At 42.4% G+C, this 71,894-nt stretch overlaps 1 protein-coding gene and 2 long non-coding RNA genes across 5 annotated transcripts; 1 reads left to right on the top strand and 2 right to left on the bottom strand.

Moving 5' to 3' along the window:
• Positions 1 to 22,910: 22,910 nt before the first annotated feature.
• On the bottom strand, positions 22,911 to 57,389 carry TBX20 (T-box transcription factor 20). 3 transcript variants are annotated; one of them, XM_065831214.2, is made up of 8 exons: positions 57,101 to 57,385; positions 54,887 to 55,121; positions 53,441 to 53,605; positions 48,092 to 48,200; positions 42,247 to 42,405; positions 38,746 to 38,822; positions 27,290 to 27,399; positions 22,911 to 23,406 (listed from the first exon to the last, which is right to left on the bottom strand). In XM_065831214.2, the coding sequence occupies exons 1-8, from the start codon at positions 57,225 to 57,227 to the stop codon at positions 23,066 to 23,068; spliced, it is 1,323 nt and encodes a 440-aa protein (XP_065687286.1). In that variant the 5' UTR covers positions 57,228 to 57,385; the 3' UTR covers positions 22,911 to 23,065. The 3 variants fall into 3 exon arrangements, with proteins under 3 accessions (XP_065687286.1, XP_071660930.1, XP_071660929.1); XM_071804829.1 differs by lacking the exon at positions 27,290 to 27,399 and having other exon boundaries at positions 23,252 to 23,406; positions 57,101 to 57,387; XM_071804828.1 differs by lacking the exons at positions 22,911 to 23,406; positions 27,290 to 27,399 and adding an exon at positions 27,408 to 29,744 and having other exon boundaries at positions 57,101 to 57,389.
• Positions 57,390 to 58,668: 1,279 nt separating this feature from the next.
• Positions 58,669 to 61,068, bottom strand: LOC139827254 (uncharacterized). The gene is made up of 3 exons (XR_011737693.1): positions 60,465 to 61,068; positions 59,212 to 60,045; positions 58,669 to 59,108 (listed from the first exon to the last, which is right to left on the bottom strand). It is a non-coding gene; the product is annotated as an uncharacterized lncRNA (long non-coding RNA).
• Positions 59,403 to 62,972, top strand: LOC139827253 (uncharacterized). The gene is made up of 3 exons (XR_011737692.1): positions 59,403 to 59,591; positions 60,826 to 60,920; positions 62,305 to 62,972. It is a non-coding gene; the product is annotated as an uncharacterized lncRNA (long non-coding RNA).
• The last annotated feature ends 8,922 nt before the right edge of the window (positions 62,973 to 71,894 follow it).

Raw genomic sequence — 71,894 nt, 5'->3', positions numbered from 1 at the left:
CACATGAAGGATGTGAAAAATATCCTGGAGAAGAGTAATCAGAGGTAATGTTATATCAATTTTCAAATAGGCAAAAGGTAGCCACTAGAAGAGACAGAAGCACTGAATAAGGAGTGAAGGGCGCAACTTACAGTCTGGGTCAGGTTAGACATCAGCAACAATTTCTGAGGAAGGAGTAGTTAAGCACAGAACTCTTTAAAGGACCTGTGGAATCTCTATTGTTGGAGGCTCTTAAAAGCAAAGAAGATAAACATCTTTCAGAGGTGGTTTAATTATAAATTGATCTTGGCTTGAGCCAAGAAGATGATCTCTGGAGATCGCTTCCTGCCCTACTTCTTATTATTATATACCAGCTAATCCCTCAATGAGTCTTCATGAAAAAAAATGCATTCCAAGCATCCCCTGACCCAGCTGTGAGCTGGAGACCACCTGGCTCCTAATATTCTGAGAAAAATGCTACTTGTACCCTGAGCTGTCATTCCATGACAATGAAATCTGTTGGCAATGCCTTCAAATTTTGCCAATGCCTGGAAAACAAAACAAAACAAACAAACAAACAAAAAAAAAACCCAACAAACAAACAAACAAAAAACCCAAACAGAACTCAGAAAGTAGAGGAGAAGGGTGCAACCTGTAACATTTTGACATTTTCTTGGGCTTTTGTTTTGAGGTGGAGGAGCAGGAGAAAAAAAAGGAAACACTGTGTATGCAGTTGAAAACTAGCTTGGGTCTTAAAGAGACATCCAAGTTTCACTAGTGGGTCTGCCACGGATCTACTTTGTAAGTACAGTGGATGATCTAAAATGAGTTGATAGCAAGGAAGAAAGGGAATTGTGAGACTAATTATTAATAACATTGAGAATAGGGGCTGTGTGTGTGGAACAAGGCTGGAGAGGAGCATGCAATAAATGAAGAAGAAAATGAAAAGTCAGAGGACAGAGAAGGAAAGAGGAAGGAAAAGTCAAATTGGAAAATAACCTTAAAGGTGCAAGTGCAACTGAGGCCTACCTCCACCAAGGATTCTGCTATTTTCTGTGTTTTTTCTGTTTTTAAAGGTGTGCTGTGGGCAGAAAGGAAATATCTAAATGCTGGGGAAAATCTTGGTCCTAGAACCTGGATCCCTTGACCTGCTGCTGGTCAGAGGCCCTGAGATCTCACATTTCTGAAACAGTGCATAAAAGCTCAATCAGTAATAAACATTTTTTTTCATGTAATTCAAGAGTTTGAGAAGGCATCATTGGATGTATTTTCTCTATCCCAGGATACTATAAATGTTGCTTTCTCATGAAATGATATCAACTCTATTGCCCACATTCAATAAGGGGTCGGTCTGTCTCTCGTGATGGATTTTTGCTGCCTTCCTCTCTTGAACTGACTCTGGAGGTCTCTTCCTCCTCAAAGCTTCCACAAATAAATTCCAAGTGTCTCATGGAGACCATGTTGCTGGTCTTTCTTCCTCATTGTCACTGCCATCTGAAAAAGAACAACTATATCCCTTGTGCTCGAAGGAAAGCTGAAGACATCAAAGGAGTTCACACCAATGCATACCTTACAACAAGAAGAACTGCAACTGCATCTTCAAGTTTTTCTTACATTTCTCCTGCTGTAAGCTTCACCTGAACAAATACTGTCAGATTTCTGTCCTGTCTCTACTGTACTCTGCAAAGATAACTTATCCTTGTCTTACGGTCCCTGTAATTTTAGCCCCAATGGAATTGGAATCTTCTTTCCTGTGGTTTAGCCCCCCTGTTTTTTAAAATCTCCCCAAATGTAGTCTGGAAGAACAACGAGGAATTCAAACTCCATGACCAGTCAAAAGTGTCTGCTTCTCAGAGATGGCAGGGCTATGACAGACACATGCTCCGGACTTCAGTATTTCCAGTGGGAAGAGATTTATCCCCATTTCACTAGGGAGTCCAGGTGAGACATTTGGATCCTTCAGCACAGACTGTATTTGTCCCTTTCAGGGGATGAATCCATTTCTCTCGTTTGATCTATTTGAATAGAGAATTCAAAATCATGACAGTTAAATACAAAAATAAGTCCTTAAGCTCATGTTTTTTACTCAGTTACCTACAGAAATAAGTCTCTATATATGCATATATGAGTTTGTTTAACTATACCAAGTGATTCTTTACTATTTAGCCAATTTCAACTTAATTCAACAATTACACTTTGCAAAAGTAAGATATATTTTTGTATTCAGATGGCTTCTGTATTAATAACCATTTAGATCTATGCAAACAGTGAAAGGAAAAGAGGACAAAATGTTTGAGACCACTGCAAGACAATAAATCACAAGGTCTCTTTATAGCTCCCTGTCAGCATGCTTTCTGAGACTCAAAGTGAAGGTCTGCAAATGTATGAAAATTATTACCACCAAAAAAAAATCAAAACAAAACAAAAAACCACAAACACAACATGCATCTTTATGCAAACATGAGATCTACATAGTTTTGCCCTGAGCAAGGTGTTAGGTGCGGCACACTTACCCGGTTCAGCAGCAGCAAGTCCTGAACAGCTCTTCGGTTACAGAGCTCTGGTGTGGAAAGAAAGCTTTAAGTGGGTGCAGACATCTGCTTTAAGCCTTGCAAGGCTTCCTGAGCATTATAAATTGGCTTTTGTGTAAATGAAAATCAGACTGTGTGTGTTTTCTGCCTGATATGGTGTTGAGTACATGTTTCAAAAGCATTTAAAGATAACTTATTTGTTAAGACATGCACTGGTACACTTGTTTTGTCTACCAGGAAGAAATTAGAAGTAACGCATGTGGATATGAGCTATTTATTTTCTCTTGTTCAGATAGCATTTATTACAGACAACACTAATACTTGCTGAAAATAAGAGGGTAAGATATACATATATTTATATCTCTTACCATCCATGATCCAAAAAGACATTACAGTTTACAGCTGATTGAGTGCCATCCAACCAGTAAGTAGAAAACAAATGAACAAAATTACCAGAATAAAAACAAACCAAAGAAAAGCATCATGAACTTAAGAAACATAAACAGATAGCTGATGCAGGCCAGCATCCTTTCACTCACCATGTGTATTTTGGACCTGAGGACCCTAGAGGATATGCTCAAGGCAGACTGTACGTTACATATCGTGTAGGGAAAAGAAAAATGGATATTGCTGCCTGAAAAACAGTTGAAGCAGTACAATGACATTTTGCAGCAGTGACAAAATAAGTTCCTGAGAAAAGAACTGAAACGATACTGCTGCTGCAGAGAGGATTGAGGGCAGAGGGTGCGGGCCAGCGGGAACAAGGGAATTTGGAAAATACCAGCAACGGCATCTGGTGCACACGGAAAATTTTGGATAGGACAGATCTTTTTGGCCTCCTCCTGATTTTTTTCCCCTTTCCCTTTTACTTTCCCACCCGCCGAGAGCACTGGCGGGGGCAGTGACTGCCGTCTGGGACGGCCCGGCAGGGGGCGCCCGAGGCCCGTGAAACGCCCCCTGCAGGGCCGGAGCTTGCGCTCTGCCGGGCGGCGTTTTCCTGGCGGTTGTGTCCAGCGCAGGAGGGGAAGGACCAGACTTGGTGCACCGAAGGCAGTTAGTTTTTAATTAGAAACAAAGGCGGGAGGTGTCCCTGCGCCTACGTGGCTTCAGGTTAGGCTGAGCATTAGGGAAATAATTAGGAAACAAACAAACAAAACCAGCTCACTGGTGCCTGACAAGAAATTATCATAGAATTATAGAACCTTCTGTGTTGGGAGGGACGCTCAAGGATCATCGCATCCAACTCCTGTCCCTGCATATGACAACCCCACAGTTCACACCATGTGTCTGAGGGCATTGTCCAGTCTCTTCTTGAACACTATCAGGCTTGGGGCCATGACACCTCACTGGGGACCCTGTTCAGTGCTCCACCACTCTCTGGGTGAAGAACATCTTCCTAATGTCCAGCCTAAATCTCCCCTGTCACATCTTCCTGCCATTCCCTTGGGTTCTGTCGTTGGTCACCAAAGAGAAGAGATCAGTGCCTGCCCCTCCTCCTCCCCTTGCGAGGAAGCTGTAGACCGCAATGGGGTCTCCCCTCAGTCTCCTGTCCTCCATTCATGACAGCACACTCCATCCTCCCCTGCAGTGGCCTTCTCAGCAAGTTACTCCCTGTGAAAAAGTTCCCTGATGGTTCCCTGAGCTATGACATTTGACAGCAAGATCGTGCTGGGAGGAGACAACAGTGCCAGGAGTTGTGTGCTTGCGCACATGGACATCAGTGTGGATGTCAGGTGAGCTCGGTACAATGCAAAGCTTCCAACCACTGCAGCACAGCAGAGAAAAAGGCTTGTGGCACAAAGCAGTGGCAGTTGTTGATCCCAAACAGAACAAGAGGGAACCGTGACTGTCTACCTGTAGAATGAAGCTGGTGGACAAAGGCAGGGCTACCGCAGCCCAGCCATGTAGGGCACCTACATCCTCCAGTAGTAAGAACTCAACAGTGCGAGATCGTGCGATATACGGGGGAGTGAGGAAGGAACAGTGGTCCTCAAAGCACTGATCTTGCATGCGCAAACATGGGTCTAAAAATCTATCACAGCACCCTAAGCTACAGAAGAGGGTGTGAAATTATATATTGTCTCAGCCTTCACAGTAATCAGGACTGTAGTTTTATGTTAGGGTGCTTTGTTTCTGTATTTGTTTTTTAACTCACAATAAAAAAGAATGATGGAGAAGCAGTGTATAATAATGGAAAGACTGGACAGTCAAATGAAAGAGTATGACTTAAGACCCCACATGGCTGAGAAGTTAAGTGATGAGTGAATTTGTCAAAAGAAAGAAGCGGTTCCTTGAAACTGAAATGAGTTTCTAATTCAGGCCAAATGATTTTCAGAGGCCAATAAAAAGAGGGAAGTATATCACAAGTAAAAAAATAAATGTTGTTTTGATAGGTGATAAAGTGTTTTAATGTTTCGTTTTGAAACTGATGTAAATAAATAAGTTAAGGGAGAGTGGTAACTAACCTGAGAACACAGTCAAATATTTTCAGTGAATGTAACATTGTGCATTTACCCAAATGCAGGATTCTTCTTGTTCTTTTAAATTAGCCCTTTATACTTCTCCAAATATGATTTTTGCATTTTCAATTCATTCTGAACTAATTTTCCCCTGTTTTTCCAGTTCATCAGTCAACGAAAAAACATCCACAAGCCCATTATTTTAGATTCCCGAGTAGAGCTGCATAAAGAGTAAAAGTAAAAAGTCACTTTGCTGCTGTTGTTTATTTCAGTACTGTAACTGGAATAAATGCTTAGAAATAAATGTATTTGCTGCCATAACAGCAAAAGTTATTCTGCTATTTCCAGTCTCAAATACTAAAAAATCAACAACAACAACAACAAAAAATAGTGATTTAACAAGAATCACAAAGTGGCTTAGATATTATTATCCCGAATGTTGGAGTAGATTTATTTTGCCTATTTCCCTCTGGGAAGTTTTTAATGGAAGCTAGGGTTCTAATGAAATTTTGTTTCTTATGGGCGTGCTTTTAATCAAAACAGTGAAACACTACAAAATTCACAACAAAATTATAAAAGAACAATCGGGGTCTCTTTGGGGCAAGAAGGTGCCCAAATGCTGAAATGTTTTAGTCTTAAAATTAGATTATAAGGATTGCAGCCATCCCATATTCAAACTTAAATTGAGTCTTGTACCTTATACCTCTACACCTGGATATCTGATACATGTGAGGCTGGTTCTAGCAAAGCAAAACAACTGATTTATAATATCTTGTAGATATAAATAAGGAAATCCAGTAAGAATAGCTGAAACCACATTTGCGTTTCATTAACAAGCTCCCTGATACAGTCCTTTCCATCACAGAGATACATAGCACTTATAGAATCAGGTTTATGCCTGAACTTTATCATGTTTAAGAATCATTGCTTTCTTTACTGGCAGAAGTGCAGACCATCACGTAACATTTTTGCAAAAGCTTGGTTTGGTTTTGTTTTTAAACTTGCAATTTCCTCACTAGCTTAAAATTCTTCTTGCAAGTGCTACTTTTCAAAGCAACTTCACATGGAGAAATCCATTTTAAGGCATTTGTTAATTCAACATCAGTGAAGTATGGAGCAAACAAAAAATGAAGTCATTGTTCATTTTAAGATAATTTATGTTGTATTCAATGGTGGAGGAAATTTTGAAGAGCTCTGTTTCTTTTCTCAATTTTATTCCAACAGCTTGGTGCACTTATTAATTCTTATGGTTTTCATTATTTAAATGAAGATGATATGCACTTCTCTGTTTCCTTTTCTGGGATCTTTTTCATCATCTTTGAATAATTTCTCCATCTGGATGCACACTCAGCCTTTGTCATGAATCACAGATAAAGCAGAAATCCATTATTGTCATACCATTTGTTGTCTTTGTGTGTTTGAATAACTAGTTTAGCCCCAGCCTTTCAAGTTATTTTCTATGGACATATTCCAGAACCTAAGCAGTAAATAGGGAATTAGCAGTGCTAACACAAATATTAGAATAAGCGTTCATTTTTCCTGTGCTTAGGCATGCTCACAGGGGTGATTTTTAACATTTTCTTCCATCAGGATCAGGTATAGCTGAAAGTTGGAAATACGATCTGGGTTTCCTTCAGGTTACATGATGATGAAAATCTTGTTCTGAAGCTAGAGTCGTCTTCTTTAACCATACTGCACGGGGTTTTTTATGATCATATTACACGTGTGAATTTTCGTAAAGTATTCTTTTTTTGTGGTTTGCAATTTCTCATGTGATTTTAGGTTTTAAAATGTCTCCCCTAGTCTCCAGTTATCGTACAGTACATAGTGCAAAGTTTTGTGCATGGCTCATAGAGCAGTTCATCTCAAAATTACATGTTATTTGCTTAATTTGGTATTTCTATTTACACTAACTCTAAATACCTACTTGGATCTTATGATCAGCTTCCAATTTATTTCTACTGTAGCATCCGGACAGTTGCTATTTATGTCTTTCTTGTTTTTCCAGTTTGTTCATTCCGGTGAAAGTGTCCATCTCCTCACAGCTGCATTGTGGATTCACATTTCCAGAACAATCCAAGTGTTAAAAATATTTCAAGTCATAAGATGTTGTATGTGTAAAAGAGACTTGAATGTTACAGATCTTAGTTTCCAGGCTGCTAGATCACAAGGGGAATCCACAGCCTCGAGTTGCTCTAGGCACAAGCTGACAAAGCATTTCCTCAGCATCAAATAATCTGTGTGTTGCTATGTTGGCAGACGGAGGGGACAGACCAGTTCCAACCCTGCTGCCTGCATTGCCTTGCTGCCTATTCCAAAGCCCTGAGGAGCAAAAAGTATTGGTTTTTTGCTGTGGGAGGAAATGGAACGCGCAAGGGCAGCAGCAGCAGTTCAGGAGCAAGGCTGGAGGCACTGCTTGCTGGTTGTGGTACAACCATGCTGATCCTACACTCCTTCGCGTAATTTTACATTCTGACTTCACCCAGCTTCTTTTTCTGGCAAGACAGCTCTAGCCCATCCCTCGTGTTTCAGACAGCAAAATTCAGTTCTGCCTGTATTGTCAGGATGGCAGCTCTGTCTTTGAGACAAGTATATAGACTATTCTTACATAAAGCATAAAAGAGCTAAGCTCCTAGGAAGAGGACCCACAAAAGCAAACATGTCCCAAACCCCACAAAAAAAAAAAAAGATAAATTAATTAATCTCTGCAACTTAGATGAGTGCTCTTATTATTGAGGTAGCAAATAAAAAGGAAGTATCCATGTGTTCTCTAGCAGTTTGGCCAAGGTTGAAAGAACAGGAAAACAAAGGCATGATACTATAGCATGGAGCAAAAGCAGCTTTAAAATACTGTTTCAGGAAGGGATGCTAAAACATTTAGGCTGGTCTCTGAAAAAAAGATAAACCTTTCAAAACAGCAAACACTATAGTGAAGACTTTCAAAACAGGACTTGGAATCATGATCCTTGCTAAAATTAGTGGGAGCTATGCAGCTACATCCATAATGGCTTTGAAATCTCAGCCTATAGTGTTCCTGGGTAGTTTTTTTCCTCATCAAGCATGTAGGAAGGAAAACATTTTCTGCGACTGAAAATACAAGTAGTTGTCCATCCAGAACTACTGGAAATCATGCCGAATTGTCGTAAGTGCTAGGCAGGCTATACGGTACATACTAATTCATTTAAGAACAACTGAAAAATGTTTAAAGCCTTATAAAGGAAATTAGGGGGCACAAGTGTTAGACTTTAATATGTTTATACAAAAATACATGAGGTTCCTAGTGCGCTGTAAAATGAAGGAGCAAAGAAGGCCAAAGTCTTTAACCATCTGACACAATCTAATCATCCTCTGGAAAAGCACAGTTTGGGGTGACTATGTTAACTGAAAATGGAGTGATTAAATAAAGTTAGGCCAATAAATCCTTTGAATACTACTAACTTATTTGTAATACCATTGAAGATAAGTAGGATGACTGCTGTTTCAAGTCTAAAAGCTGTGATATTCAGAGGAAGGTAATTGAAGCCTGCCATTCCAAAGCCCGGGGTACATGTTCAGATATTATCAATGCAAATTTTACAGCTGATGATTTGCATCAAGATAAAAATTAATTATTCTTTTGGCTGCCTGGGGATCAATCCATGAGACAGCAAGGAAGAAATAATTATAGATTTGTAAGTGGCTATGTATCAAACATGAACTTAAGACAGAGTAAGATAAACAGAAAAAACCTGCTCTCTCCCACACTCAGCTTTCATACCAGAGAGCAGTGAAGACCAATAGACGTTTTGTCTTATAAAAGTATGCAAAAGTGCAGGTACAAACAGAACAGGAGGAGTGATTTTCGATAGAAAGACCCCTGATTGAAGGCAGTTCCATTTCAGCAGCCCCTGTTAATCACAGACTACCAGTATAAGAATCACAACTTATTCCAGCTCTGTGAGAACTCGAAGAGAGTGGATTCTGATGGCACTAAATACCTGAATGATTTAGTATTTTATAGTTAAAATTATGGTATGCATTGTCACTATGAGCTGACTGGAAGACAGTGCAGACAAGAAGACATAATTAACTTCTCCAATTCCTTATTAATGCTTTCAGGACATCTTAAGATGCCTTAATACAGAGACCCAAGAAAAAAACACAGTAGTAATTCTGGTTTGAGGTGGCAAAGACATACAAACGCATTACCTCTGAAAGAGTAGATAACAGACTTCTGATGCAGGTAAAAGATTTTTTGCTACGTACTTAATTTATTCTATGACTCTCTCAGAAAAAACGACCAAAACTTGAGCATCTAAATGGAGAAAAGCTGAAGCTGTTCAAGGAACTACATCACCTCCACTTTTTGGGGAAGTATTTTTTCTAAATACCGTCAATTACAGATTCAGTTGCAAGCATTTCACAGAATCACAGAATGTTAGGGATTGGAAGGGACCTCAAAAGATCATCTAGTCCAATCCCCGTGCCGGAGCAGGAACACTTAGATTAGGTTACACAGGACGGCGTCCAGGTGGGTTTTGAATGTCTCCAGAGTAGGAGACTCCACAACCCCCTTGGGCAACCTGTTCCAGTGCTCTGTTAACCTTACTGAGAAGAAGTTTCTTCTCAAATTTAAGTGGAACCTCTTGTGTTCCAGTTTGAACCCATTACCCCTTGTCCTACCATTGGTTGTCACCGAGAAGAGCCTGGCTCCATCCTCATGACACTCACCCTTTATATATTTGTAAACTTTAATAAGGTCACCCCTCAGTCTCCTCTTCTCCAAGCTAAAGAGACTCAGCTCCCTCAGCCTTTCCTCATAGGGGAAATGCTCCACTCCCTTAATCATCTTTGTTGCCCTGTGCTGGACTCTCTCCAGCCGTTCCCTGCCCTTCTGGAACTGAGGGGTCCAGAACTGGACACGATATTCCAGGTGTGGTCTAACCAGGGCAGAGTAGAGCAGAAGGAGGACCTCTCTCGACCTGCTCACCACGCCCCTTCTAATACACCCCAGGGTGCCATTGGCCTTCCTGGCCACAAGGGTATAGGGTGCCAATAGACCACCATGGGAATGAGAAACAAGTGAGCGGTGGTGACACAGATGTGCGGTGCAAAGATCGTTCAAGTTCAGGCCTAGAACATTTGGATCCGTTGCCAAAGTACAGCCAGGCAAATGCTGCCTCTTCCAAACAGCAAAAATAGCCTCCTGCCCCAATCCCACTGAATCCAAGCTGCGCGGCTCCTCCATCAAACACACCCGTTGGCCATGTTTATATGTGATACAAAAACCACTTCAGCCAGGGCACAAATCTTCCACAGCTGATTTTGACTTTCACCTTTTGTAGAGGAGAGGAAGAGCTCAGCTGGAAGGGACCTCATGTCAATTTCAAGCTTGTCCAGAAGGGTACTGTGATGGACAGTATCAAAAGTTTCACTACAACTACATCTGCTGCCTTCCCTTCATCCACTAGGCAGGTGACCTCATCACAGAAGGATATTAAATTAAACAGGACTTTCCCTTTGTGAAACCATGTTGACTGTGCCTGTTGATTGCATTGTTCTTGAAATGTCTTTCATTAGCACCCAGTATGATGTTCTACATAATTTTTCCAGGTACTGAGGTTAGACTGACAGGTCTGTTGTTTCCTGGGTCTTCCGTCATGCCCTCCTTATAAACTGGAAGAACGTCAACTAGCTTGCAGTCAGCGGGGATCTCCCCAGACTCCCAAGACCTTAGGTAGATGACCGAGATGGGTCCTGCTGTAACATCTGCTAGCTTATTCAGCACTCTGGGATGAATCCCATCAGGTGACATGGACTTGTGATTCATTCAGCTGGTACAGCTGGCACCTTCCAAGTTCAGTGCCCACAGATAGAACGTCACTGTTGCCACACTCATAGTCCTCTGACTCAGGGGACAAGTCAGCCGAACGTCTGTCAGTATTATTCAAGACCAAGGCAAAAAAAGCATCAAATTCCTCTGATTTGTCTTCATTCGTATTTATAAGGTGACCATATTCAACAAGTATCTTGCCTGGAAGATCAATAGTAGGCACCCACAACCGTATCTGCTTCATCTTCCATCCCCTTAATCCTCACCCAGAGGCTCTCAACTACATCATCCCTAACTGTAACCACCAGACAGTCAAACCTCTCCCCTACATTCTGTTTGACTTTCCCTTGCATTCTCCCCTGTCTTTCCAACCAAGCTGTACACCTAAATGCTAAATGATATGATGCAAAGATCAGGAACACATGGGTGCATACGTAGAGCCCACAACTGTACAGTGCAAAATCAACCATTTCCAACTTTCAGCAATTTCCTATGGATCTCATTAGGGCAGCACTGATGGAGGTCACCACACTATACCAAGACTCACGACACCAAAAATAGCAATAGACCTTGACAGTGATAATCCCATCCAAGCTAGTCATACAGTCTCCACAGAGGCTATACAGGTGCCAAGGTTTAAGGCAAGGCGGCAATAAACCGTGGCAGACGCTCTCTGTTACCCCCTCACTTCCCGCCACTCTCTTCCTCTAGATCGGAAAGATGATAGGGAAGATAAGGAAGAAAGACTTAGACTTCAAGTTGGAGAGTTTTAAAGGGTTTTACTAAGGCTACTAATAAATAGAGAATATATACACAAAATATACAAAACCAATCTTGAGCGCTCGATGTGGAGTTGGCGTCACTCCAGCAGCAGCAGAGCTGGGTGTGTGGAGCTGGCGGCTCCAGCAGCTGCAGCTCAGGCCCACGGAAATCATGGGCAGGACTTCACAGCAAACCCAAAACTGGTTGCAGGGATTACAGGGGCTGAGGCCTGCAAATCACAGGCAGACAGTCAGGGTCCTCTCTAAATGCCAGCCATGGTCAAAGAGAGCTTGACCCTTGTGATCACCCTCTTATATAGGGGGTATGACAATTATGGGATGGAATACTTCAGTTGGTCAGTTCTAGTCACCTGTTCCATCCACCCCTCCTCAAACACGCCCTTCTCATGACAGAATGTGGGAAAACTTATCAGTTTTTCTTCACTACCATAGTAATAAATCTAAACATGACCTTCTTCAGCATTCTGTTGGTCTTCTTATCAGCACCGAGTACAGCATCTGAGGAAAAATGTGCAGGCTAAAACTCACAAAAGTACAGCCACCTAGAAGAACTTTAAGTTAAAGGAAAAATCACTGAAAGAGAACTTGTCTTGTTTTTAACAAAACCAGGAAAACAGGAAGGGCCTATGCCTGTCTGCATTTAAGAAGGCTTTGGACAATGCCCTTAATACCATGCTTTAACTTTTCGTCAGCCCTGAAGTTGTCAGGCAGTTGGAATGAATATATGTTGTAAATCCAATTCCAGCTGAACTAAACTGTTCAATTCTCTACTATTTTTCCTCCTAACTCCTCCTTTCCCTAGCAGTAAATACTGAGGAAATCTCTGATGATTCTTCCCTGCCCTGCACCAGCGCAAGACATCCAATACCCATAACCATGTCCCAGCCTGGGCACTGGCTCTGTCACCTTGTGGGAAGGCAGCACATACCTTCTGATGAGGGTGAGAGCTGTTGATCATCTTCAGATCATTGGACCATCTGAATGAGTTTGCAGAAAGCAGGTGTGAGGCATGGTTTTGGAAAGTCATCTCTGTTCATCCAGTTCAGCTGGGTTTCCACAGGATTGCAAAACCCCACAGCTCTGACACTAGCTAGGCTCACAGATCAGGCCCTCAGGCTCAAGCAGGGCATGCTGCTGAACCAGAGAGCTGCAAATCCAATCTTTTTCAGGTGAGCCATAACTGTTCTTTTCCCAGGGGAATTTTTTTCCCCCCTCCTTGTACTAATTTTTAAAAATGCCTGAGCTGTTTCCCTTGGAAAAAATGTGCTTGAACAAAAGAGCCTGAGAACAACACAACTGCATCCAAGAGAAGGTCCATCTGGCCCAGTACTTGGTCTCCAAAATGGGCAGCCATCCATGTCTGCAGAAGAGCACATGAGCAGTGCAAGTCTTCTTCTGCCAGGGTCCTGGGAGTGCTCCCAGGCGTCAGTATCTGGAACTAGCCTCCCCTGGGACTTCCACCCACCGCCACCGTCTCCTGCCAAGGGCCCAGGGGACATGTCTCAGCTCAGCCTGGGGCCTTGAGTCCCTGCCTGAGCCGTGTTGTAAATGTGTGTGCCCGTGTCATTTCGGCCCCTGTCCCAGGCTGGGCCTGGGCCCTGCCCTGCAGAGAGCGGCTCTCCTGGATGGAGAGAGCCCTCAGCACTGGGTCAGAGCTCCTCATGCAGAACTTGAGGCATAAGAGAGCACAGCAATGCTGTGCTGTACTGCGCTGTTCTATTCTGTACACTCAGAAGGAGTCAAATAAAGATGTGACTATTTGACAGAAATGCCACAAGGGTTTGAGCTCCAAAACCAATTTCAAGGACACATAACACAAAGGATACAAGTGGAAACAGGATTTTGCTTTATTTTTTTGCATCCTGGCAAAGGCAAGTCACAGAGCTGCAGAGAGCAACAGCAGGAACACAGGCCAAGCCGTCCTGTTTCCTGAAGACTGAGAACGCGAAGAATGAGGATCAGGACCCACCACACACAAAAGAAGATGGAGAAGTTGTGTGGTACCATGGGGTATTTTCCAAAGTGTGATACACAGCAATGACAAGCTGACTTTTGGATTTCTGAAACTTGCTGCACCGCTGGGCTTCTTGGCGCATGACAAGCGCTCTCATATCTGCCTAGCGCTTGTGTTGCCCACAGGGAGAGCTGACAAGTGGCAGCTACGGATGGTGCAGCAAATCTGAAGCCCCTTCAAGCACGGGGTGCTCTGGACAAGCAAGAAGCCCTGGAGAAATGGAGCCCAGGGAAGAGCAGAGCTGGCTCCTGCTGCAAACTTGCCCTGGGCAAGAGAGACCAAGAGATCCAGAACACCAGCGGTGCCTTGGAGGTGCAAGAGCAGCGGGCAGGAACTGAGGGCAAAGGGCTCAGAGGAGCCCTGAACAGGGGCTGTGCTCAATGCGACAGAGGTTGAGAAGCAACACCCGGGAGCACCCTCGGAGCCCGCCCTGGGAGGCCACAGAGGACCCCCGGGAGCACCCTTGGAGCTCAACCTGGGAGGCTTTGATGGACCCCGGGAGCAGCCTCGGGGCTCAACCTGGTAGTCCGTGGAGGACCTCCGGGAGCACCCTTGGAGCTCAACCTGGGAGGCCATGGTGGACCCCAGGAGCACCCTGGGGGCTCAACCTGGGAGTCCAAGAAGTTCCTCCCCCCAGATGTGGGGCACGAGGGCCACCTTCATGGAGCAGGAGCAGCAGGCACCCAGCCGCAACGGCCCAAAGGTGGCCCAGGGCCGAGGAGCCGTGCTCACTGCTGCAGAGGAAGGCAAAAAACCCACGGAGACACTTGATACTCACATAGGAGAAAAAAAGCCTTCCTCCCCCAGCTGCAGGACACGAGAGGCCATCTTCGTGGTGCATGAGCAGCAGGCAGGAACCGAGCCAAAAGGGACCAGAGGAGCTCTGAAAAGTGGTCATGCTCCATGCTGCAGAGGAAGGCAAAAAACCCCTGGGGACCAGGGCCAATCTGCCCCGGGGGAAAAAATTCCTTCCTGACCCCAGCGCTGGCGATCAGCTGTTCCCTGAGCATGGGAGCAAGACCTGGCTCCTTGTCCCACAGGCTGGTCGTGCTGCCCAGGAGATGCCCAAGTCCTATTCTCCCTTGACGTGGAGCCCTCTCAGAGGCTTCCGAGAGCTCCCAAATAACCCCGGCCCGATCGACCTTGGGGGCAAGGATCCTTCCCATGCCTGACAGGACACCAGTGAGTGCTCCAAAATACTGGGCCCCCTTGCAACCACTCTGCATCCCACTCCTTATGGCTTACCAGGGACACAAATCTTTTTCAGAGGGCATAACAGGGGAAGCTTTCAGCAGCTGTAGGCTGGAGGAAAGCCAAAGAGATGAAGAGTGCATGCACCATTCCTTCCCAATGCACCAAGTGACATGTGCTTCTGTGCTGTCTTTTATGGGGTGGTTGGCCGCTTGGAAAGATGTCCTTGAGTGCTTTTGTGTTGTTTTGATGTAGGGGATATCTCCCACGTCAGAGCTTCAGCTGGGAGGGAGTATGGGGCTGTCAAACTATACTGTGAGATAGAGCTTCTTTCTTCTGCTTCATAGATGCTGAGGACGTGGGGTTTGTCTACTTTGGAGATAAGGAGGCTGAGGGGTGACCTCAATGCTCTCTGCAGCTTCTGAAGAGGGCAAGTGGAGAGGGAGGTGCCGATCTCTTCTTCCCGGTACCCAGTGGGAGTGCATGGGAGTGGCTTAAAACTGCGTGCATCAGAGGAGCTTTGCACTTGACAAGAGGAAACTTTTCTTTCCCAAGAATGTGGTCAGCCCCTGGAACTGGCTTGCTGGAGAGCTGGTCGATGTGCCATGCCTGTCAGCATTTAAGAGGCATTTGGACAATGCCCTTCAAACCATGTTTTAACGTTTGGTGAACCCTGAAGGGGTCAGGCAGTCACACTTTGTGATCATTGTAGGTCTCTTCCAGATGAACTCCTCTCCTCTCCTTCTGTTCCTGCCTCTTCCTTTCCCCAGCAGTACGTGCTGAGGAAATCTCTGATGACATTTCTTCCCATCCCTGCACTAGCAGAAGGCATCAAAAACTCATAAAAATATTCCAGCCCAGGCCCTGGCTCTGTCACCTTGTTGGAAGGAAGAAAGTCCCTCCTTCTGATGAGGGTGAGAGCACTGGGCCCCCCCTTGCAACATTTGGGAATCCCACTTCTTACAGCTGCTGACTCTGGCTTCAAGGGGGATGAGGATGGTGAGCTCTGCAGTGCTCCTCAAGAAGGCATTCCCTTGGTCTTGCCACTGCTATCCAGATAAGAAAGATTTCCATCCATGAGCTGAGCTTGGAAGGTGGCCCTGCCAGCAGATTGCCTTGCAGCAAAGAACCTTCAGCAGCCTCATGCAAGGTCTTCCTCCCTCAGCCCCTGCCCTGTGATTCCACCAGCTCCTCAAGTGCTTCCTCAAGGATGTGTTGGGGCTGCCCCCGGGCCAGCTCTGGCAGTGGACACGGGACCCAGCTGCTCCTTTTGATCCTGCCCCCGGGGGCATTGTGACCTCAGCGTTTCCAGGTGGTGGCCCAGTGACATGGGGGACAGAATCCAACGTGTGCAGCCCCGCCCACCACAGCTCCACCCAGCACCCTTTGGAGGAAGCCTTTGGGCTACTGCTGGCCCCAAGGGGATAACAGGGATAAGAGGAGGTGGTTTCAGCAGCCGCAGCCTGGGGAAATTCCAAAGTTTAGCCAGAGCCATAGGCTGAGCTGGACAGTGCCAACAGACCAGCATGGGAATGAGAGACAAGTGAGCGGTGGTGACACTGATGTGTCATGGAAAGATGGGTCAAGTTCAGGCCTAGAACACTTGGATCCATTGCCAAAGCACAGCCAAGCAAATGCTGCCTCTTCCAAACAGCAAAAATAGCCCCCTGCTGCGATCCCACTGAATCCAAGCTGCTCAGCTCCTCCATTTAATACAGCCGTTGGCCATATTTACATGGGTTCAAGAAAGCCTCCTCACCTGAGGTGATGCGAAAGACTTCCACAGCACTAAATATCCATGAAAGAATTCATGTTTTCTGGTACCAAGTCAACATAAAAATATACTACAGAGACAAAGGCATCATACAGAGCTGCCAAGTCAGTAAGCTGTCTTCATTTTCATATATGCCAAATGTAAGAGGGACACATTAATGCAGAGTTGTAACTTAGCATACTTAAAAGTGGATTTGAATTACCTCAGGCTGTTCCCTCCTTGCTTACATCCACAGACAAAACCAAATTAAGGCAGTACTGCTGCTGTTCATTAGGACCTTGCAGCTCTTCTGTCACATTGAGCTTCTTAGTAAACCAGTGATTCTTGTGAACTACCTGCAAATGACCCAGCAGCTGATCTTGATTTGAAGACAAGCTGAACTACAGGTGTGTAACATTTGCTTGTCCCAAGGCAAGGTTGGCTCTAATCTCATGATTCTTGACTAATGCAAGTTTGACCTGTTCTGAAAGACTTCTGGTGATAGACATTGTGCCTTATCTTCTCTAGACAATCCCATGCTGTGCTTCGCTATCCTTCTTCTTTGAATATCTTAGATGTCTCAGGTAACTCTCCTTTGCTTTAATATATGCTATTAAAATAGAAATAAAATCATATGAAATAAAAGCCTGCAGCAGATATGGAGAGGAATTTTTTCCTTGTTTCTTTATATTCTTCATCCATTTTAAAACTTTGTTGTATCTTCCCACAATCTTCACTTCTCCAGACTAAACAGACCTAATTCCTTTCCACTTTTTTCTTAGACTACATTTCCTAGGTCTCTGTTTATTATCTTGGGAACCCCATATTTCAGCCACTTATTTGGGCTCCAGTGGCAAACCCAGAAATTTTTCTGAATATGATAGCAAAGCACTTTGAAAAAAATAGTTTGTGTAACTATCTGCAAACTACAATTGTATTTAACTACAGTACAATGGTCACTCCATATGAATCCAAGATTTAGACCACCTTTTGCAGATGACCTGCCTTACCAGATTTTGTGCACTCTCAGAGAAATCTGTCACCGGTTCCGCTGTACTCAATGACTTGGTTAAAGGAAAAACAACAGAAGTAGAAAGATTTGGCCAAATAAGAATGATATATCAAAACACTCAATATTTTAATGAAAGAAACAGAATATCCACACATTTGCACTTCTGTACAATTTTTGTGATATATATATATATAATTTTAAGCTGTTTACAAATAACATTTAATGCTTCAAATATTACATAATGTTGATATTATATTTCTAGCAGAAATAAATATATTGCACTTAAAAAGAAACTTTTCATTAGATGTTGCTTCATAGTTTATGTTCATAACTTTTTTTCCATAAAAAGATTTCCCCCTACCCCCACCCCATACACACAAAACCACACTTCAGTACATGGTGAATGTGCTCACGCAATGCATTATAAACAACAAAGTCAACACAGCAAACAGCAGAACTGTGGTACATTCTGTTAAAGAGGTTACATCCAGTTTTTTACCTTCCTTATTTTTAAACCAAATCTTTCCTCATGTTTCTGAAGGTACAGTAAAAAAAAAAAAAAAAAAAAAGAAAATTCTTTAAATGTGCTAAAGGTAAAATACAGCAAACTGTATTTTTTGTCCTTAAACTATGAGAAGTTACTTCAGAGTTTACTTAAATCACTGCTTAGTTTTCTTTTAAAAAGATAAAATAAAGAAGATGTCATTTGATAAACTAGAGACTATATGCAAGGACAGTTTATTACAGAGTAATATATATAAATCATCTGGCCAGGAAGTAAGTGGTTAGTAAAGAAACCACATCTCCTGCAGCAGAAAATGCTCTGTAAGAAGTAGTGAGAATAAGTTCTCAGTAAAACCAAAATTAATCTTGCAGTAAGTGAATGTCATCCTTCTGCAGATGATGAGTATAAGCACTGTGGCTACAACTCCCTCCCAGATTAGGACCCCTAATCATTACACTGATCTCACTGTTGCTTTTACCCCTTATCTAGGGGTAAATTACCACAATTTGTATTAACTTACAATTTTGGAAAGCTCTCCAAGTTTTCGCAATAATTTTCATTGATATTTCTGTTTCCTGATAGTACACACACACCAAGAGGATGTGGAACAAAATCAAGTTGCCAGCCCAAATGTTTTCAATTTAACCATAACTTAAAAGAGGTTAATTTTCAAAGGCTGTTTAGTATTGTTGGAAGCAGCAACATCTTTTTAGGTGTAGATACCCATGCAGTGTCCTGGGCTCCATGGATAAAGCCTTCTGGGAATTTTGCAGATTGTACTGACAAGTATATTAGCTATCGTACAACTTGCCATCTTTGAACCCATGAAGAAGCATTTCCATTAGAAACTCTGTACCTTTATCCACTTGCTCTATGCTTGTTTGTCCATTTATGCCTAGAAGACTACCACTGAAACACAGTAACTTTGAATTTCTATCTTTGACAGCACCTCAGGCCATAAAAAGCAACATTGCAAGCCCAACAGCCAAATTCAAAATTAGTTTTACATCCAGCTTCTCTTAGGTCTCCAAAAGTAGAAGAAAACCCAATTCAGACAAATGTATCTAAATCAGCTTTGTTACTCTTTGGGATGCTTTTGTTGGATTAAAGACCCGAGGCAGTTGACTATCTATGGGTAAAAGGGTAATCCAGAAAACAAACAAAAGTACTTGTAACACTTTAGAGGAGAATCCTGCTCTCTTTGGAAAGCACATTTAGGCATGTTCTCTCCCACTTCCTTAAAAAAATATCCAACAACATAAACCAGCACCGGTTTGCTCAGCCAAGAGAGCTCATAAAGGTGAAGAGCACTTCTCATGGGATATAAAATGTGAATTATATTGGAAAATAAACTCTAGATTATATTTGGCATTCCTAGAGCATCTACCAGCAACAGATGTTCTGTTCTGAAAATGATATAATTTTGACAACAGTACAGCAATTCCTTAAATAAATTACTGAGTTATTGTCAAAGTAGTACAGATATTTTTTTGGGGAAAAACTATTTCCTTCTTTAACCAATTAATTATGAATTTACATTCATTTTCTTCGAATTGTGAAATCAATGCTAAAGCTGATTTGTAGTTGGGTTTTAGTCCTTTCTGTGGAGTTCCTATACTGTTGCTATCACTACAGTCACTGTTCCTACATTTAGACTTTATTTTTAGACAACCATGCTGAATGAAATTCCATCTCTGTTACAGTCAAGAAATTCGCAGCTGACTTTATTGGGCAGGAATTTAATCCCTGGAATCACTCCCATGCTGTTCCCTGTCCACAGAAAGGTGAATGGGACAAGGGAAAAGAAACCTTGTGAGGTGGCAAGACCTCTTCATTGGGCATTGTGTGGTCTCTGTGAACTTAATCCCTTCAACCTCAACTCTACACAACAGGTTTTGGAGGTAGGATTGTGAGGGCAAAGAAGAGGAGGCAAGAACTGTATATACCTATTGACCTTATTCCTGGGGATGGCTCTCACAAGCTGCCTTCGTTCCCTTCATTGCTTGAGATCTGCCCATGATTTTGTGTTAGTGGGGAACCTGGTGGGTTTCTGATGCAAAGGAATGAAACCATTGGAGAGCAGCATATGCCAGAGAGCAGCACAGGGAGGGACGAGTACCCTGAGAGTTCATCTGACCGGAAAAAGCAAGCTGTGCATTTTGACAGATAGTTCTGCATCGTCTACAATATGAAACTCATCACAGAGAATTTGTATGAGGAATTGGTCTTATCGTGGTTTTTCACAGGAACAGTCTACTGCCGTATTTTTTTTCAGATATGAATCACATTTTATTCATAGTGAAAAGAACTTGTCTTTCATTTAATATTTTGGTAAATTATGTCAAAAGCCAGTTTCATTCTCCAGGAAGAACCTGAAGAATTTGCTCTGAAACAGTATCAAGGGCATTTCTGCATGCCTAACACTGGTGTTTTCAGAACAGGGACTGGAGCAGGGCTAAAGAGATTGTACACTGTATTTCTCTGAATGTGCCTTATGAAGGAAGGAGCAGGCTTTATATGATTTGTAAAATACGCCTAAACCAGCCTACCTGTTCCAGACTTATTTGTGGAATCCTGTGAAAGCTGCCTGCTTACTTGACCATTTCCTGATGGAAGTATCAGCACTAAAGCTACTGGCTTGAATTCTGAACCTCACCATATCACCTGCAACTCCAGATAAGTTAATGAAGCTGCAGAAGGAAACAGAGAAAAAAAACCATAATTTTCCCACAGGTTTAGTGCATCTTATTGTAGGACCTTCATAGAACTCTAACAGAAGTGAAGCAACTGAAGGAGAGCGATTAAAATTTTCTTCCAAATCTCCCCTGAATTCTTTGTTTCTGTGGAATCAAATATGTACTTGGAAAGTTACATTGTTGTTGGGACAGTATCACCTAATTTCCTGAAAAAAAAAGGGAGTTATATCAAAACAAGTCATAAGTAGATGCGACCTTGCAACATGCACTATTCAGGTGAATCATATAGCCTGGAGCAAAATCTGATGTTCGGATATATCAAGACAAATTCGGTGTCTGACTCTAAGCCATTCAAATACTGCAGAGTTTGGCCTATTATATTCATCTGTGCAACTCCTTGTAGTAGCTCTGAACTCAGAAACTGTAAATAAAAGTGTGGGTTTGTTCACATACAGACCACAAAAGTTGCAAATTGTCTCAGGTCATTTTTTATCAGCAGGTCTAACAGTGAGCGAGGGGAAATTAGGATGATACTGCAGATAGCGAAGATGATTGAAATGGCCAATTTGACAAGATTTTCAATTCAGCTACTGGGATATACATAAAGATGGCCCTTATCTGTAGGATGAAAGTACCAGCCTGCTGTAGAAACTGGGGAAAGCCTGGGAAGTTGTCATTGCTCTGTGTGACGGGGCATGCAAGGCAAGGAAATGGGACAAAAAAAGGCAGGTGACTTGCCTTGCACTTCACAGAGATGGGAGGTAGGTGACCCGGTGATCTACACTCTGCTTCCTACCATACGATACCAACACACACTGGTCAAAAGTATAAGAGAACAACGCCAAAAAAAAGTCTGTTTTCCATTCTGTGTTCTAGCTCCCCATAGACCTTTAATATATGAGATTGGACTGCTGGTTCTTTTCTATCAGTAGATGTGTTATCATCTATAACTTGGATGCCACTCTGCACAGAAACTCTGTGTTGACTTCTTACTTGAGTGAAATCCTGGCACCCACCACACAGAAAACCAGCGTGGCACTGGTTCTCTTTTCAGCAGTGCAAAGGATTCATGCTGGTTCTCTGCAGAGAGGTCCGTTTTTCTTACACCTCTACAGTTCCTCTGTTGCCTCAGGCATAACATACTAGAAAAAGTGGACAGTACTTTGAAAGAGAACCCTAATGACTAACTCAAAAATGGCAGATACGAACAACAAAAATAAAGAAGTGTGAAATTTTGCACAGATGTTTTCCCAAGCAAACTCCACCGTTCTGCTGGTACATGAAAAAACAGACAGCATAACCCTCATTTTCCTGGCCAAACAGCTTGTAAAGCAACAGCCATGATCAAACCCAAGAAAATCAGAAAAAGGATACTGCAATGCTACTCATACCAGTCCATGGATTATAGTGTGATCTAGAGTCTATAAACTGATGTAGTCTGAAATTCAGTTATCTTGGTATGCATTTGCAGCTAGAAACAGGTTTTCGGTGGCAAGCACAGCAGCAAACAAGCATTGATTTGATATCTTGGGTTTCTAAATTTAAGTAACAGAATTTCCCAAATCAACATTTTCCTTCATCATATCTTAATAGACAGTTAAATTGCTCCTCCTAGGATATAGGAAAAACTGGTTTTTTTAGGCTGAAGGGTAGAACACATAATTGCTGCTACAGTCTTGAAACACAGTTCTTTTTTTGAACTAAAAGTGTTTTATGAAAGAAACGAAGAAAGAAAGACTTGTTAATAATTTTCTCTTTGGGATTATAGTAGCAACTAAAAAATACTGCTTTTGGTGAATATAACCCAGTCTTTCAAGAAGGACAGTGGCCTTCTCCACTTTGTCCCATTCCCAGCAAATGTATACTGAGATAGCTTAAAACAAGCTCAAAGATATAGCAATACTTTTTTTCTGTTTAGATGCTCATCGGTCACAAGAAGAGATGAAGATGAATAAGAGTATTGCCTTTTTCAGAATTCTTCTAGCATATGAAAAAAGACCTATACACAATTAATTTGTACACTGCTGCATAAACATAATCTCTTTCCACTAGGTATAATGCACCTTTGGAACAAGCTGCACATGACCAAGAATCCTGGGAACTTTGGGATCCATTTCAGCTGTGTTACACATAGCTCTGTGAGCAGCTCCAAGCTGCATGCTCGCTTCTTGTGATCCCTCAATGGAGGAATCTGTATCCATAATGCATTTTCTTAGCTGGTTTGTTAAAAGTTCAGCACTCCTCCCACAGGCCTTTCAGGAAGGTCGCTTGTATTTTTTTCATACCAAACTTGCATGTTTAAAATCTCACGTTTCTCCTGTCTTACATCAGTCATACAAACGGCGTCATCACTGCAGAGGAGTGACGCAGTCCCTGGATGGCTGCATAAGGACCCTGCTGAAAATAATGGTGGTACCTTGGCATGTGGAAGGAAGGGAAAGTGGGGCCACTACCTTGCATGGAGCTGGCGATAGCAGAGGGTGTCAGAGGCATTCCCAGGCGGCTGTACGGAGGCAGAGATCCTTGGATGGGATGAGGAATGGGAGTAGCTATGGATGCAGTGCTGGTACCCAGGGCACTCAAAGACTGTGGATGCTGAAATCCAGGGAAACTGGTTGAGGAGGATACCCAGGAACTGAGAGACAGGTTATCAGATGTCGTAAAAGCTGACCCTGCAAACAAGGAGAAAGAATGCCTGATGTTTGCACTGCAACACACAAAGCAGGTAAAAATATCAAAAAGGGAAAAGAAGTCTTTCACAGCAAGGCTAATTTTAATGACAAGTTGTCATTGGAAAGACTTATCAAATACTTCTTCTCATATCTTTCTTTATATTATTCTTATTTGCCTGTTGCTGTCCTTAGCACTGCATCTTAGACAAATTTTTATTTGAAGAAGCTGATTGCAGTGGGTTGAACAGGAAAATCAATTTTACACATTGGACTTTTTTGGTATTAAACACTGAAGAACCTTACAATGCTACCACTAAACACTGAAAAACCTCTGATGTGAAATCTCACTGCATTACACCTGTTTCCAAGACATGCTTGTAGCTTTTTATATCAGATCCTCAGTAGAACTACTCATTTTTTAACTTATTTTTTCTAAAATTCTAGTCTGGCAAAAATGTAGAAAAATGTGATTTGCACTACATGTTATTATTTTGCTTTTAATACATGCCCCAGTAAAACTTGTCAACACTGCTCTCAACTTGACATTTTCCAAAATATAGAACAAAAAATTCTAAAACATCAAAATGATTGTTATTTTTCCAACTGTGCACAGTGCTCTAAGAAACAACATTGATGCTAAATCAATGTTGTGGGGCTTTAAGTGGAGAGCACAAAAATATTAAAAAACTTGCTCCCAGGGTAATTATCTACTTTTGAAAAGGAAGTGGTTTCTTTGCTATTTTTTTTTAATCTCAAAAATTCCAAAAACTGTTTTCACAAATCTTGCCCCTATTTAAAACGTTTTTTCTCTGAAGACTGAAAAATGAGGGGGACAAAAAAGGAAAAATGGTATATTTAAATTAGAACTAATTACTTATTTGATTTTGACAGTAAAATTTTGGGGAAAGCAATGCATAATTTGTTTTGACACTTATATGTGGTCATTTTCAAATAATCTGGTGGTGATGTTGCCCTTCACTTCTGCATTTCCTCTATGCATCTGGTCATCATCAGATGTCCGATTTCTAGAAACAGGGAATACAATAAAATCCTATAAACTCTTATTTTTTATTCCTATTCAAACAGTAATTCAACTCATGTCCCTTTTGTATTTTCCTTCTTGTCCAACTTTGTCTATTGAGAAAATGTTTCTTCCTTTAAGAAATAAATTTACTGGCAGGACTATTTGGCAAAATATAATTTCAAGCCAGTACTGCAAAACATTCTGAGGAAAAAAAAAAAAAAGACAGGTATTAGTTTCATAAATCTGATTCTAGAAGATAGGTTAATCCAAATTGTGAGAAGAGAAATACTAAAACATCTATATGCCAAGGTAAATTTATTGGAATTATGTATGTTGTAGCCACGTACTCAAAAAAAAAAAAAAACCAAACCAAAACTATGAGCCAACACAATAAAAAAATGCAAATTATTGGTTTTTAAAAATCGTAAATCTCTTTAGTGGTATATTCTCAAATCAGAAAGAAAGCTACTCCTCTGGTTAATGAAACAAGTAAAATGGCCCAGTAACAGGAAAGAGAAATTGTTCAGCAATAGAAATGAAATTGAACCAAATCCCAGCTACTGGGAAGTCACAATTCAGAGCCAAACTATAACACCATACTCAGAGACCAAAGCAAACCCCTTTACAAATCAGGGGATATCTCAGCATGATTGCACTGCAGGAAAAGAGGGATGTGAACCTGGATTTGATAAGAAGGTTTATGTTTGGCTCTGTTCCAGGTGGCTACCATGAATCCTTTGTGTGAATGCTGGAGCACAGACATCCAGACATTATGCAATGAAGACTTAAATTTTGATTTGTTTACTTATTTCTTATCTGTTAATTCATTTGGAAAAAAAGACTTCTTGTGATAAATATGCTACTGAAGGTTAGCCACTTCCATCTTTAGATGGCTGAAATTAACTGAGATGAGAATGCTCTGGTTATAGTTAGAAATAAATAGCTGTGATAGACCTCCTTTGTTCTACATAGAGCAAAGTACATGATTCCTTCTCATGAGTAACCTCCAAAAGGACCGTTTCTTTCTCGAACTGTGATGGTCTCTAATTGCAACTTAGTACTCCAAAATGTCTGCTGTGTTTGCCAGCACCAAGGAAAAATGCTGTAGTAATTCTGAGGCAGTTGAGGCTTCAGAGACCTTAAAACATACACCACACAGTTTTTATTTAGTTGTCAATTCTCATACTTATGGAAGGACACTCCTCAATTTTGCGTGCAAGCTAGTTTTCAAATGCATCAGAAGAAATAAAAATGTCCCTGGAGTGTTGACAATACAATTATTTCTCTCCTCGTATCTTGGAGGATTTTTCCTTATTTAAGGACACCGTACCTAGGGAGTGAAGGCAGTATAAGGTATTAATCTGCAAGAGCAGTATGTTTTACCCTCTGTGCATGACTCTGGTTACTCAGAACAATCATGTCCTATGTTAGCATATGGCTCCCAGATTAGAAAAGAGGTAGTTGCTACAACTCATCATCTTCCTCACTTACTCATTTGCCATATTGCAAACAAATGCAGAACTGTACCCTGTATATATTATACATAAAATTAATTTAAATAACCTAGTACATCCTCTGAGACCTTTCTCAGGATTATCCTCAGAAGAGAAAGGCTCTGAAGGTCAGTTCTCATACTGAGGTTCACCCAGTTCACTTTGTCATTCCCAAAAGAGGACATCATACTAGAGGGAAATGTAATTCTTGGAGAGAAGGTACCTTGCTGTGAGCAAGTCTGGCAAGAGAAAATTTAACACTCTCTTCAGCAATAACTGGCCTAGGATCTAAGCTGATATGAAGTGAGGTAAATCCCCAGAAGTATGCAAAAGGATGGCATTGTACCAGCTGAGAAGTTGCTCTAGAAACTCCACAATCTAAGGAACTGCTCTTGGAATAGACGTGTATGAACAAGCCCAGCTAAACACATTTTGCATTGTGAGCAACTCGTGGTTAAAAATAAGTGTGTTTTCCCTGCACAAGTCCAAAGGGCTTATTACCAGAAATAATGCTCTTATCTTAGCAACACTGTATGAGGTTGGAGGACAAGACAAGGGCACTGCCAGTCGAAAGGCAGATAGAACTGCTTTACTTCAAGTGGCTGTTGCATATCAGGCAGGTCAGGAAGTCAACATGCGAAGTATAATGCAACATGAGTTTATGCTAGTCAGCAATCCCACAAGATGGGTTTAAGATCTCTTTGCAGAGGCAGACCATGACAGATGCAGTTTGTCCAGTGAGTATCCCCACAAAGAACAACTCTGCTACTGCTTTTGTGATTGCTAAAGTAGACAAGTCATTCGATAAAACATTTGAGACTAATTGCCTCAGCAAGAAAAGCACATTTTAGAGACCAAGATATAACAATTAAACATCAATTTTCCAGGAAGCAATAGACTTTTCTTCCTGAAGAAGCAAAGCAGGTTAACAACAGCCTGGTTGAAGATGGGCAGAACCAAATCCTCTGTTCACAGAGGGCTGAAGGGGCAAAAAATGGCACATCTACCCAGTAGTTTACAAGTGGTGCCGAGCCCCAGTTAGTAAGTCCTTCCAAGGGATGAGGAGTGTTAACTTGTTTTCAGCACCACAGTAATGAAGTTGCTTATATTTCAACCCTTTTAAAGAGGAAGCAGAGATGATTCTCTTCTGATGGCAAGACTGCATAGGCATCTCTAGAGCTTCCTGCTGACCCACCCACACCAGTGCCATAGGCATATCAGATATCCGGAAGAGCCATAAAGTAACAAGTATTCTTCTTCATTATAGGACTTCATGGCAGAGAGATGCACCAGAGAAATGCTATGGTCCTCCTTTTCTCAAGCATAACTAGGTCCCCAAGTTTACCTCATGAGCATATTTTCCTACCTCTGCTTTGTGTCACTTGGCTGTCATCTCCGAGATCATCTTCTCCTCCATAGGTTCGAATGGGGGATCGGGCATAGGAATGCTTTTGGATAAGGCTCTCCACACTTTCTCTGTGAAAGGAAACAACCTACTGTATCAACAACACCCTGGACAGCCTCCTAATTCATTGAGTTAAATACAATGAGCATGCTGCCTTTTCCTTGTCCAGATCACAGCCTTCTCACAAAGACTCTCCAAAATTACTTGACAAAAGGATTACCTCATAGCATGTCACTTGCAGATTCTGAGTATGGCCTGTGGTGTTTTGACCTTGTTGATCACCTCTTACCTCTGTGGTACAGTTTCTTCAGCAGACAGAGTAAAGTAGACTTTCCACTGTGTTTCCTGGATGTGGTCCCAGGCAAGGAATATAAGACCAGCGCTCTTCACAAATTCGGCAATGCAACCTCTGGGGTTTTTCATGCTGAGTGACCAATGTGGGTTCAAAGAGACACCTGTGGTCCAGCTCTTTTCAAACAAGATTTCACATCACACCTGACCACCTCAATGAGTGCTCTCCAATTTTTTCTGAAATCAGGGGCAAGGGATATTAATAGATGTGTGCAGAGACAGCTCAGCTCTAACCATGCTCTCTCAGCATCAGGGCTGAGGCCAGTTTGTAGCAGGAAGCCTACAGATTCTACCGATCTCGTGCCACGTCTATTCTGGGAGGTTAGACGTGTCCACCAGGCCCCTTTGTCTCTGGTGGCACAAAGCACTGAAGTCACCCAAACAATTTTTAAATAGAAGGAAAGCGTAGCTGCACGATAAGCCATAGCAGTTTGTAAGGAAGATCCAACCTTACACATTCCCAGCGTGTTTTCTTGTAAGTGGATGGCATTATACCAAAGATGAACACGACCAAGGCACATTTCCAAAATGGCCTTGACCTTCTGTCCTAATTTAAGAAATCTAGGTAGCAATAGCTGTTTAAATCTGCTGCTTGGTGAAGGTTTTATCTGAATTTGGCCATTTGGCCATTTATACCTGCCGATGCCCTTTGTTTGGAGACTCTGGCTGTTGCAGAAATTCCAAGGAAAAAAAATTTTCCAAGCAACATGATAAATCACAATGGCACATGTTTTCCTTTCCTACAGAAAGCCCATTATGGTCATTTTGTCCTTGGTCTATCACTGGCATCATTACTTATGCTAGTCTCCTCGGAAAAAAAAAATGAATAAAAAGGGGATCTTATCAAAGTGATTTACTTGTGTCAGGACTGGAAGTGGACTGAAAGCAATGGCAGTTCCTACATAGAGGATGATATAATTGAATTACTGCCTTTTAAGTGATTGAAAACAGTAGGCATATCGGAGCTATCTCAGAGAAGATTCTACAAAGAAAAAGACAGATGGCATTGTTTACATTATGTGCTGAATGCCTCTTGAAACTTTTTTTTTTTAAGAAGAAGAATGTGAAATGCAAAGAATTTTACTTAACCAAAAAGGCTATCTCAGATGAGTACAGAATAAATGAATAATGAAATAGACCTGTGTTGTCTGAGTGATATAGATACCAGTCTATAAACATATTAACAAGCAAAGAAGTACTTATCTTCAAAGGTCCAAAAAATAAATGTAGTTCGGGTGATTGGCTGTATTGTCTCTGTTGACTTTATTTCTATAAGGTCTGCTTATAATGACAGACATTACAGTATGTAATAATATCCTGATGCAACAGAAACAATGCAGGCTCTAGTTTTAGTGCAGTGGGCCAAATTCATCTCAAAAACATTGGATCCAAAGGTGGTTTGGGAATAAACTCACCCCAATAAATTTAGTTTTGAATTACCTACAGGGATTTAAAGCTAAATCAAATGCCCACAATTATTGCAAACTAAATTCTTTCCAGATGGGTTTGTATGCTAGACAGAGAACTCTATTATTCTGTGTGGTTGTCTTCTTTTAAAGGAAAAAGAGAGATGACTTCTTAGTGAACCTTGATTCTGCAAGGTTTGAAACCAGGAAACTATGTGGTACATTTATTTATTTATTTTTTATGTTGTAATATTGCAGGTAGCATGCCACATGTTTTAGAAGATTAATCTCATTCATTGGCACAAGAAGCAAAGGTTTTTATGGCAGGGGGAATGGTCTAACAAAGGAACTTGGATCAGGGAAAGCAACTAATTTCACAAAAGCTGTTCCTTTTGTGCAGCTGGGATTTGATATTCCAAACTGTATATGCTTACCTAGCCTAAACATGTTAGTGGTTTACACTATAATCACAACACGCCTGCTAATTTTTAATTTTAGAGGGTGAGGCTGTGGTTCACATGATGAGTGCACAGCACGGAAATTCAGAATTTAGGCACCCACAGCCTTCAGATGGACACTCTTCTTCCTACATGCAACACGGGCTGTATATAAACCTCCAAGCAGACATACAAAATGCAGAAGGCTGAGCAGGAAACCACCTAAGCATGCAAAAGGAAACAAAGAAAAGCAGAAGTGGTGTATTTTCTCTACTTATGAAGCGTAACTCTGAGTTATCCCACAAAGCACTGTTTCTTCCATATAACAAAACAAGAGCTGAAGTCTACGCTCAGGTCCTGAACAAGTGACCTAATTGCAAATTAAAGGATAACCTTTCCTGCCATTTATTTGTGTTTAAAAGGAAAAAGGTGGTGACGCCTGTGCCATGCTCAAATATTTCATGCTCAGAGAACAACTTCCCAGAGATCAAGTCTTCTCAGAGAAGAAAGGAGTTTCAACTCATCTAATCTATAGAAACTTGTGGAGTTTTCTACACAGGTTGGAAAGAGGACCCCAAACATCTCCACCCTTTGAAGACAGGGGTGCTTTAGGACTTGCTCCAAAGTAAAAGTGTAGGAGGAAGCAAAACCTTAACAAGAAGATTTAAGTGCCTGTGAAATCTAGTTCAAAATGGAGGAACCAAGCTGAAAATCTAGAACACAGGTTCCTGCTTATATCTTTTATTCAACCAGGGTGAAAAGGCTTTAAATCTCAAAATCTTCCTGAAAACTCTGTTTATGGAAGTGTGAACTCTTTAGGATATACAGAATATGGTGGTCTGTAGAGTGTGCCAATAAAGTATTTTTAAAGTATAATAATTATAATTGGAGAAAGAGGAAAGACTCATTAATTGAAACCCCTGGCTTTGTAGTTCTGTATGCAACACCTTCAGGTATCTCAAAGTGGTTCAAAGGATTTATGGAAATAATTTTATAGATTACTGAACAATAAATCAACATTTGCCATTTATGATTCTGCTCAACAAAAAGAATTAGCAAGTGAAGAGTACGGTGGAATTTTTTTAAAGCTTTCCTTCAGTTTTCTTCAGAGCTGATCCACACAAAGTGACTTCCAGTTACTCTGTGCTCAACTTCTGTACTTCTGTTACTCAGTTTGTGATCGGACACTTGTTTTCTAATATATTAAAAGGTAGAAATTGCTAAGTCAAAGTATCTTTGAACTCCACAGTTTCATCTGTTAGCAACAAATTGGCAATAAACTTTCAGAGACAAGCTGTCAGCTGGATAAAGGAAAGAGGTCTTCTTTCTGTCAAATTATTTTGTGTGATCTAACAACAATTTTCAGTCTTCCAGACTGCTCAACTCACAGTTATCTTGTAAATACCCAGAGGAGGAGAAAAGCACACACTCAGGCATAACGTATCACTATGATTAAGCTGTGCTATGTGCACAACTGGATAGTAGTAACAGGCTGGAGAAGAGCAAGTTAGGGGCTGCAGCTGTATGACAAAGAAAAAAGAACCATGTGCCAAATAAAGAGGGGAAAACAAAACAAAAACCAGCTCATATTGGCTAGCGCATCCACAGGGAAGACACTGAGGCAGGATAAATGCAAATAAAGGTAATATAGAAAAGGAGCTTAGGCTGATCCCAACAACCTGCATTCTGACAGAAGCACACCTTGAGCCCAGCCCCGTAAAGAAACCTCTGCTTATTATTAATGGAGCGCTTCTCTCCTTTATGCAAGAAACAAACCAGGAAGTTTTGGACCAGGAAACCAAAGAAATGAAAAGTTGGGAGAATTTATCACTTAGCAAGGTTTTAGGGTACACAGAGAACATCTTGCCATTCTGCAGGTTATAACCTCTTAACTGAACATTTCCCTCTTGCCTCTGCCAGCAACTGATGCCAAAGCTAAACTTCCAGCCAGGGATGCTTTGTGTCTTGTAGCTATAAGCTGAGGCTTCAGCCTTGTTTAGTTAACAATGCCCTGTACATACAGAATAGTCTCAGAGAATCAAAAGTAGAAAGGAAGATCCTGATGTGGCTGATAAATCATTCACTGACACTTTATAGACTAAACCCAAGATCTTGCCATGGATATGAATTGGGAGATGGCAGAAAACAGAGCTGACTTGGGAAGCAGCTGAGGAGCAAAGCCCTGCATGAGGATGCTGTTACTTTTACTGTCAACCGAGGTTACACAAATTCTCTTGGGAGATGCTAGAGTCCCAGATTACTGTGAGCAGGATTTTCAATCAAGATGAAAGAACAGTGCTTCTTTGTAGGTGGGGGCAGGCATCTCTTTGATGCTTCATGTCATTTTTTCTGCTCCTTTTGCTGTTACTCCAGCTGTGCATTCACAGCAAGTTGGTGGTCAACATGACTCTGATTCTGAAGCTCATGACCAACAGCCCTGCTGATGTGGAAGAGGGCTCTCCTGGCACCAATGCGCTGTCAACACTGATGGCTCTACATGGTTGCACCTGGAGCTGTGGGTTTTCCTGAATTTGGCAGAGAGCGCACCCAGGGGATGGCAACGGTAAGCCTACATTCTCCCTTTGGGATGAGGAGGTTCGAGGCAATATATTTGATTTTGACAAAAGGCGTTAGGAAAGCTAATCCAGAATTATCTTACTGGAGCCAGGCCTGGGTTAGTATCCGTCTTAGATCCGTACCATGGCTCCAAAGAGGATGGAGTTGATGGTTCCACCGGGAGCCAGGTTCAGCCCCTTTGAAGACAAAATACAAAAGCCAGACTGCGATGAAAAAGAACAGGTGGCAGAACCAGGCACTCTGAACTCATGTCCTCTGCAGAAGTTATTGCCTCAGTTAGGAATGGCTACAAAGAGTGCAAGTTTCAGGGCAGGACTGAGCAACCTGTGTTTTCTCTTTTTGCCCTTAGTATCCAAGTGCTAGGTAAGCAACAAGATAAGGATATACTCAGGATCTGCTCCCTGTTCCTGGTGTCATGGGTTTTGTCTTTTTCTTTACAAGAAAGGCAATGTTAAAAAAATAATAGAAGGAAAATAATAAAAAACTGAAGCTGACAACTGTGTTTTACTTGGCCATTTGGTTCAACACAAAGAAAAATACAGAACAGGATATAAAGTGTATGAATTATCAGTTTGCAGCCTGAATGACTTCTTTAGTTCTACATTTCAAAGGTTTCCTTTTTTTGTAGCTGCCAGTTAGTATGTTTGGAAGAAAGCCCAGATAACAGAAGACATCAGAAGTGAGGTGAGGTGAAGACAGATGGAATAAATGGGCTGAGAAGGCATAAAAATAAACTTGTCAGAAGTAGAAGTTGCTTTTTTTTTTTTTAAGGGAAGAGATGACTAATTTGTCCAAGATACAAGTGCTAAAAACAAGTCTGTAAAATAAAAAAGCAACAACCCAAACAAAAAAAAACCAGCACAGCAGGAGGAACATTTGTTCCATAATAACAGCTAAGAGTGAACAACAAATACTGTCAGTACCGCTGTTCAGATATCTCACAGCCTTCATGTTCCTGTGACTTTTAGTTGCTATTTTACACATGCATAAAGATACAGACACAGAATAATTTGTTACATGTAGTTGCTCCCATACTGGTAAATGAATATTACAGGCTGACCATAGGACCCTAATTCAGCTTTGACACAGAATGGACCAAACTCTTGATCAGAACAAAGTAGCTCAGTTCAATTGCTTGGACTACAGCTGAACCAATTCTGACCAGGGCCTATCAAACTACATTGTCTCACATAAGATGAAGTTTAATTTGTCCTGAAAGCTGATATATAGCCAAGCACTTTCACACAGAGTCAAAACTATGGGGCAAGTGTTGGATGGATGCAATACTCCAAGAATACATATGATTTTAAGAAAGCAGGGAAATGAGAATTAAACTATGAAACAAACAAAAAAAATCTAGATTTCTCTGACTGCAGGAGAAAGAACAAGTGTATCTCCAAAGTGGTGTTTACCTGTGCCCTCGAAATAAACATCTGACTACTGATGGCAATCCTGGAAGAGCTATAATATGCATGGAGGTGACATAGCCTGGTTGAAACTGTGACATGGGAAAAGTAATGACACTGTAAGTAGACCCACCCCTCTTCTCTCAACTGCAAGTAACAATGAACAAAACAGTTACCTTCATATAGGGAATGGAAAAAAAAAAGTACATTTCTATTCTTTGACTTGGGATAAAAGTACACACTTGCAGGTACACATCAAATATTTTTCTTTGTATATTTTTTTCCCCAAATACAGGGACACAACTCTAACGTAACGAACTTCGGGGAGTGCCACTTCACACAGTGACAGCAATCATTTATTTCTGACTGTCAGGCAAATGATGAGAGGTGAGGACAGAGCAGTGCTGTTAAGACTGGAGCTGGGGGAAGTCCCTGGAAAAGTCCCTCTGGGGTAGAAAGCAGAGGTGTGATCTGACATCATCCCCTACCCTTATGCACACACTACACCTGCATAACATGAGTGGAAAACTCTAGCAAAATAAGAGTTTCATAGTGCGTTGCACCTGCCAAAACATGGATTACAGAAAACCTACGTGGGTAAAAGAGTGCTTAAAAAAAAAAATCATGAGAACTGAAGGAAATGCTTCAAAAGTCTAAATGTAGGCAGGTAGTTCTTTCTAGATGTCCTAAGACATCCAAACCATCTGCAGTGGTCTGGAAGGGATGATACAGAAAATATAGACAATCCATCTACTACTCTGGAGCAGGAGGTGGAGGCTGAAGTAACCTCAGCACATCTGGAAATGCACCAGATACCAGTCATTTAGGCACCAGCGTCCCTGGTGTTTCTCCCTAAACTCAGGACTTCACTTCTCCCAACCTAAACATGAGAGAGGATCTCCCATGGCTGGTTGCTGACATTCACAGACTGAGAACCAGCTGAGAATAAAATATCAGCTGTTTAAGTTTGGCTTGTTGGCAAACTATGACAAAGCCCTGCTTAACTATGGACATGGCAGTAGGTCATCGAGAGAATATATTTCTGGTTGTTGGTAGGGGACTTTTGAGAGTCAGGGAAGATCTAGAATAGCAATAAGTGGGAATGGGCAGATCATTAAGCACATGGCTTTGATTCCTACTTCAATGAGGAAGTGCCCATATCCAAACATTAACATCCATTTCACTTATAGCCTTGTAAGCCAGTACAATGTGTTTCCACATCTCAGACATGAAGTTCCTTGGGGGAAAATTCAGAATCTGATTACCATGCAAATCCCACTGAGATGCTGGGGTGCAGACCTCTTACTTCCCCAATCCCCTCAATCCTTCCTTACTGCAGCCATACTTTTCCCTATTGCCTCCCACATGTGTCTACTTCCCAGAAGCATTACTTGACTCGTGCAGATGGGTATATTGCCTTAGATCTCTTTACTACTTACAAGTTCACACCCTGAACTTGCCATTCACATGCTGGATCAAATAGAGAAACAACATTCAGATCATGATTATGACCTGTCAGTTCTCGTTTGACCATTATTTTACGATTCAGGAGTTCTGTTGACTCAGACTCTTGAAATTATCACCTTTTTCACCAGGTTGTTTGCATGATATTTGTGATGGTTTTATTTTTTTATTGGGTTTTAAGAGGCTAATTCTTCACAACAACTCAAAAGAAATTCAGGCTCAAGATAAAAAATAATCTGTTGGGTTCTGACTGTGCATGGGTTTGGCAGTTTTGTTCTTAAGCAGAAGCATAAAGATACTCCTTTAAAGCCCATCTCCAAAGTGAATTGCTCATTATAAAACCTGCATTAATCTTTTTCACAAAGGTGGCCATTGAAAAAGATCACATTTATCCACTTTTCTGCATTTGCCATCCCATAGACACCACCACAGTATGTTAAGGTCCACATTCTGACAATCTCTGCTAAATGTTCATTTTTTCAATCACAACCACTATGGGAGCTTTTTTATAATAGAGGAAATGTAAATACCATGTAAAAAGATCAAAAGGTGAATCAGCAACTTATCTAAATCACAGTAGCGCCAGATAAGCTCTGCCCCGTTGCCATAAATAGTTTACCACAAGTACTATATGGAAAGAGTAGATTGTGAAGGGAATCTCACATCCTACTGAAAATTATATATATACCAAATTGACCAAAGATTTTTTTGATAGTTAAAAGCTTTGTATATATACCTGTGATTACAAGGAAAGCATTGTAAGGTATTTAGAAAATACAGGCACTTCAATAGCTTTGCTGTTGCCTACTTCCTCTAGCATTTTGCAAATTTCACTAACTTTACGTATATTATTTGAACTCTGACACATACAATGCAAACAGATTTAATCCTAAAGGCATTTGCAGCCTGAATTTTCTACATAGGGATCGTAAATCTAGAGTGCGAAGCCTGAAATCATTAAAGTCACATATTTATAAAATCATATTCAATTAGGTTAAAAAAGTGCAATTTCTGTCATCATGTCATAAAAAGATGTGTTTTTCTCTCAGATCTACTATAAAGAAAAGCTCCCTATATTGTTACAGATAGAGGCTGTTTTCAATCAGTTACAAGGAGCAATCCAATTACTGGATGGTTTAGTGCAGTAACTGACTCCAGACTAATTTAATTTCTTTAGGTCTCTAAAGATCAATTGATCTGATTTGTTTCCTTCCCCAAAGGCTGTTTAGGAAAAAGCAGGCTTAAATACCTGGAAATGAAATACAAAGCTCTGTACACTTTCACGCTGCTTAGGTCATTTGGAAAAGCTGGAACTTGTGATAAATGAGTGCTCTCTTGGCCTCAACATCACGGGATGCTTTGCAGGAGACCATCAGGATCACTGCACAGCACTGCAGAATATGCACATACATGCTGTATGCAGACCTGCTTGGGTGCTTCTTACATGCATGGAAGGTATTTTCACAGGTTCTAGATAACTATTTAATTTTCAAGAGCTGTGCAAATGTGCATTTGGCCTGCATAGTCTTTTCCCTGGAAAATAAGTATTTTTCTTAGACAGTGATCTTACAAAAATAAATTTCCATCTAGACTAAGCAATAGTCATGCTGTACTGTTCAATGTATCACCTACATCTTGTAATGCATGTCATGATGTACATCAAGCAAGAAATTCTTCCTGTTGACATATCTCACTTTGCTATTTCTTTTGCTTTATATCATATTTCTTTAAGTAATTTTCCTGGCTCTAAGATGAAATCTATAGATGAGTGGGCACTTGGAGAATGACATTCTCATCTGCCTGAATACTTTAGTGCTGAAACTGAATAAAACCCTTGGTATTTCTGGACTATGTCAGATAACTTAGGAAATTCTCAAACAGTCTCTTACCAGTCCTACTGTGTGCTACACTTCTACTATCTCATTACTTGATACACTGTACAGCATCTTTTTGATTGTGGTTTTGTTGGGTTTTGTTTGTTTGTTTGTCTAAATATTGCTGTTCCCTAATCAGGGCTAAGATTTCCAACTTTAGTCAAAACAAGACCTGAACCAAACCTGGACTCTCAAAATCAGAATTTTAATGTCATTTCAATACTTTTCACATTCTGTTTCCTGTATTTGTTGTAGGTTTCACATTTGGTTATCTTATCTTTCATGGCAACCTTCGTGCCTGGGCTAGGCTGCCTGTCTCAGGCTCTATTCTCACACTTATCAATAAAGGGCACTGCGGTTTATGCTCAGCATTTCTGACTTCATGCCATGTGCTGTTATAATAAGATGTCCTCTGGAAAAATTCCCTTCATATCCAGCACTACGATAGTTGGTTCATCTGCACAGAGGTAACTAAGTTTTTCTCCCAGCTTATCTATTCAGACTCTGTCAGCCCTTGCAAAGTTGTTTCATTAGATATCGCCTGTCTGTAAAACAAGGAAACTGAAATGTGAAAAATGAAGGTATTTTGTCTTCCAACAGGTTCTTTCTTGACTGTTTATTGCAAACAAACCTGAGCTTTGGTTGATGTTTACCTTAGTAGTCTGTCAATACAGGAGCCTATGCTATTTTAATTAAATTTGCTTTGTGGTTTGTTTTTTTTTTTTTTCCCCCCCATTTTCAACTCAAAATTTCATTTTGGAAGCAATTTTTAGCAACTGTTCTAGTGTGCACTGCAGTCTACAAGCTTGCTTTCCCAAATTACTATTTTTTCACCCAGTTACTCAACAGATCACTAATGATCCAGTTACTAGTAAGATATAAAATACACCACTATTTCCAAGCCACAAACCTGCTTAGATTTATGTACTTTTGAAATGGTGTAAAGACTTTCTAGAGCTGTATGTTATGACTTCATTGAGCAGTTTGTCCCCTGAATGCACCCATGAAAGATGACTCACAGATACATCTGGATATCCCCACATTGGAGCTTACAGAGTTTTGGCCTCTCCAAAATTTCTTTCATGATTGTGTGCTCGTAGGAAAACTTGGATGTGCTATATCCATCTCCATTGAGTTCTCGTCCAGCCTAAAGAATGCAGGCAGCTTAATTTGCTTCATTTGCCAAACTATTTGACGTGATATCATAAAAATGTGACACGCTGGAAAGCTACCAAGAGATTGAAGTTTATTTCCTACTCAACTGAGGGTTAATGCTTCTATCCCTATGGCAGCAGTTGCTCATAATGAGCTGTACACAAAACTCAACAGTTTCCAGATAAAGCTTTTGCCTGATGCAGCCTGCAGTACAATTTTGGTGAAACAAAAATGGCATCTTTGTCGTCAGAGTGGGAGTTATGGGATTCATTCTGATGGCAATAATTGCTGACTTCAGTGTCTGGGACTGCTGAAGTGTATTTTGGGAAGCTCCCCTCTCTCTTTTCCACTGTGTGGAGCAGTGGGGAGCTATAAAGATGTTTTTCACAGGACCATTGCCCTTGTTTCCCATCGACCCAATTCACAGCCCTCAATAGGATTAAATGGCATGATAAGAAAAAAGCTTTTCATTCTGAAGTTGTAAAACGGACCCTCTCCTCCTTCCAAGAAGCCCCCTCAGGATGACGAATACATCAGCCCCAACTGGAACAGATGTCAAAACTCAAAAAAAGCTCTCCCTTCATAAAGTTTGTAAGTATTTTTGAAGGAGGTGGAGGAGACTTACTATATGCAACAAGATAACGTTAAAATGCACAGCTTCTCAGGAGTTGAAAGGATGCTTTTCCTACAAACTCTCTCTTCTCTTTATCTTATCTGCATGGAAAGTAAACAGAAAGTCCCCATTACCTCTCGATATCAGTGAGTCTGGAAGAGTCCCGGAATCCTTTAGCAAAAGGGTTGCTGTCAATTTTCAACTTGGTTATCTGGGAACACAGAAAAGAGCAATGCAACATGAATATAGTGTTGAGGTATTGCAGCGTACAAAGTGTTAAACAATCCATCCTCCTGACTTCACTGCTAATTTTATCCATGTTCCTGTGTGTGTGCACGCTACTCTTGATATGCTGCAGAGCTGGGAAGGCAAACCAGAGTGTATTGTACACATGGCAATGGAAAGACTGGAGGCACAGTGAGCTCAGCCTTCACGTTACCCAGAGCAGGAGGAACCATCCCATGCACAACATTGCTGCTTCCAAATACTTCACCAGCATGAATCTGTTTGTCTTTTCCACAAGCAATGCACAGCACCCTGCTAACATCTGAGCCTCGCTGGTGGACCTGCACATCAGCTACTGTGAGCCCAAAGGAGGAGCCACTGCCTGCAGACCTGAAGACGTTTCTTTGGTTCAGCCCCACCTTTTTTTTTGTTTAATTACTGGAATGTAAATGTTCCCATCCAGACCTACCAGCCATGACAGAGGCAACTTATCTGTTTTTGCATGGAAGGAAGCTGAGGAAAGGAAAATGTGGGGAGAACTCAGATTTAAAGTGACACAGCTTGGGTTAAAGGAGTAACACCATTAAAGCCATCACAGTCCTGGAAAAGCAGAGATCTTACAACCAAAACTCTCCTCCCTGCTTCAAATGAAGCCACAAGCCTTTCCAGTGCATTCTTTGCATTCTGCCAGAGTAACCCGCTGATCAGGAGTCTTTCTGCACCAAAGCATCAGGGGTCACCTTAACTTTGCAGTGAAACTTTTCAGCATAGGTCGTAGCTTCCACTGTGCTTTTTGGGAGCAGGAAAAAAATAAATACGCCCTGTGAAGTTTTCTAGCTGCCCAACCAAATGAGATTTGGTGAATAAAACCTGAGACATCATCATCATATTCAGATTTCCCAGCCAAAAATTAGAAATAAAACTAAAAGTGGGAGTTAGAGCTTGACGAAGGACAACACAGGACCTGTACTGCAAGGCAGTGAATGCTACCAACTCTAGCCCATGAAAATCAACAGCTCTCAGCATTTCATACTGAGCAGCTATGTCAGCCTGGCTTTCCTCAAAAAAAGCCTGTATTGAAGAGGCCACCACCTCACTTTTAATAGCTGGCTCCTGAGACTCAGAAAGAGAGGGACAGGCTTAGAAAGGCAAAACCTGAGTATTTAATTAGTGTTGTGCAGTATATGAATGATGTGTTGAGCGGCTGCTCCAGCAGCTGCCACCAACCTGCTCCACCACCCTGAAAACCTCACTGCACCCCTGGGCTGCTCCCTGCCCTGCCTGGCGTGTTGGGTCCATCCCAGGGCCAGCTCTCTGGGGAAGGTCCTTGCTTTGAGGTGCTACAGCTCACCAGTTGTCCCTGCAGGCTGGGCGAGCAGCGCGGGACCTCAGCCCTGGCTGAGGGTTTGAGGCTGTTTCATTGTGCAGGTGCAGATGATGGAAACTACCCTGAGCCTTGCCACAGGACCTTGTCTCATCCTACTCCCAAGATGTCCATAAGCCCTTGACTTGTGGTGATGTTGCTAAGAGCAGCGGGTTAGTGGCTCATGTCCAGCAAACATTTTTATGGCAGCATTTTGAAAACTACCTTGAAAAAAAAAAAAAAGGAAGACAATTTCTAAATAGTTCCATTGACTTAAATCACCAACACACTGAGCCAACTGCACTGCAGAATAATAAGGACGTCTATTCATCTCTTGAGCATATTTTCACCAATAAAACTTACATTTTCCTAATATTAAAGATTTGGTATGACATCACAAGATAAACTTTTTGTATCCACCGAAGCCAGATGAGACTCATGGTCATTTATGGCCATATTTTTCCTGAGAGACTGTCTCACAAACAATCAGAGAACATCTGCTAGAAAGCATTTTAAAATGAAATCTGACCTACAATTCAACTCTGTGGCAGTGGTTTGACTGTTTAAATAAATGCATGCCCTTTAAATTTTAAATTATGAGATAGTTTGTTGAAAGTGTAATGTATTTAGCTTTTATCTAATAACCTCCAGAAATGTAATCAACCCCTCCTTAAAACAGTTCTGAAAGAAATGGCAAAAATGAAAAAAGGCTCCATTTTCATTAGTCATAAATAAAAAGACAGCATCAACCTCTAGGGGTTCCGGAGATGTTCCATTGAGAAATTTTACAGGACTCAATGTATATGCTTTGGGAAGGTTAGTTTAGACACGTCTCTAGTGTAAATATCAACAGTAAACACAGATCCATCCTACAGAAATAAATTCCAGGTTTGGCTGGTTTTGTGCCTGTTACTATTTTGCTGGTTTCTACAGAAAGTGGAAAAATCTAATTGCCTATCCGAATATTATCTGCTTGAGATTACAGATGCTGAATGCTTTTCCTGCAGCATTCAGGTGTACAAATCTGAGTTTTAAATCAATACATTCTGATATTAAAGCCTTAAAGCAGGATGTCAGGTCTGTCATAAGGATCAAATTAATGCTACCAGTATTAACTTCATAGCTTCTTTGTCCCCCTATACAGTAGTTTTGTTTTATTCATTACATTTAGAAATTAATTATTTCTTAATATGAAACAAAAGTAAAGACTTTTTAAAATAAACCAGCAGGTACACTGACTCTGTGATGCTGCCTGCCCACGTGTTTGGACAGTACTTATATTTGTCTTAACTTGGGGGAAACAGAGAGGGAAAGAGGTCCTTTTTTTTTTTTGAAGTGACATGGTCATTAGGCCCTTAAAACACACTCTGAATTGCACTGAAGCCACCAACATATTTCCACTGACTTAAATATTAAAGCCTTATCCACTGTCAAGCAGAGCCTCTGCTCTCCGGTTGTTTATATACTTCCTAAAATTACTCATTAGCAATCCATTGTTATGATCTCCTCCATTTTGTATATATTATTCACTGGCATGCAAATTGCAATTCAGACATCTGGATGTAATCTGGGCAGCCTCTGAAAAGCACATCTGAGTGATTCCCCTTACGTCTGAGCCTTACAGCTTAATTAGATGACTTTTTAAGCCCATGAAATCATCCTGTGCAAACCAGAATATCTCTCAGCTAATGGTTCATGGTGTGAAAGTTCACTGCAAATAAGAACAGTTCCCTAATGAGGTATAAGTAGAAAGGGACTAAATGATAACATGCAAATGGCTTTGTATAGACAAAAGGGAAGACGAACAAAAGCCTCTTTCATGTCATCTTTCCTCCCATGAATAATCCTTATAGCTCTGTGGAGTTAGTAGTACTACCCATATATGTAAGAATTACTCCTGAATATGAATTAGATTAGGCACGGTCACTACAGACATTGGCATGGAGAGGTAGGTTATATCAGGAAGCTTCCTAGTTTAGATTGAGGGGAAGAGTTTTCAGCAGTGTGGGATTTAGTCAAATCAGTGGAAATCAACAACTGTACTCACCAGTTGATTCTGGTAGGCAGTAACAGCAGTAAAAACTGTCTCTGAAAAGATAAACGTCCTGAACTCTTCTGATTTCAGGTTTAGCAAAGAAGCTGTGTGATCCTTCTTCTTAATAATGTGGACCCTTGGCTGGTACTTGTGCATGGAGTTCAAAATGATCTGCAAGAAAGAGTGAGAAGGCACTGCCCTGAGAGGAAGGTTAACAGGACCCTTGGAGGGTATAGAGCTGTACAGGGAAAAAAAAAAAAAAAAAAAAAAAATATATATATATATATATATATATATATTATATACATATATATATATAATTAATACTGCAGGGGAGACATCTGAAATCTAACTGGCCAGGGGCTGATTTCCAGAACAAGGTCTCCAGCTCCTTTGAGCAGTTCCCAAAAACAAAGGTGGAAAAGTAGGCATCTCAAAAGCTAGTTTCCTCTCACTCCTACACCACTGGTGAGCACACGTTTTTCGAAGCACAAATACCTGTTCCTACAGGTGAGGTGTTTTATATGCATAATTTGTTATTGCAAGCATGTGCCTCAGTTTGCAGGTGGCAGCTGCAGGTGTAAATATGTAACTCTTGAAAGCTCATGACTGAGAATTCACACTTGCAAAACTGTGCAGAAAGACAACAACCAGGAACCCCTCAAAAAAAAAAAAAAGAAAGAAAAAGAAAACCCAACCCAAAAAAAACCTCCCCAGATCCTTTCACTGTGGCAAACCTCTACAGCAAACTGCTGCGCAGTTGCTCTTCACTGCAGACTAACAAAAATAAAAGCAATGAGGGAAACCAGTACAGAACCCCAAAATGACCAGGCTTTGCCACTATATCCTCATTAATAATTGTTTATGAGCTTCCAAAACAATTCCAAACCTAATGTATCAACTAACCAATTTCAACGTTCACTGGAGTCAAACAGAGAGTCCCGCTCGCTTCGGTTACCGCTGGCTAGAGGCCTGTTTGGCTGCGTCTAACCACAGTATTACAATATAAGAATTAAATACAGAGGTCGGCTCACACCAGTTCTCGTTTTGGACATAATCACAGTCACAAGACGAAATTGGCAATAGTGTGGGTGGTTCTATTTTGCAGGGGCCGTAATGATGTTACAGGCAGCTCTGTACATCTGGAATAGCTAATGTGCATTCCTCAGGAAGCGTTAACTACAGCTGAAACACAGCAGAAGTGGTACAGAATTTCATGCTCAATGAGAGAGGTTGCACATTGCATTGTAGCAGAGAGCTTAAAGACAGCTTGGTCATGGCTAAAATTTCCATTAATGTTTTCTCTGCTGCTTCTTTGGGGCCAAATATTGCTAAGAGTCGCACTGTGACTTTGGGAGGGGCATACAGCAACAAGAAAGTCACTACGGTGATGGGGAGCAACCATCCTGAAAGTTGCACATGTCTACTTTAGCAGCTCAGGTCCTTTCTTGAATCACTTCACCATTTTATATACATGCACACACAATGGCCGTTGACCTTGCCTTTAATGTGCTTAGCACTTTTCCCTCTCTTTGCAAAATTTTGCCTTACCATCCTAGTCACTTGGGCTGCCTTAAGCATCTGGAAAGGACATTTTAAGAGATGGTGCATAGGTGGTTATGAGCTTACCAAGAGGTTGGCCCACAGAGCTCAGCGTTTCCCATTGCCTTTCAAAGCTGCATTATCCGCACCGAGACATTACATCTGAGCAGCAGTCGAGTAGAAGGAGGAAAAAGCTGTGACAGAGGAGCTCCCACACATGCCCTTCCCTTTTACTACTCTGTGAACGTGAATTGTGATAAAGAAACTACATTTCTCAAACTAGACTACGTAATCCTTTATGAAAGTTTTCCAAAACAAAAGTGCACATGGATAACATCCCCTGCCATGATGCTCTACCCTGCACATTCCCACTAGAGGCAAGTCAGTTCATTCAGGTACAAAATAAGTACTGAACGTAGCCAGGAGGTCACAAAAGACCCATGGCCAAGGTTAAACTCACTATTTCTTTTTCATGAGGGTCTGTGTATGTGGTGGTCTACCTGCATCCCCACACAGGCTGCCAACTGCAGCCAGCATTCACTGATATTAAAGTCAGCAGGATACTGCACAAAGTTGCCCCTTAATATCCATGCATCTTATGTTAGGACCATCAAAACAACCTAAGGGAGTTGGATACACAGGCTGCATCCAAGGGTGGTCTCAAAGTCCGAGCACTCCCCTACCTGCATGGTGTAGCTGTCAGAAAATCCCCGATGCCTGTTCTGCACACTCACACTGGTCTGCCCAGAGGGAAATATCAGCTGCACTATCATAGAATCATAGAATGCCCTGAGTTGGAAGGGACCCACAAGGATCTTTGAATCCAGGTCTTGTCCCTGCATAGGACAACTCCACAGTTCACATCATGTGTCTGAGGGCATATACTTACAGCAACCCCCCCAGCACACGCTTATTGACAGTACAGCATGGTTGCAGACCCCCCAGCCATCTCATCTGCATTTGTGCTGACAGCCTGTGGCAGGGGAGATGACCAGATTCCATCCTTATAGGGTTTTCTGTTTGCTGTAAGGTCAGACAGGTTTGTAGGCATCTGGCTCCCACTGGCTACAGACCGCTCGCCAGCCATAATCTGGATGCCAGCTGCAAAATCCTCAAGGTGGCTTTGAATCCATGAACTATGCTGTGAATGTGGCTTCCACATTCACCAAAGAAGACTGTTACCAGACAAAATTTGTTTTCTAAAAGCATGGAGGTTCCTAATTTCTGCCAGGTTGATTTTAAAAGTAAACAAGCAACAACAAACACTTGGGCATTGCTCCTTGTGGCTATTCTGAATCCCCTGCTTTCAGTTACTTGTTGGCCATGTTCACACCTTAGTCTTTACTTTTGCAAACATTCATCTGTTTGAGTTTTGTTTTCATAAATTCTAGAAAAGCAATTTATAATAATGTCTATGCTCATGCTTCACCTCACCGTAAAGCAGAAAAAAATGCCACCCCAACAAACTGCAACCAAAAGTCCTAAAAGAAGCAGTCCATGTGACAAACATCACATCATAAATAAATAAATCTAAAAATAAATTTAAAAATTTAAAAATCACATTCATAAATGTTCCACAATGAGAAAAATGGGAATTACTCGCTAGGCTATAAAATCCAGAGACAGGAACCATTTCCTTCTTCTGATAAAGATGTCTGAATGTGTTTCCATGGAGCAAGCTGTATGTCGTGCATACAGGGATAAAGCTCCTGCCTGATGGTAGGGGAGAATACGTACATAGCTATGGGGTTATGCATGCTTCTGAAGATACACAAGAAGAGATGCATGCCAACTCCAAAAGTCTTGGAATAAGAGAAAACAAACAAATGCCTCTCTTCAGATTCCTTTTCAGGAAATGAACCACCCTACAAATAAAATGCCATATTTACCTTAACAACCAAAACTGTCTCCTGGCAGATGAAGAAAGCAAGCAACTATAACAAACTGGAATCAGGCGGGATCCAGCTTCTCAATAACTAGTATTTAGAGGTGTCCTAGGTCATTAAAACTTCCTCAGGAACTACGATGGCTTATTAAACATAATTAAGATTTTTAGCAGGTTAATTAAAAAGATCTCATCAGTGAAGGGCTCTTTCAAAAGGGAGAGGTTTCAGGAGGCATTTCAATTCTCCCCTTCTCTTAGTACACAAGAGCTCAGAAATGCCACAGTGAGCCCTCCTTGAAAGCTCCAGAGAATTAATTTCTTCCTTAATTATACTGGGCATCCAATGATGGTATTTACATAGCTTCAATAAGTCAGCAGATAAAATCTGACACCCTGATTTGGAACATAAAAAACCCCACAAAATATTAAAAAGAGAGTGTTCCACAATGCCGTAACACCTGTCATGCAAATCTCAACATGGGATCAAGCCTTTTGGGCTTATTCTTAACTGAACATGCAAAACTTTCCGTCAACTTCAGCTGTCCAAAGCTTTCACATAAAGAATGAGATCCATCTCTGCCACTTCTTGGAAAGTTAATCAGGACGCCGCATCTCAAACACTATGGATCATTTTCTCCCACTGCCTGTATCTGAGACAATTACAGCTTCTTGCTCTGTCACATGTCTCTGTTCCCGACAGCTTCTTAGACCTACTTGTTTTTTATATTCGTCTGGGCTTCTGGGAACTGCATCACTCCTAACTAGTTTGCAATATACTGCTGCGAGCCTTTTATTAGAGGCACACATGGCCCCTGTTATGATGAAAAATGTTTCTTTTTAAACGCGCACATATACTGCTCTATCATCACTCAGTGATAGAGCCCACAAATCTTCAGCTTTGCCCTTCTACGGATTATGAAATAAAAGAGAAAAAAAATACATTCTCCACTAGTCAGGAAAGGAACAACGGTGGGAACTGGGTTAAAGAAAAATATACCCGCAAATGGATCTTTACAAAAGAACAACACAGAGGCATCTATCTGCACTTTCTTCTGTTTTTTAACTACTTTTGTTGTTGTTTCCAGGATGTCCTTTAAATTAGGGCTGCAGTTCAATTCTTAGGTCTTGAAGTGAGTAAGAATTCTCTTTCGATGGAGAAGCATTGCAGAGAACACAGCTCAAACAAACGGCCACCATCTCACACAGTCCAAAAAGGCAATAAATACCACGCTAGGGAAGGTATTTCTCACACTGTGTACAGCACAATTATTCGGCTTTACAGGTTAGTTACCTGTATGCATGATTTGGAGTTCAAAATCACTCTTCTCTTCCCAGCACTTAATTTACCAACTCTACATTTATGCTCTTTCATCTTAACTTCCCCATTCCCAGTCAACAGCCCTTTCAGACCCATCCCCCTGCTCTTCCAGCCTTCCTCCAGGCAATGACCAAGCCTAGAGACAACAATTTTAGCTCTTTCTTTGCAATTTGGAAGTACTACCAAGGCATTCCTGCACTTTATAGGCACTCTTGGGGAGGGGACAGGACAAACAACACTTTTTCTTACCACCAACCATTAGACAGTCAGGTAGCTAAAGGAGTTGCCCTCACCGATGGAGCATAGTGAGAGGAGAGCCCTCTGCATCCTATTTGCCAGCTTGGGGCCTTTACCAAGCCTTGGGGCTTGAGACAACAAACTAGTACCAATCAAAGCTGGGACCTCTTTCTTTTAAAGGCCCAAGTACACCTGGTGACACCTTGACCTGCAAGTAACCTATAGTTATTTCAAGGGCAACTGAGGCACAGTTGTTTTCTTTTTATAATTCAGTAGCCCTTGCTCTGGTGTCACATCAGTATTTTATGCATGAGGACTCTGTCCCCATGCTGCATTAAGTCTGGAAGTAAAAGAGCTCTTATCGAGAGACCCAACCCTATCAGGTTGTCTGTGATGAAAGTGAGCATCCAAGCACACATGGAAAAGCGTACAAGCTTGCTAGCTGAGCATACTGTGAAATTACAGCAAAATGCAGGCAAACGAACAATAAAAAGCTCACTTGCCTCCCTTATCTCCCTCACTTTGATGCTCAACACCACCCTGAGCTTGTCCCCGATGGACGTTTCGTCTCTGATGACAGTAAGCACATAATTTGAACACTACTGTTGGCCTGGGCTCTACCTTACAACAGGTAAAAAACCTGATTTCTGAAGTCACCTGTTCTTCTACGACAGAGATTAAAACCCAACATGTTTAAGCCTCACACGGCATTCTCTTCCACTGCACTATGAAGGGCCAGCCAAGAGATCTGTAAGGTGAGGGCCATAGCAGCCTTTCAGCATCATGGTGTCTCCCACAAGTTTATCCCTGTGGCACAAGCAAGTGATTCCTCTATGTCAGATCTTCTACCCTTTCCCACCAGGAAGGCTACTCACGTGGCCGTGCTGATCCAGCTCGTTGTTGGTGAGTTTGACTTTTTCGAAGGACACCATCTGCTTCAGCAGTTGCTCTCCAGTGAACGGGGAGTCAGGGTGCACGTACAACCTAAAAAAACACAGGGAAAAAGGCCTGCTCACAAAAAAAAAATATCACCTCTTGTCTTGTGCACAGGCACCACTTCCACATGAAATTAAAAGCCTGTAATATCTTGCTTTTGGGATATGCAGTGGTTTCACAGACAGGGATTTCCTGAGAGCTCAGGGTTAATACAGAGCTGCAAGACACAATCTCCCCCCAAATTAATGCATGCCTGAAATGTGGCCATAAATGAAAGACAGTAAAGCAGATGACTTGAGCTGTTTAGTTCACTGGAACATAATGAAGAATCCCATGTCGAAGGGCTAGATGGCTTTCTAACCATACCTATTATTTTATCTAGTTATCTAAAATTGAGACATTAACTAACATTTGCTGTTGTGTCTTTTCCAAATGAAAAATTGATCACGTCTTTCCCCACAGCTGTACTAACAAGCACTTAAAATAACAATGACTACAGCTCCAAGAGAAAAAAACATGGTGTCATTAGAGAGATAATGGGGGAATGTAGATAAAAATGCATTTTTCTTTATATGTAACATTAAGCTGTGATAATGATTTTAACCTGCACTCGATCACGCATTAGCTGTGGTGACATCTGTTTATAAGAGGTTGAAGGCTGCAGTCCAGCACAGTGGTCTGACATGAAAAAATTAATTGCAGCTCTGTAATTAACAACCCACCACTTGGGAAATTAAGCAGAAGAAAAGGAAGCAAAGAAGACATGTAGATACAATGGTATATACATTATGACTAGACTAATTACAACTGCCAAGCTATTTTAAAACAATGATTTAATAGGTATAATGTATTGCTGAAAATTATTTAACTCAAATGTTCTTTTGTGATAGTGAATTAAAGCTGAACTAGACCTTCAACTAGTGCAAACCAGACCTGTTCTGCTTCTGTTGGTGTCGGTTATCACTTGCTGAGGGCCTGACTCTCATTTCAGGTGACGTGTTTGGCCACACGGATGAATTTCTTCCATTAGGTGGGTGGGGCAGTGCTGAGATGCCGGATTAGAAAGATAAACATTTTTTGTTGCTGTTGAGCTATGATTTTGGTTAGGCGAGAGGAGAATGGAAAAACCACTAAATGATGGGGCGTAACTCTCTGATACACTACACTGATCCCTAATCAAGGAATGCCTATACTAAAGGCTCCAGGGAGCACAGCTCTGTTGCTCAAAGAGGAAGGATATTTGATCCTGTACTCTCCGTTTTTGCCAGCATAATCCCCAAGACACAGTGAAACTGAAGTTTTACCAGCACAGCTTGCTTCAGATGTGCAGGATGTTTTCCTTATATTGATCCAAAGCACAACTTGGCTGGTATAGCTAAGTCCATCAGACAGATGCTGAGCCAGGGTTCCTGTCACAGTAAAATATTCCTACCATACGAGTGTCCTCACTGTTATCGACTCAGCTGATTGCACTGCAAGGCCTGTGAAAAATCATGTTGTTATCTGAAAACCCAAGACCTGGAATCTCATTACGTGAAAAAAATTTTACCTCTCGTGAAAATTGTTTGCCTTCCTGAAAAAAACTGAAAATCTCAACCCTTAGAGCCCTGAATTAGAGAAGACAAAACAAAACAAAGTCCCAAGTATGTCCTGCAACTCTTCAGTCAGTCTTGTGATTTTTTTTTTGAGCCTGACTCCCAGTTTTGAATGTCTGGATAGCTACTAATGTTTGCTGTGACCGCAGAGCATCATAGTCAGCAAGGTTTGACTAATTGGGAGCAAAAAGTCAAACTATTTCAAGTATGTGCTGGGGAATGAGTAAAGATCTTCATGTGTCTAAAAGCTGAGCTCATTTGCTTTACACTGTAGGCAGTTAATACTTGGCACTGCTTTCAAACTAGGAAGCACCTGGATGTTTGCAGAGCACTGACAGGAAAGTCACTGAAGGATGGGCACCTGAATATTGGTTACATGGACATGTTACTAGACCTCACCTTTCTTTACTTATTTGCTACGCACCATTAATCCCACTGCAACATGTGGTTCCACCTGGTGAACCACACCTATCCAGATGCTTCTCCTACAGCCTGAGTTCATACGCCTCAGCGAAGAGGCTTGAAAACCTAACACATCGCCCTCTGAAGTAGAAGCTGAAGAGACCACAAGCGTGCACGAGCAAAGGGGTTAGAGAAATAAGTGTGCACATTCCAGCGCAGCACATGAGGCTCCCCCAGAAGTTCACAAGAGCTCTAAGGCCAGCCAGAGGAGAACGGCTGCTCGCTCCAGTTCACAAAGGCTTTCGGAGCCATATTAGGATGTGAATTTGCTCCACGGTGTATAATGTTTCATGATATATGCAAAGTTCAGGTACTGCTTCCTTTTTGCATATTTAGGAATGCGACGCTGCTTTCCTTCTATTTAGTTTAACAGTTGATCTGGTCCTACAAGCCCTGTGGATGCTGCTTTTAATTACCTCAATGTCTCAAATAATTTGCAAAACAGGATACCTTTTAAAGGTTTCCTACCTAGAGTTCTGTAAGTGTGCAAACACTATAACTTCACTAAACAAATTATTGTAGCCAAATACGGTTAAAAAAAAAATAAAATAAAAAAGAGACAGACTTCTGAGCAAAAGGAGGTGAAAAAAGGAAGAACACCGAATAAAGGTACATGCTGAAACTTATTAAACTGATGTTTCACACGGTCTTACCAATTTGGAAGAACAAACAAAACATCACACAGGAATTATATCTTCAGATAGCACTTCAGGACATTTACAAAAGACTCTCTGAAAAGTATTTAAGTGTTCATTGCAACATAAACTTGTCTTAAATGCTGACAGCAGGAAGACAGGGATAAAACTGGGTTTTGTAGAAAGTTCCCTGAAGGGCTAATCTTTCAAACAGAATCACAGAATGCTTATTAAATTAAAAAAAAAAAAAAAATTTAAAAAAGCTGCCTTAGTGTTGAAAGGTATTTTTATGGTGGAAAGAGCAAAGCACCTAACCCATACATAATGTGAGCCCTGAATAATTCCCTGATGCCATCGTGCCTATGCAGATGCAGGCAGTGATGCAAGTGGGCATTTAGCACCTCGATACCAGTACCCAGATGCTCAGCATGCCTGCACCCCTCACTGATGCGCCTCAAGTAAGGAGAGCTAAAACCACGTGTTTGGGAGACAAGAAATCATAACTTCATAAAGGGTTCCTGTTACTGGAGCAGGACCAAACCCATTTCAAGTGGGGAGGAGTACTACTTTTAATCTGCTTGAGCAAGACAGAGGCCTCCCACCTCTAAAGATGCATTAACACTCCAGAAAAAGCACAGGCAGTGCAAACATTGGCACGCTGAAGCTCCTGACATAATTTTTCTCACCAAACAGGAGCATAAGAAGGAGAAGGTGTATAAATGTGTATATAAGTACTGTTCATAAAAAGAAAAAGTACTCCGTGCCCATGCTATGTCTCTTTTGGCTAAACATCCTGAAAATGAAACAGCAAAGGTACCACTTGAACATAGGGGCAAAACTTCTTGAAGACAACCCAAAATGAAACAGCACAGGTACGCATTTGCACATAGTGATGCTGACTCGATGAGGACCTTAAAGAGCTACCGCAGTATAATATTATATTTATGATAATAAATATTAAACTCAAGAAGGTTTGACCCTAGCTATAAAACAATCAGTATGGCAGTTGCTAATTATTCCAAGAATCAATCTCGTCTTATACTCTTGTCAGTATTTCCTCATTGAACTAGTCTATGCCGGACAGTGTGAATTAGCAGTCTATTTAAAGGTATCCCAAAAGGCACTTGAACAGAAAAATAAGAAAGGGAGAACCCTGCCTTAAACCTATTTCTGTCCTTCCCTTATTTCTTCTTTTGAAGCTGACTCTTTTGGAGCAGGATCCATGTTTTTCCTTTGGGTTTTGATCAGTGCCTATTACCATACATCAAATGAAGCCCTCAGACGTTAACCACATTGCAAGAAGGAGTTTTTGGCCATGAAAACAAAGCCGACATAACTCTTAGGTTGCTGTCTTTAATCACAGCTTCTCTGCATGCGCATTTTGTTTGTTTACTTCCCTGAGCCACCTTCCAGAGATCAACAGTCAGCAAGATTTCAGTCGAACTATTTATATGAAGAAAGTGTGCAGGATTGGGTCCCCGTGCTCTTACACACACACATGAATGTGCTTGCATTTCTTGTGTTTCACTTCTAATTTCCCTTTCTGTAATAAGCAAGTTCTTAACCCTGTGCTAAGCCACCTGGAGCGGATCTGTTTGCCTGCGCAGAGCCCTCTACGGAAAGTTTCTTTGAAGCCAGAGAGGCATCCACGTTATTTCCATATCTCCGGCTCTGACTCAGCAAAGCCGTTCGACATGTGCTTCAGTCTTACTGGACTTGGGTGCTTAAGTACGTACTGAAGTGCTGGGCTGAATACAGTGAAGTGTGGGTCTCTGCTGAAGTGTGCTCCTACCCTACAGCCCAGCGCTGCAGCCTCAGTTTCCTGATGCTGAAAGGAGCTGGTCATTAACTACATTAACAGAATTATTTTAGATTTTTTTTTTCAGCGTTTTTTTTCTGTATAGAAAAGGAGGGTAATTTACTTGATTTTTTTCCTAATGTCTCAGAAAATGTCATTATTTATAAATAAACAAATTTAAAAATAAATCTCTGTACTGTAGAACTGATCCATACTTTGTCTGCCATCTAAAAGACAACTAAAAGCAAGAATAAAATTATTGGTTAGTAAACACTGAGCAACAAGAAATAGTAGAATTTCAAGCATAAACAGCATTGAACGGTAATATTGTATTTCTGCGTGGACTTGGCTGGTGGTGCCTGGATTGTTTTGAATTATGAGGTGAAATGCCAGGGGAAGGAAACCCAAGAGACAAATCAATATATTAAAAAAAAAAAAAAAAAAAGTAAAAATAGCAAAGCTTTCTTATCTGAATTGAGGCAAACTTCATTTAAATTATATATGTGTATAAACATATATACACATATATAAAGAGCCTTTAGCCAAATCCTGCATGCCTTGGAACATTTAGTATAAACCAAGCCTCAAGCAGAGATCTGAGGCCCGATTCTGCATCACAGAAATTAATCAAGAGTTTTGCAATCAACTTGGTTAAGCACGGACTCAAAGTCTCAGAGCTCTGTTTGCAAACAGGGTGGAAAGATTTATAGCGTGTATTTCTTAAAGGAAAAAAAAAAAAAAAACTTAAAAAAAAAGGTAAAGAATATAAAGAAATGACCATCAGTAAAATCTACAAACCTTGCAGGGAGTGGAGGGTCAGCTTTTCCAGCCACTAACCAGGAAGACCTGTGGTAGGCATATCTGTATCTTTTATTGTCTACAGGAACTATATCCATTAACACAATGTATTTGGCTTCAGGATCCACTCCCGAGAAGGAAACCCTGATCGTAGGAAACATTCTCCTGAAATACAGGCAAATGAGAAAATAAATATGCGGATGGAGAACAGAAACAAGAGAGCTTCTGAAAAGCTGCTAAAAATAAAAATCATATTTAAACCACCTGAAAAATATCAAAGCCCCTATTGATTCTGCTTCAGCATGACAGAAGTTAAATCCTGTGTATCTCTTTAACATGCACAGAAAGAGCAGCTTGAAATCAGAACGACTTTTGGAAGCAAAAAGAAAAAGTAGTAAAAGGGAAAAAAGTAAAAGAGAAATATACTTTTGCCTGGTAGTTGAAAGTACACAACGATTTTTGAAAATAGTTTTACCTAATGTACTTTTAGTCCTCGAAAACACAGATTATTTTCTTTTTTTAAATGGGAACCATACTCGTGTTAGAGAAACATTGCAAAACTTATTTCCGTTAATATTCTCATACATTTTAGATGTGTGATCTTTTAAGCCCGCTCACGATATTTCTGAGAGGAATTTACAGAACTAAACTTTTCTTTCTTCACTTACACTTTGACAAAACGCAACTTAAAAACGGAAGGTTATGCCGTAGACGAGAAATAAAGTGAAATAATTTTAAACAGTTAAAGACTCTGAACTTCAAATTGCAGATTTTATATGTACTTTTATTAATATTTTTTTAAAACACATGCTGGTAGAGCTCACGAGTTAGGACAAAAAAAAATCATCAAGGATGATACATTAATAACAAGTAACTTTGGGGATTACAAAACTTGACAGGATATTTGGCTCCTGCAAACTGTACTTGACTGACCCAAACTCCAAAAGCTTTACTGACGAAACAGAATGGTTTGAGGTGACGAGAAAGCCTGGGTTTCTTTTGCACATCATTTGCAACCCAGAGAAAATAAAACCAAACCAAGCCCTGACTGAATTATTTCCCCACGACATCGCTTTTCCCCGCATTTGCACCAAGCCAGAACTGCAAAATCACGGCGCTGCACGAAGGAGCTTTCAGCCACACGCCAAATTTTAAGCAAACAACATTTCTACCCAGCCGTCAGGACCCCCCGGGTCGATGTCAGCCGGCCGTACCGCACCCCACCGAACCGAACCCCACTGCCGGCCCGGCCGCCTCTCCCTCTGCTTCCCGCGGGGCTCCGCGCACCGCGCAGCACCGCGTTGAGCAGCGCGGCGGCAATTAAGGGGCTTCACCCTCCTCCTCCGTGCTGTTCTCCCAAAATAAAACCTGTGGGTTTTGTTTGTTTTGCCTTCCCTCGCCTCCACCACCAGCCTCCAAAGCTGCCCCGGGACTGCCCAGCCTTACCTCCCGGATTTGGTGATGATCATCTCGGTACCCAGTTCGTGAAACTTGTCCCAGAGCTCTTTGGTCTCCAGGCTGCACGAGATTTTGGCCATCTCCTCGCTGGGGATGATAGGGGTGGTGGGGATGAGGGGCTCGGTGCACAAGGACGAAGGACTGGTGCTAAAATCCCCGTGGGGGTCCAGGCTGGATAAGTCACTCAAAGGCTGGGCGCAAGAGGATTTCTCAACGAATTGTTCTGCAGAATTTTGGAGGGGGAAAAGAGAGAGAGGATTGAGCCAGGACGGTACAACCGCCGAGAAAAATTATTGAAAAAAAAAAAAAGCATTTATCGTTCAGCTCCCACCCTCTGACCCAGCACACCCGTAGATCCTCTCTGTTTCTTAGGCGACAGGTCGTCGTTGGAAAGCAGGGGTGATGATTTTCGGAGATTAGCTCGGGGAAGAGCCCGGAGTGGCGCCTCTCCCCGAAGGTGCATGGAGGCTGATGCCCGGGGGACGGCGGGGAGCAGCGCGGCCCCGCTGTTACCCGCTCCACGGGATGTGGAGGGACAGGGCGCGTCCTGCGCGCTGCCTCCCTGCTAAGCGAGGGTTTCCATGGAAAGGTCACTAATTCTCATTAAAACGGGAGCGCTCGGCTCTGGGGTCACGCTGGGGAAACGCGGCCAGATTCTCCTAAATTGCGCCGCTGCCAGAGCGCGTAACACAGAAAGCGCCCGAGCGCGGTAGCGCAGTCTCCGCGCTTCCTCCACGGGGTAATGGGCTCCTAATAATAACTCAAGGCCGGTCGCGGGCTCATCCGCTCGGAAAACCGAGTCTGCCCCACCTCCCAGACGGTTTGCTGAGGCTGAACACGCTCCGTTGGAGAAACAGACTCCGGGGTAGCTGAGTGCGGCCACGCACCCTGCGCGGGTTTGGTAGCTGCCGCCGACGCTGGGTCCCGTCGATGCTCCCCCCACCTACTTGCAAGCCCCGGGAGGCTTTTGGTGCTTGAGTCGAATGAGGATAAAGGAACAGGGCTGGGGGGATTTCTGTCCCAGCCCCGCGCTGTCGCACCGGGATGAGGCGATGGATCCACCGACCGGCGCCAAAGAAACGGGAGGTGCACGAATGCCCCCTACCCTGACAGAGAAAGATTTCACCTCAAATCTCCGGTTAATAAATAAAACAGTTATAGGCAGTGCTTTCCCTTCGATTTCTAACTGAACGGCACGGGGCAATGAGTTTAAAAAAATAATCATTTTGAAAGTAATTGAGTGAGTGTTTTCAGGAAAAGAAAATAAAGACAAATAGCTACGTTTAACACAAGACCGTGTAAATATGTCAAACGGGAATACTACACCATTCCCGGCCTACGTTATCGCCTGAACTAAAAAATAAAGTTCGCAATGCATCCCTGAACTATGTGAAATCTATTAAGTCAGTTGATTAGATGGAGGAGACACTGAGAGCGACGCATTTTCTTAATTCTTATAAGCTTGTTCATTGGCGCCTTGAAAGCTTAGTGCCTTTTTTTTTTTTTAAGTTTTCTGTGAAGTCGATACATGCAAGGACCACAAACCGCAGAAATTTGGGGGGTGGGGAGGGAAGGAGGAAGAGAAGTTATAATATTTTTTAAAAAGCCTTCGGGAATCTGAATCGAGACGACCGAATAGAAGCTAAATCTCTTCCGCGAAGATCGCGAGGAATTACCGTACAAATCGTCCCAGCTTGATGTAGAGTGAAAAAATCTTTGAGTCTACACCGAGTAGCTATGGAGCAAAGCGATATAAGTTTTACAACCCCTTCTAAGGCTAGGAGCGATACCGGAGATACTCTTATTTGACTTTAAAAACGTAGACGATTTGCAGTAAGTATTTAAGAGGTCCATTTAATACCAGTGAAGAGAAACATAACTACCTTAGCGTGTGAGATTATTCTAGGAACGGAAAGACTTAATAAACGACGTAAATTAGACCGGAGGAATTTAGAAAACGGTTTGTGCTAGAGCCTCGCCTGAAAAAAGACGGCGGGCAATGAGGAGACTTTAACCGGCTTCCGCGGTGCGGCTTTTCCTAGGGCGGGGAAACCTGTGGGCAAGGGGAAACCCGCGGCTGCCTGACCCGACTGCCGGAGCTTTGAGGGGGGTGAGCCTGAGCGGAAAGCGGGCTCCGCCGGGACAGACTGACGAGAGCTCCGCGCCCCACAGAAACCGGTGGTCACCCCCTTCCCCACTCACCCAGCGGCTTGATGGTGCTCTCGGGGGACTCCTTGTCCTTGGAGCTGCCGCTCGACATGAGGGCGGCGATGGAGAAGGCGTTGGCCCGGGAGGAGAGCTGCGGCTTGGGGGGCGGTGTGTACTCCATGGCCACCCGCCGGAGAAGCAGCTCGGCACGGCGCTGCCCGGATCGGGAGTACCGAGGGCAGCGGAGCGCGGTTGCCGGGCGAGCGGTAGGGAAACACTCTGCACCGGGTGCTGCGCGCTCCCCCGCCTTAACGCGGGGCCGCGGAGATCCTATCGGCCGGTGGCCAATCGGTGGCAGGACACGTCAAGGGCCCCGGCCCGACCGCGGAGGAGGGGGCGGAGGCGGGCGGGAGGAGGAGGAGGAAGAAGAAGAAGAGAAAGAAGGGGAGGGCTGGGATGGGCTCTGCCCGCCCGCGGGGTGGGCAGGGGGCGGCCGGACCTCAGGCGGGCTCCCCACCGCCGCTCCCCCTTCCAGCAACCGGGCTCCGCTCCCTCCCGAGGTCTCGGCGGCTTGAGCGGTTCGGGGTGAGCCCGCCGCTCCTCTGAGCCCTGAGAGAGGGGCGGGGGGACTGGCCACACGGCCAGGGCTGCTCCCGAAATGATCCCTAGGGCTTATTCGCTTTGTCGAGACAAAAATCAAAGAACCAGTGGAGAGATGGTTTTAAAGGAGAAAATAATTTCTTTTTTTTCGCGTGCGTCCATGTCCCAATTTTCTATTTAAAATTCAAATTTTAGAAGATCGAAATTTTTAAAGCATCCGTTTCATCGTTGTGCGCCTTCTGCTGGGACAGAAGGTTCCTTAAGGCTGATCGTGCATTTGTATTTCCTGCACCAGATCCCAAATATTGTCATCCCAATCAGATGTAGTCGCCTCGGCAGGCTCCAGGTGAGACCCTTGCTGGGTTCAAGCCAAGCCAGTACAAGGGCTACTGGTCCTACAGTTTTCTTCAATTCCGTTTCATCGGTTCCACCAAACTAGATGGTATTGATCAAGTACCTAAGATGGAGACAAAACTAGGATGGGCTGATGGTGCCAACGAGCAGATTATCCCAAACCAGTGATTTAAGTAAACTGCTCGCCAGTGGTCTTGTAAACATGTAAACATGTAAAATTCATGTAAAAATCCTCCCATAAATGAAAAAGCGGGCAAACTAACTAAAGTCCTTTAAATAAAAGAGGACTTACAAGATTTGCTTGCTAAAACGACTCAAGAGGACACTCACTTTTTCTTAGTGAAGTGCCAACTTCTAAACCCAAAACAGAATCTGAGGAGCCTTCAATACGCACGCTTGTACCAAGGGGACATAGCGCTGGAAGGACTAACCCCAGTCAGGTACAGATCTGTGCCACTCCTGTTCCTGCTTAACTTATTTAATATGGAGAAACAATTATTTGGGTCACCCTTCGTAGCCAGCGAAGTGGGTAACACACAATAGTGCCTTATCGCTTTGAAATGAGCGAGAACCAGCCGCGGTTTGCCCTTTTATTACCCGAATTTGCCAATAGATAGAATATAAATAGAGTAAAAGATATGTATTCTATCTCAAACAGGATGCGTATTTAGAAGCGCCTAAAGCTTTTGGCAGAGGGCTAATATTTCAGTGCGACACACGGTGATCTGGGGGCCGGGTCTTGCCTGACCCTGGAGCTGGGGGAGAGGGGTGCAAGGGAAGAGCCCAGGCAGCCCCCGCGGCCGGGGAACCAGGAGACTCTGCAGGGGTAAGGGCAGCTCACGAAACGTCACCTCTCGCCACAGAGAAAACGAGACGAACGATTCTCCCGACATCAATCCCAAGAAAACAAACAAACAAAATATCCCCAAAACGCTTTATCGTTTTACTTCGAGAGACATCCCTCCTTTAACAGCCCGGTTCCCCTGCGGGACAGTCCCGCTCCTGAGGACGCTCCCGGGGTGCGACGGGCGGCAGCGGCGGGACGGGGGTCCCGGAGTCCCGGCCCTGCTCTCCCTTGTCCCTGCGTGAAAAGCGGAGTTCGGCCTGCCTGAAAAGAAAGAAAAAGGAGGATACACGTAGCCTGGGCAACTATCTTCTTCACCCTCCCTGCGGTGGTGGTGGGGATGCTAAATTCCTTTCTGGTTTCCTACCTCCTCTATGCGCCATGCAAAATAAGGATGACAAAAAAGCCAAGGTCTCATCAAAGTAACAGCGCAGAACCTGCTTATCTCCGTCCCAGGGCAGCCAGGTCGTAACATACCTGTCCCTAGCAGGGGCTGCCCCCGGCGTGCCTGACCTGTCAGGGCTTAGGGGAGGGGGGTGCGGCGGGTGGCGGTGGATATTTCGGTGCTGACCGCGCCTGGCTGGAAAACATCGACACGCGGGGATCGGCTCAGCCCCGGGAGCTGCGGCAAAGCCCGGAGCCCTCTCTGCTTTGCCTCGCCGCGGATTTCCAGCCCCGCGGCGTGACCCGTCACTGCCTTTAGTTCGGGGAGAAAGAGTCGGCCCCGGCAGTGAGAAGCGCTGCGCGGTGAGAGCGGCACTGCGCGGTCGGGCGCGGAAAGTAGTGGGGGGATGGAGGCCGCGGCGCGGCCGTGGAGCGGGGGTGGCAGTCACCTCCGGGCAGGGGGTTGCTCCTCTAGGAGAGGGACCGGCCTTGGGGGTTTGAGGGTCCTTGCTCGTACTTTGGAGATCAAAAACCCAGGAGCTTCGTTTTATTTTATTTTTAAAGAGGTTCGTCCTTACGGGATGACTCTTCTTGCTCAATTAAACCTTGCAAGTTTTTGCTCAATCCCACGACAATCTTTATTTTCGTAGTTTTTCCCTCGCTCCGCCTCCGATAAGGAAATGAGCTCTGTCTAGACGTCCAGAGCACCCCCTCCTCCCCCGCGGGCAATGAATGGGGCTCGGCTCCGGCCGCCTAATCCTCGCTGCGACTCCTTCCCCCGCCGAGGCCGAGCCAGAAGACACGCGGGTCCGGCGACCTGAGTGGGAAAAAGGAGAGAGACAGGCTCCTCTGGTTTGCTCTGCCGCCCCTGCCCGTGGCCATCTCGGGGATGGGGGTGCTTTCACGGACGGGAGGGGGGTGTCGGGGACACGTATCACTACCCCAGTCCTCTCCCTCTGCTTTCCCAATCAAGGGGATAGAGTTAATAAGCCCCCGCGCGTCCTTCCCGGGCTGTGTGAGCCGGAGCAGCCGGTCCCTGCTGTCCCCCCCGCTGCAGGCGGGCACAGAGAGGCTGTCCCCGCTATACCGACCCCGCTCCCCAGAGCACAGTTACAAATCCCACTGCACCTGAGCAGGGCGGCTGTCTTGTACGAACCCGTTTAAATTAAATCCTGCGTTATTTCTTTATCCGTAAATAGAGAACACGCCATCTACACCGCGGAGTTTGTTTGCTACCTAGCCAATGCAGGTGTTTGTCGCCTGTGTCAGTCTGGCATGACAGAGCCATTTCATGAGGCTTCGTTATGCTTTCGAAGTACTTTTTTTTCTTCCTTTGCGCACATTGCTCCTTGCTGTCTTGCGCTCTGGCAAAAAACAGCGTGCGAGTAATAGCTTCGGGTAATTGCTGCATACCTCGCTGCGCTCGTTCAGTTACCAGCTTTAATCAGCATTACCTCTCAGTTTCATCGTCAAGTTTCAAACAGGGACCTTGCAGTCCCCTTCCAAAACCTATATCTGATCCCTGAAAAGCAAAGGCGAAAAGCTGATCCCGTGAAAACGACGAACAACTTTTCTTCACGGCCCTTTTCTCACCTAGCCAAAATCACGATGGGGACAAGACACGAGGGACAGAAACATGCAGAAATCCGCCAAGAAAACCGGAGTCCTGCCGAGCAGGAGGTTTGATTTCAGGTGCGCCTTTGCTTGGCTGACATGAGTTCCGACCCTGTGCGCTTTTACGCGGTCGCGCAGCCTCACCGGTGGGCCAGGTGCGCGGAAAGGGGCGCAGACCCGGAGGCGGACCACGCTCAGTTTTTAAGCATCTGTTATGCGCAGTGATGAGAGGGGCCACCGCTTTTTTTTTTTCTCTATTTTTTCTTTTTCTTTTTTTTAATTTTTTCTTTTTTTCTTCTTTCTCTCGAAAGCCCCCACGCCGCTCACTTCATGCCTCAGAAACAAATCTCCACACAGCCCCGTGGTGGCACCCGTGGGGCTGTGCCCCTGAAACCGGCCCCGGCTGCTATTTCCCTTCAGAGCATCGTGCTGAACTGTCACCCGCTCCTCTCCCTGTCGCCCCTTGGGATAACCTGACATATATACATGCATGTATATATGTATGTATGTGTATGTATGTGTGTGGCCTTTAATTAGGGCTTTAATGAGGCTTCCCACTCCCCCCCCGTTAATTAGGAGCCTACGGGTGCGGGGAGACGCTGCTAAGACCCTTACTGCCGCATTCCCACCCAAACCGCTTCTCTCCCGGTGCTGCCAGGAGCTGCTGCCCGCACCGCCCGCTGCAAAGTAACCTGCGGTGCTGCTTTTGGTTTGAACGTATCCCCGCCTCGGGAGGAGAGGAGTTAAAATATTTTTCTTCTTCTTTTTTTTTTTTCTTTCCCTTGTAGATGAAAACAACTTGTCTTGTGTTAAGAATCGTGTTTATTCGCTCGGGCAGGGTCGTAAGAGCGCCCGTTCATGTCCTGAGAGTTCATCGTTCCCTTACAAAGCGATGACTATAGGGCTCCCTGGCTCCAGCTCTGCTCCTTTCCAACCTCACGCGATTATCAGTTTTGCTTTCAGTTTTGTTTGTTTGTTTGTTTGTTTTTTGTCTGTTGTTGTTTGTTTTGTTTTGTTTTGTTTTGTTTCCTCTGCTGCACATAATTATATTGCTCCCTCCGCCGGCTTCACCGTCCCTTTGCGTTCCCCGGTTTTGGAGCAAGCAAGCTCCCAGCGTTGTTTCTGCAGCGGGAGCATCTCCCCCCTGGCCGCCGCTTCAGGCTCTTCCCTTCACGAAAAGAGGCGCGCCAGCAAGGCAGAAGCCCAGGTACCCGAGATCCAATTTCACAACAAAAACATCTCAATGTCACCTACGCCGGGAAGGTGGCTTATTGGAGCAAAATCCGAGGCATTTTAAACCCATTAGGCATCTCCCAGATGCAAATCCGATGGTGGAAAGAGAAAGGCTCTATTAAGACCCGAGGGCTGACAATTAGATTATAGTCCAATTGCTAGTGGATAATGTGCTAAAAGCTTTCCCACTTAGTGTAACTCCTCACTGAAAATTATTCACACTTTGCAGGCTGCTGCATTCCTGAACGGGAGACGTCTTTGTCCACGGAGAGTGCGAACGGCCGGGAACAGCTCAACACACGCACGGACACACAGCCAGGAGGATCATTAAATACATCCATCCTGATCCAAAGCCATCTAGCAAATCTGCTTTTGGTGCAAGCTTACGAGCGGGCACACACACAGGCTACAAACGCCCGAGTAAAGATGCATCCATAGGCGCATAAACGTGCGATACTGTGTATATACACAGTACACTGTATATTCAGGCGTGCGATATTGTGTATACACACATCGGTACGTCAGCTGGATACGATTACACTTTAACGTCCCTTTCATGTGCAGAAAACGCACTGTGTTTTCCATATAAACCTGGAGTTTACGCTTAACGGAAGCGATGACACTTTTAAATATATATATAAAAAAAAAAAAGTATGAGTACTCCATAGACTTTTTTTTTTTTTCTTTTTCGGTTAAAAACCGTCACTAAAAGCTGATGAAATTTTCACTAAGGGTTTGTACTGCAAATGTTTTGCACCTATAATTTGAAGCACCACCAACCAAGACGTGCAAGACTCCTGGGGCGATCATTTCATTTAAGTGTTGCAAAATCTCTTTAGGTTTCAAGATCAGCAATCGAGAAAGCTGCAATGAACGCAAAAAGCGCTTTTTCTTTTCTTTTTTTTTTTTTTCCCCGGCCTGAACTCATTAGCACCCCGACTATCCACGGAGGTCGTTATCCAAGGTGTTCATACGTTCTCCCATCATATTTTAGCCAGCTGGGCTGGTTTCCCCGAGTGCAGGCAGGGAACAGGGAAGGGATGAGGGGTTTGCGGCTGCCGATGCTGTTCCTGCTCCTCCCGAGCGGGGAGCCTCCCTGTTCCCGGGAGAGAGGTTTGCACCCTCGGGAAGTGGATGCTCCAGGGCGGCCGGCCAGCACCACATCCCACTCCAGTGGGTGATGGGGGGTCTGACTTGTACCCGGGGGGGCTGGCCAGGGCCAGGTTGGGGCGCTCCACAGTGAGATGGGGTAGGGAGCAGGGCCTTCCTGCCTCCATGCAGTGAGGGACCTCTGCCCCTTTTTTCATCACACATACCATAAGTCATAAGCTTTTTTTTTTTTTTTAAGTAATTGATTAATACTCAAGTTTGTCTTGCTCAGCTTGACCAACATCATTTAATTGAAAAACAAAGCAAAACAAACCATCGTCACAAGTGCCCAGAACAACCAAGGGACATGCACGCGCAGTGACCACGCACCAGCTTTGCGTTTTGGTGTTTAAAACGGTAGTCAGCAATGTCACAAAAAGCCACAAGATCTCTAACGCTCTATTTTTATACATCCATTTCATGCTCAATTTCAAACCGAGGTCCCTAAAAGCCCTTCCACCTGTTTCACAGAGTTAAAGGAAATATTAATTGGATTAAGTGGCAGAACTAAGCAGAAATTCTGGCATGTTGCAGGGATGGATGGGTTCAGAAAAGCTCCTTCACAGGTCTTAAAAGAAAAAACAAAAACAAAAAACCAACCAAACAAGACCCCAGAGAAGATAAAGTTTTCTATTTACAGTCCTGCTACTTTGTTGGAGAGAACTGCGTTTCAATGGCTGGCAAAAGGATCCATTTGCCTAGTTTCTTTACACAAAAAGCATCTGCAATTTCTTGACACACAAAGCATTTCACAAATTGCTCTTCAAAATTTTAGAAACCATAAAACGTGACTTGCTTTTTGGGAATATTATTCAACATGTAAAATACGTGTGTGCACGTACACATGTCTATATGCATACATATGCAGTACCTTAGGTCTAAACATGTCCAGTAGTGCTTTTTTTAGTTGCCTTCCACGAATCAATACAAGCAACTCACAATCTGCCACAGTGCAAGACTTACCGTAAACTGAAACCACTGCTTTAGACCAAAATTTTAGTGGAAACAAGACTTCTGTATCACAGTGCTCATTTTAAAGATACAAAAATACATGTCACTGATGTGGAAGCTGTTTATCAGAGCATCTGAAAAATCTCTTCTAGTTCAGGACTTTTGAAGTCTCACTGAAGTTATCGTGTCTGTTTGTCTGTCCTAGAGATAGGACTGAGCTCGTTCTTGACTTTCAACTTGAAGATGGAACAGCAGTTCCTGGCAGACTGAAAGATTCTGATGGTTCCCTCTCCTTTGATCAGGTACTGTGGTCCTTCAGAAATTTTGGGTTTGCAGTTTCCAGGAGAGCTGCCTCTGCAGTTTTTTGTTGTTCGAAGCAAATCTCTGGATAACTAGTGATGTGATTGTGGAGCGGGACTGCTTGGAAATGTACTTGAGCTCTTACAACTATATTAATTTCTACTTTCCTCCCCCTTTTTTGTATTGGTGACATATTTTATGTGAAATGATTTTAATTTTCTTTTAAATTTTTTTTACTGCTTTTCATATTTTGTATCTAATTATAAAAGAATTATTTAATAAACCAGCACTTTTGAGCTTTATTACATAAGTGGAATTTAGATCTTTTGTTTACAGTTCTTAAAAATTGAAAATTGCATATTTAAAATACATTAATAAACAATATATTGACAATTTAAAATATTTAGAATGAATTTAGCTAAATTTAAAACTTTCCAGGAACATATTTTTGTTTTTTAAAAATATCACACTTTACACAGCACTCAATCTTGAGTTGATCACATGCACATTATAAGAAAGGACATTTTTCTCCTTGGCTTTTGCAGGCCTTGGACTGGTAGGAGAATTTCAGAGTTGCCTGTAATGGCGATATGAAAATAGGAATAGCGGGAAGTGTGGGGAAGGATGGAAACCTCAAGAACTAAGAAAAAACATTTTCTGGCAAATGTTTAAACTTCTTTTTTTTTTTTTTTTTTTAAATAGAAGAGTTTCTGGTTTTGGGTCTCTGGTTTGAGAAATCTTGGGTGTCACTTACTTCATCTAGATTTATAGTTCCTTGACACTTCTTTTGTTGTGTCCAAAGTTTTATCCCAAAATATCCAAAGCTAAGGACCTAAAATTAGAGACTGCCTTTGGAACTGCTGACCTCTGCATATTTTCCCTCTGTGAACATACAGCAGTAGGAATACGCCCAAAGACAATGAGTTTTGCTTTGAGGGCCAGTGGTAGAAAGAATTAAAAAAAAGACTATCAGCCATTTTCCAAAATCTTCAGTAGCAGACGCTTTTCAATTTTTGCTCAGCGATTCGTAAACACTATGTGTCCCATGTCTCTCCTGGTAGATGTAAAAGAAAATGGCAGTTTAAACAAAACAAAACAAGTTAGTAAACAAGGAAATACGACGTGAATGTAGAGCAAAGATTATTTCATTTCTGGCCCAGTAAGCTCGGAAAGCGAGAAGCAGCGCCGTGATTTACAACTCTCCCAGATCATATCATACAGAGTAACTTGTAATAAAGTGTGTTATACGGGCTGGGAGCAGCACTGCTGTCACCAAGAAACTGTTCTCGCAGCCTTTGGCTGTCTGAAGCCTGACAGAAACGTCGCAGAAACCCAGCGTGCACAGATAGGGCCGCGCTGCCCGACCCGTCAGGCACCGCAGACGGGGCTGCCAGATATTTCTGGCTTATTTCCACACTGTGAGGATGGAGGGAGAAGCATTCCCACACCGTGGTGTGGTGAAAGGCATCGCTTTTGCTTATTTTAACAGTATGGGGAACAGGATTGGGGGTGTTCTGGCATGAAAATGATTTTTTTTTTTTTTTAAGCCTGCAATTTCAAAAGTATTCAGGATTAAGGCTTGGAAAACATATTTCAGTATCCGTAACATACTGCTGATTTATCTGGCAATGGCTAAGCTTGCAGAGGGAAACTAAGCTTATTTGAAATAACATGGTCGTAAATAACGTTGGGGGAAAGCAATTCACCAGTTTGTGTAATTCTCAGCATATGCTTTGCTGGAAGGCTGGCACCGAAAGGGTTTTCATTTCAGCGGCGTGAAGACAACCGTCGGAGCTAAGCGCTTCCTGCCCTGCCCAGGCGGGTTTGCAGAAGAAGGCAGCTTGCTTCCATTAGTTATATCAAAGCGAGGAAACTAATCAACCCGGAATTTGCACCATAAAACGTGACTGAAAGTCAGGTAGGCTGACATCAGCTTTCAGGCAATCAGAGGTGAAAATCTGCACCCCCTTAAAGTTAACAGTTCATTTCACGTGGATCAGAGAAGAACTCGAACCCATACTTCAGTTCAACCTTACCAAACCTCTCAGGGATTTTTAGGCTGGTTTTAGAGCTCAACTGGGTGACTGCAGTACAGTATTTGTGGTTGATCTTAAAGCTTTCAGCAATAATGATTGTGGTAATGAAAATACAAATCAATTAGACTTCACGGTGACATAGAAATTAAAACAACATTTTCCTATGACAGGCATAAGATTACGATGGTTTATATTTAATATAAATGGACGTGTATTTTTTGCTAATGAAGAAGGTTTATAACCTTGTAGTGCCTGCATCTGTTAATTTAAATTATGGCTAAATGAGAGTTAATAAGGTATTAACCTCAGGTTTTCTTGCAGGATACGAAGTTGGGCTGTTTTTTCTTTTGAGATACAGGAAAGGTTTACAACGTTTAACACAATTGATGCTGCTGTTACCATGAAACACAAACGAAGCAAATGTAACTTGATTGATAGAATAACATCTTGCTTTACATGTTGAGTAAATAACCAATAAATGTAATCATAGAGATAGTTTATAAATGCTTACAAGTCATGTAAATCGCATATTTTAGAGATAAAACCAGGGGCAAGTAAAACTTGTGAAAACAGCTCCTTTCCACCAAAAAAAAAAAGAGACACAACTTATTACCTATCATGCATCTTATTTTTTCCATGGCAGAGAAATCATCATTCCCAGGCTTTTACTTTGATGTCCCTTTGTGACACAAGGATTGAACTATATTTGCAGCTTGGTGTGCTCTTTTGGCCCAGAATTAGGAAGGTAAATGGGGAGCTTTTTAAATTTGGCCAGGCAGAAGGGGTTCCTTTTGTGCAAGGCAATGGTCAGGGGAGGAGGACAGTGTACCTGACCCTCCACCACTGGCCTGCCCTGCCTCTGACAAGGCTGCAAGGTCTGCGGAGCAGGAATGGGCCTTTCTGTATGTCTATAGTTGCCCAGTACAGCTGAATCCCACCACAACGTAGTTGATGATTAGCAGCAAAGCTGCCCTGACTTACTGCTGTTGATTATCTTCTCGCCTGTCAGTCAGGAGAACACAGGTTGTACTTTCAACTCTGTCCACTGCTGACATCTGGGCTAAGCCTAGCCTATTTAATCCAGTGACTTACTTCTCTTCATCCATGGTAGCCTATTAAACTTAGGGTAAAGATGCTTTCTCTTGGTGTTTTTGGTGTATGTATGTTTTATTTTTCTTTTTTTCTTTCAGAGATCTTTCTTTGATGGAAATCAGCCTGAAGCCATGTGTTGTAATTTCAGCTGTATGTGGAGTCAAAGTAAAAAAAAAAAAAAAGTGTCACAAAAAAATCTCTTTCATTAATTGAAACAGCTTTCATTAATTGAAACATTTCCATTAATGGAAAATTAATTTCCATTTTCCAATAATTGAAACATTATTTTAAAAAATGTTGGAATAATATATTTCAAGTTAAAAACATCGTTTACAGTGTCACTTTCTGACAATTTAAGGATTTGACCAAGAGGTCTAGATTAGTTCTTCTTAAAAGTCCATGGTATAGACCCCCTTTTATATACCTAAGTCTATATTCCTCCTTCTTTTTTTAAGAAACTCTTGAGAAAGAATGGATTAGAGAACCTTGTCGTGCATCTTTCGATGTCCAAGAAAACTGCCAAAGCACAGTACAAGAAATAGCGTTTTAATAAATATTTCTTTCTAGCACCAGGAATGTTCTGGGTGCTAGTGCTTAGACAAACCTTGTCTCTCAGGTTTGAAACACTTGGATATAAGTAATCCTGTTGAAATTGATATTTGCCTTTATATAGTGCATGAGACACTAAACTCATTCACTGTGGTTAGTGTAGGTATCCTAAAAATAAGAATAAATAAGAATTGAAAATCCCCTTTACCCTACCAGAATTAATCATATAGATTTACTAAGTGCATAGTAAAACTGAGGTTAGCACTGTAAAAGACAATGGCATACAGTAGACTGTAGCAGAGGTGAGGAGGAAAAAACCTGGACATAATTGAGTGAGTACTTTGAAAGAGGTATTTTATATCAAAAAGGGAAAGCCAAGGTTAATTCTGGCAAAATAAACAGACATAGCCAACACTTGGTAATGGAAAGAAAATTAAGACCATAAGGGTTGAGAGGGTGAAGATTTGGTGCTAAGCCCCAGGGGTGGAAATACATGCTAGGAAAAAAAAAAAGAGTGGCTTAAGTGTGGCAAAGCTTTTATAGCCATAATGACAGATTTGTACCTCAGGTGATGCCTCCACCCTTCCTCAGCAATGTCACATTTGCTCTTGAACAGCACAAGACGGTAACTAGAACATGAGACTGGGATTTACTAGTCTTAGGCTCTAGCCCAGAACTGCGACTGTTCTACATTCCTGCACTTTGCCAAAAAGTGAGTATAATGACACCAGCCTGCTGTATAAGAGGCTTTGGAGTCCACTGATTAAAAGCACCATACAGAGAGTTGATATTAGCAGTGCTTATAAAACAGGGCGTTTGGAAGGCAGTTTGATTTGTAGACTCTGAGCTTTCACAAAGGAGAAGACAGAATCTGTTCTTAAAACTGGCATTGCTACTAACAGCTGATGACACTATCATATTCAATTAGGTCAGATTTAGAGAGCTTTTAAAATATTTTTGTTATCAAAGCAATGAATATTTGAACACTCTATTTCCTAAGTTCAGTTTCAAAGGGTTGTGAGCCTTTTGCACTGATGTGTTCCTAGGGACTGGGAAGAGCCCTTCCATGTTTAACATGCCCTTATGTTTTCAGCAAAAGAAAGGCTGTATGAAATCTGTCACTTAATATTTGCAACCTGCATGGCATCCTTTTCTTCCTTTTGACAGGGGACATTATGCCCACAAATAAACATTCACAATAGTATATTTGGGCTCTTACCACTTGGCATCTGTCAAACAACTTGCCATCAGCTTTCTAAAATTGACAGTTTCAGTAGATTTCTGCTAAAGGTTGAAAAATAGTTTTGCTGACCTCTTCTCTATTGAAGATTCAGACACCAGCTGGGGCAGCTGTCCAGTTTTCAGTATGATATAAGAGAAGAGGAATTAACCCAAGAGCAATTGAATTTGGAAATGTCTTTAGAGAAGCCACTGACTGCTGCAGGAAAGGGAGTATTACTTAGTTCTGCTGTCACTAAAATGGATGATATGTGCTAATGTATAGTGACTGATCCCTCTCTAATGTGTGACCTAAGCACTGGAAGACTGAATGGGTACAGACTGCAGTCACAAGCACAACACAATGGTCACCAGTATTATGCTGGTCTTCTCCACTAAAACCTGAATATATACAGTTTTGAATAATATGCTAACCTTGGTATTTCTTGTCTGTCTCTAAACCATACTCTTTTGCCTGAAAATTTGTGTTTGTTATGGGTCAGTGTTTTCAATGGTGGTGGTGGTGGAATTGCAGGAGCAGCACACATTTGTCCCACCGGCAATGGTGTAAATGGCAGTGGTGGGGGCTGGAGAAACAGACACTGTACAATGAGTGGGATTTCTAATGTATCCCAGTCACTTACCCCATTTTTTGGTTTTGTTTGGTTGGGGTTTGGTCGGGTTTTTTTGCCTTTGTTTTCTGTTTTGTGTGTGTGTGTTTGTTTTTTATTGTTTTGTGTGTGTGTGTTTGCTTTCTTTTGTTTTCTGGTTTGTTTTGTTGACAGAAACCTGTGTCCTTAAAGCTGCCTCACACTGGAGAACTAACTGTCATGGTAACATGAGAGTTTTCATAGAAAGTGAAGAAACAAAAACAACCACCTTTTCAGTGCATCTGAAGCACATAAATGAGAACTGCAAGGGCTACAGGGGTAGAGAAGGGAGGTTGTACAGGCCAAGAAAGAAATATAGGGTTAGCCCTTTTGAAAGTTCTCTTTTCTCTTTCCTGTCTTTTTTTAAACAAAAGATTTTTCAGTTCATTCAAGCACTGCTTAGGTCATCTGCATGCTATCTCATAGACATCACTGGCAGCCTGCAGTCCTTGACATCTGTAACTCACTTTGGTTCTCATTTTACTTTTAAATGATTTTTTTTAAAGAAAAGCAATTTCTGCTGCAAAATGCCAGCTTGCTCTCAGAGCAAGTAAGCTTTTAGGTAAAGCTGAAATGTCATCACATTCAGCCCCAGATCCAGAGGAGTTAATAAACAGCGATCATTCTTCAATATTCTTCCTTCAGTGTGTCACTGTTTTGTATTCTTAATCCACTGTTTGGCTGGGGCTTTGCTAGCACCCAGAGTTACCAGTGAACTTAGCTCAGCTGTCCCCAGGAAACACACCATACATGATCCAGCAAAGAAGGGATCATTTCAGCAGTTACGCATATTCCTGGACTGTCTTCTTGGCACCTTAAAATAATGTCTCATCAGAGCCAGAAATCAAGGGGGAAGGATTGTAACAAACTTTTGCAGACAAACTGAGAGTGAATTATACTAATAAGCTGTCCACCACCTGGTCACATTTTCTTCATTGCCTCATAGAAGCGACACCAGAAGTTGCGCTTCCTCACTAGGTTCTTTACCGAGGTCCTTGCAACATGCCAGTCGCTTTTATCCCTGAGCCTCTGTTTAGCAACAGGTAGTGGAGACATGAAACGTGCTTATCGCCATATGTCTCTAGTAAAGAAGAGGCAGGTCTGACCAAAGCGCTGGTACTTTGAATCTCCTGGGTGGGGAGGAAGAGACATGAGAGACATAACAGAGCTGACGAAACTTGAGGACATTGGTGCAGGCTTTTCCTGCGAAAGGAAAGACTTCATAGCTGGCTCTGCATATGGAACCCAGATTTTACAAAAGCTGGGTTCCCTTCTTCAGAAGAGACAGAAACCAGATCTACTATCTGTTCAGCAGACTTCATATTGATGTGCCACACTGATACCAAAGAGCTTTAGATGGGTCTAGGTGTTGTCTTGTTTGAAGGCTTACGGCAAAGCTCCTAACATCCTTATTTAGCTATCCAAGTGCCAGGGACTGAAAGAGGTTTAAACGATTATATATGGGACAATTGTACATGCAACACAGCTAAAGTTAATTTCAGTCCCTCAGTTATAATTTGAATTTACTTTTTTTTTGTTTCCTTTTCAGAAGTGTATGACAAATGAAAAAATCGCATAAACCTATGTAATCGAAGCAAGGAAGAACATGTCAGGTCTCACAAAACTCTGTGTTGGCACACCAGACTCAATTCCTAGACCTGAGGAACAAGCCTACTAATACATGTACCTCGTACTAGGTTTACTGAGGACCAGGCCATTCCTCTATGATGCAATGAAGCAGGCAGTATATGCAAATTTAGGTACAATTTCTCAAGAGTATGTATTGAAGGGGACACAAAAAATAAATACTTTGCATAAAGTAGCAGAATGTATGAAAGCTGGTCACTCATCAGCTCATGTCTTGTGATTTGCTA

This window comes from Patagioenas fasciata, chromosome 2, assembly GCF_037038585.1.
Source record: "Patagioenas fasciata isolate bPatFas1 chromosome 2, bPatFas1.hap1, whole genome shotgun sequence".
Lineage (NCBI taxonomy): Eukaryota > Metazoa > Chordata > Aves > Columbiformes > Columbidae > Patagioenas > Patagioenas fasciata.
This window is presented reverse-complemented; position numbering and strand designations above follow the sequence as displayed.

Bases quoted from the DNA above. Each gene is read 5' to 3' on its own strand.
- TBX20 (XM_065831214.2), bottom strand. From the start codon at position 57,227: ATGGAGTACACACCGCCCCCCAAGCCGCAGCTCTCCTCCCGGGCCAAC. The intron at 42,406-48,091 runs GTGAGTAGCCTT...TCTTTCTTGCAG, and splicing joins AGCTGGATCAGCACGGCCAC to ATCATTTTGAACTCCATGCA. The intron at 38,823-42,246 runs GTGAGTACAGTT...CTGTGTTCCCAG, and splicing joins CTGCCTACCAGAATCAACTG to ATAACCAAGTTGAAAATTGA.